Raw genomic sequence first — 72089 nt, 5'->3', positions numbered from 1 at the left:
TTGGGTCCCCTAAAGACTTTCTTCTATTCTCTACCGTCTTATTAGTAGCAACATCTTGCTTTCCCTTGCTCATGGTGGCTCTAGCATTCCTTCCCATTGTGTAGATGTATGTGTTGTCATTAACATGCATCAATGAAGATTACTTTTGACCAGTCGCCTCAGCATCTCCTCTCCTGGCAGTCAGATGGCAACGGAGCACCGACGACTGAACTGACCGCCGCCGCAAGCGACGGCGTGCCGGGGCATCGGTCGCTATCGCCAAACAGGCAGTGTGCCATGGCGGCACCAGCAGGACCCGGACCGGACCGGACCGGCAATTCAGCACCAGGTACGTTTTACGTAGCCATCGCCGTAGTAGCCGCCAGGGGACCGACCTCCCCAGTTGCAACCATTACAAAACGCACGCACCTGCCTGCGTGCCTTGGAATTAATCTAGCAGGGCGGGGGCGCAATTAACACCCCTTCCCAAGCAAACATACGCTAGCTGATTGTTTCTGCAAAAGGAGGAACGGAAGAGGGACCATCCGATTGTTTTTGTTCTCTGCGCAAAGTTGAAACTGGGGACGCACTACGCAGCACATGCGCCCATGGCGGCCGGCGCGACGACGACGACGAGGGACGAGGCCAGCATGCCACGATAGACTGATGAATGGGGAACACCGGGGGAGTAAAAACAATTGCGTCGTCGTCATGGGCATTCAGGAGGCGCAGCAAGTCTGGCCAATACTGGCGTGCTGATGGTTCGCCCTCTACCGGGGTTCTTTCAAAGATAAGCATATCTATCTATCAGGGGAAAATATCCTGTGCAATCATATATATTGGTGCAAGCGTGCAATCAAGCGGTTTGATGCATCTAATCTAGATCTAATGATGACTGTTATTTTATATTTAACCCCTTCCACCTAAAACATAGTACCTATTTTACTTTTAACCCTTCCATATGAAACCGTTGGATCTAGATTGGATGCTCTGGATAGTTTGATTGCACGCTTGCACCAAAATGATTGATTGCAAAGGATATGTCCTCATCTATCAGCGAGGACTGATTTGACGATCAGAAAAAAACGAAAACGAAGGGGACTGCAATTATTGACAGTGTAAGAGTTGACGCAACTGCACGTAGTAGTACTGTTCAACAAACAAATCAAATAAAAAAATACATAATCATGTACATGATAGCTCAAATATAGAAAAATAAACAGATAAAATTGACATAATGTAGTTCGAAGTTACTAATCACAAGGATATTATACAACCACTAATACAGTTTTTTTTTAAAAAAAATCAGCAGCATATTTCTTTTAGATATAATACGCAAGTCCACAAATATATAACAGATAATAGATAGTTGGCATTTAAATGTTCAATACTTTCACATCACCAAATGAAACAACTAATGGATATATTGTGCCCCCATACGGTAAAGCAATCAATTCGAGAAGAAATATACAATACGTTGTTCACCACGCGAATTATAGGGGTACCTTTTTACGTCAATTTGGCTAGCGGGAGTATTCTCGGCCGATTAATTTCATAGCCCATGTTAAGGTTTCTCCAATTTTTAAATACCTTTTGTCTCATGTTTCCATGCCCTCTAGTGTAACAAAAAAAAACAATTTGCAAATCTCTCGTGTCATTTGTTTGTTTGAAGTGCGAACACACGTACGTAATGGGCCATCCGTCATTGGGCCAGCAGGCCGATAGCGCAATGCGCCAAGGCAGAAGACGAAGTGCAGACGCTGGCCCGGGTACCCGACCGTCGGATACCCATATCCGATATGAGATATACGGATAGTTACTGGGTACTATGATTTTATATCCTACCTGTATCCAAATGGTTATTATGCGAGTAGTAACCGTATCCATTCTGGTAACAAAAATAACTGTATCCATATCTGAAAATTCGTGTTATTTCACTACCTGTATCTAGTATCCGATCCAGGTACCTGTCCCGTTTTCAACCCTAATCTTGCAGCTTCGTTTATAAGAGACGAACCGGTGGTGAAGTGAAAGTTGTTTCCCGTCCAATTTGATTTTTGTTTAGGAAGCCGTGATGTGCAGGGACATCCTTCTGACGATGGTATATGGAAGAAAGACCATCCAAAAAGCCCTCTTCTCACACCGATAAGGGTCACGAAACGTTGTGAGGATTGCAAGTCGGTGAAGGTTTCGATGTTCAAATTCTACCTAGAATCTATCACTAGTACAAAGAAGCTCTATAGAGGCAGTTCACAACCTATTTTTGCTAGTGTTTTCCAGAACCGTAAGCGCTAGTGGCCAATGGAAATAAATCTTTCCACTGACAGGTTTTTAAGTTCTTGGAGGAGAAGAAAGGGTATTTATACCAGAAATGTCACCCATGGCGGTTTGATTAATGAACCGCATGTGAAAATAGATTTTTATTGACGGTTAACTTAAAAAACCGCCAGTGAAACCGTGCATTTTCACAGGTGGTTCTCTTAATAAAACCGTCAGTGAAAAACACATTTTTACCGACAGTTTGTCTGTGAATATGCATGGTTTTCGCTGGTGGTTTTTTTTAAGTTAACCTTCAGCGAAAATGTGTTTTCACTAGCGGTTCTGTAAGTCGAGGCTACTTGTTGGGGTCTGTTTCTCTGCCGAAGATCCTCAGGATGAAGAAACCGTTTGTAATTTATTTTGACAAAGATACATCAAAGGAACTGAGTGCCGAAGCTGTGACAGACACGCAAGAAATACATCGAAGCTTCGGCAAGAACTAAAGCTTCATCTTAAGATGATCACGAAGGTCATACATGAAATCAAGACAGCAATAAAAAGACATGTTTATCCTTGATATTTGTATTAGAGCAATGTATAGATATCAGGGTCATAATTGTAATTTTGTTTGGACCGCGTCCCATGCCTATAAATAGATGAACAGTACCCACATATTGTTCATGCTTTTATTGGAAGGCTGTACTAGCATTCTCTCCTTCGAGCAAGCCGAATATACAAATATAATATACAACTTGTATCACTTTATTAACATATAATACAGATTTTGATATTATTCTGACATGCAATATGAAATGAATGCTTGTTATAATATTACATTGTAATATTATTCGTATGAAAAATGAAGACCTATTCTTCATGACCTTTGTCCAAGATCCATTATCTTTGCAAGAAGATGATGCTTCGAAGGACGAAGGTACTTAACATTTAACATTTTATGTTGCCTTGTTTTAGTACACTGGCACGCATTAACGACATCCGCATGTATAAATTAGTGTGCACCATAGATATAGAGCCGTTTTGTACTAGTGTATGTTAAAATAGAGGATAGGAAGCTACAATATAAAGAAAAAAGTGAATTAAAGAATGAGGGGTATAAAGGAATCTAGAGAACAAATCTAGTTTTTAGTTTTTTTACACTAACTTTAACACAGCCAAAATAGTCTGAACCAATTAGGAGATGACACATGATAACACGTGATTTGCATTACTGGTTCTCTAAGTCGTTATCGATCGAACCAACTAGTCCATAGGTCAACGGATCAGTATTGAAGTCTGGTCGAGTCGGTACCGATCGTCAGTTCGGCCATGTCACGGGTCAGTAACAACCAGAGAGCAAAAGTAAGTCGTCTCATGTTCGTTTTCTTTGTTTTAACAGATATTGTGGTTCCTCTATAAGATCCTACTATAGAGTAAGTGGGATTTCGTTTTCATTATCACCTTTATATTCATTTCTATTCCTCTTGGCCACCGCTTCCCTTTTCATTTCGTTCTTATCCCTTAGCTTGGCATGAACTGTAGCTCCATAGACCTTGTGAGTTTCATTTAGGCCCTGTTTGGCACAGCTGGTGCTTGTTAAAAAAGCAGCTTATCTCAGAAGCTGGTAAAAAGTAGCTTCTGCTTGTTGGCTGTTTTTAGTGTATTCTGAGAAGCAGCTGAACTGATAAGCTGCTGCAGAAGCTACCTGTTTGGCAGAACTTCTGCTTAAATTTGTGAAGAAGCTGAAAATAAGCTGTGCCAAACAGGGCTTTAGTCCATTTTAATTCACTTGTATGGCCTAAAGCTTTTTTAATAGAACTAGCCAGTGGCGAAGCCAGGATCTTTCTAAGGGTAGAGCCAGATATAACACTAAAAAAATAATTGTACCTGATAAAAAAGCTTAAACAATACAAATACATAAATAATGGCACATATAAACTTCATTTAAATAAAATAATTGCAATGTAACGTAAAATTGACTTATATAAGTGGTTACCTAATTAAGAAAAGATAGATCCTCGTCTTAAGGATTAATTAATCGATTGTTTAGGTCTAACAACAATCAACACAGACCAACTAGGAAGGGGAGAGCGCGGCTCACCAGTCACAAGCAAAGTGGCGGAGTCACGACCATACTTGAGGGGGGTGCGGAGGGTGCGGCCGTACCGGGCCCCAAAAAACAGAGGGCTCCCCTAGCCACTAGATGCTAGCACTTTTTCGTGTTAAACCTATCTATTCTAGACACAAATACGTAAAGTGTGATGTGCTATCGACCAGTCTCGTTTAGATTATTAAACTAATGTCGCAATTACTTCGTTTCAAAATAGTATTTGTTTTAGCTCTTGATTTTTATGTTTATATTCAACTAGATGACGAAGAATCCACTAAAGAAGCAAAACAAATTCTATTTTGATATAGAGAGAGTACTATTTACTATTTATACTATGGTTGTATCGACAGAGAGAAGCTTTTTAAAATTGAAATATTTTTGTGAACTATTTATGGTCAACAATAACTCAAGAGAGGTTAAATGGCTTGGCGATTCTATGTATAAAAAAGTTGTTGGATGAGATTGATCTCAATGATATAAGCGATGAATTTGTATCACAAAATGTTAGAAGATATTTTTAATGATATCATGATAGATTAAGAAACTCCCCTAAAGTTTAATATTTAGAAAATAGTAAAATTTTGGTTATGTATTTAAATTGTATTCTTAAGTAAATATGATGGTGAGTTATCCTATATAAAATACTCCTATTTGGTTATATAACCATGTAAATGCTAGGCTCATTATATTTCATGTATACAAACACTTATCAGAGCAGAATAAAATAAATAAATAAATATATAGTATATATATATCACTTTCACTCAAAGTAAGTAAGAAACTAATATTCATTTTTGGATTAATAACCACTCATGATATTTTTCCTAAAACAAACAATAAGTAAATTTATCTTTATTATATGTTTTGGAGCATTACTTAAAGAGAAGTAATAATAAGTAAATAAATAAGCAAATAATATATCTTTGCATTTTCATGATGGAATGTTTATTGTGCATTTTCAAATTTGAAATTTGAATATAGATTTGGAATTTTGATTTGAATTAAGAACAAAACAAAAAAGGGAAGGACTTACCTGTCGGTGTTTTGGGTCCGACCGCACACCCGGGGTTGCCCCTCAAGGTGTTTTAGGAGTAGGACGTTGTCGCCGACTGTAGCTAAATGGTTCGTGCCAGATGCACGAGGAACGATGGATAGTGTTTACAGGTTCGGGCCGCTTTGAGATGCGTAACACCCTACGTCCTCGCGAGTATGCGTTATGTAATGGGTTACAAAGGAATTCTCTAAGGCTAGAGCGTAGAGAGCTAGGGTGGATGGCTGAGTAGTGGGATCGATCGTCTTGAAGGGGTGCCCCCTAGGCCTTATATATTTGACCGTGAGGCAATACAAGCTGATATGATAACAACGTGCACCTAAAAGATAGTGAACTGTTTGAGCTTATCTTCCTATGATTTGGCCGACTTATCCTCGCCCGGTTCCGTTGTGCGGGGCTCCAGCGCGGGAAAGTCGGATCTTCTGTTGTGGTCACTTGCTCGACATCGCGGAGCCATCCGGGCTTGCACAGACCCGGCCTCACATCGATCTGCTTTACTGATTGTTCCTCCCCAGGCCCATGAAGGAGTGACCTTACGATCTATCGGGCCCTTGGGCTTTTCGTGAGGTCTTTTATCCTTCTAATGGACCCGGGGGATATCTGTCCCCCACAAGCCCCCGATCTTTGGGTTGATTTTGAGATAATCGGCCCAAAGATCCTAGGTCCAACTTGCGGGCTTCGTTTGCGATAAGAAATGCTTCTCGGGCAGAAGGAGTGACCTTACGATCTATCGGGCCCTTGGGCTTTTCGTGAGGTCTTTTATCCTTCTAATGGACCGGGGGGATATCTGTCCCCCACAAGCCCCCGATCTTTGGGTTGATTTTGAGATAATCGGCCCAAAGATCCTAGGTCCAACTTGCGGGCTTCGTTTGCGATAAGAAATGCTTCTCGGGCAGTTTGGTAAAAACGATTTCTTACTGTCTTCTTCTGCTTTGCTTCACTCGAAATCTGGAGTTTTGCCTCATACTCATGCCTTGGAGATCAGCATTTCATATTACAGGACCTTGAATTTCATTGGGTGCACTGGAGGTGGACCCAATGGGTGTAGCCCCCGAGCTTCGAGTGGATTCTGGATAATAATCCACTCGAAGGTCTTCATCAGAAATCATTTTTATTTCCCACTTGCACTTTGGTTGGAGGTCAGCCTTGTCTTTAATCTTTGCCTTATGCCTTAGAAGTCGGCATTATCTTGGCTTGAAATGGTGATCCATGGGGTGCACCGAAGGTGCACCCAATGGGTGTAGCCCCCGAGCTTTGAGTGGATTTTTGAAAACAATCCTCTCGAAGGTCTTTATTTCGTGTCCTTTTGCCAAGAGTCATATTTTCTTTTTTCGAATACCTTAGAAGTCAGCATTATGTCATCGATATTGTGCTATAGAGGTCAGCATGTGTTTTGTCTTTTGCAGCCGAGCTTGTGATCCGCCCATATCTTGCTAGGTGATGCAATTTATTTGCTCTGCAACTGATTGGACATTTGATGGACCTTCCCTGGCTAGTCTTCATGTCGCTTCTGTCGGTTGAATTTTGTACTTCACCGTCTATATTTGGCTTTCCTTTGATCCTTACTGATATCTCATTTTTGTCTTGAGGTATTCATTGCATGCCTTGCACAGATGTGATAGTTTTGAAAAATATACTGGTAATTCCTGGGCGTCCCCCCCAATGGGTGTGAGCAAGGGATGGCTTGGTACGCTGAGTGTTTTAGCCGGCTGCTTCTGAGTAGTAATGTGATGTGACGGCGGGTGTAATCATATCGCCCGCGCGTTCGACTGGAGTCCCAATGGGTGTTGCGTTGCGTGAAACGGCGTCAGCTGTCTGACGCATCTTCAGACGGGTTGAAGTGTATATTGAATAATTTGCGACTATTCAGTGACCGTGGTAGGAGGTGAGCGATTGCCTTCCTCTTCTATAAATAGTGCCTCTGCCTCTCTGGTTTTTTCACATCTCTTGCTGTTCTCCGCTGCTTGCTTTCTTCCTCTCCTTCCATTTCCACCATGGGCAAGAGCAACAAACGCAAGCGTGAGCCGACTCCTCCTTCGGAGGATTTCGGCGACTCGGAATACTCGGAGGAGGAGTTCTCCTCCGAGTCCGAGGGGACTCCGGCTCCCGTCTCTCCCCCAGCGTCGTCTGACGACTCAGACGACTCACAGAGGCTTGCCGCGGAGGTCTGGACTTATATCCGGGCCGTCGAGCGCTCCGGGCTCGCGGGCTCGGATGAGTCGGAGTACTCCTCGGACGAGGAGGACTCGTCCGAGGAGGACGGTGGCGGCGAAGACGACGACGACAACGACGATGATGTCGGCGGCGATGACAGTGACGGCGGCGATGACAGTGACGGTGGCGGCAGGGGCGGCAGCAAGGGTGGCGACGGCGGCAGCAGCAAAGGCGGCAACGGCGGCAGCGGTAGAGGTGACAGCGGCGGCAGCAGCAGCAAGGGCAGCAACAGGGCCAGTGGCTAGATGCCACTGGTTCTTAGATATTAGTATAGATTAGAAGTAGTATAGTGAAATAATGTAGTAGTAGTTAGTAGTAGAATGGAGTATAGTAGTGGTAGAAATGTAGTGTAGTAGTAGAATGTAGTATAGTAGTAGCAATAGGGAAGTATCAACTCATAATGAGTTGATTTGTAATTTCTGAAACTTCCCTTAATGAAGGATGATGTTCTTCTGTCTGTTATGTCTATGGCATAACTTAGAGTTCTTGAATCATTTCTCCGCCCGCCTTTTTTACGAAGTTGATTCCTTTGGAATAGTAATTAAATAACTCGGGCATCGTATCGACACTTTTAGGGGTGATGGCCGAGCTATTATTGTCTATATTTACGCATTTGAAATGGCGTCCGAGTGATGATGAAGCCATGTCTGCGTCGGAATGACTAATGATCGCGTCGACGCTTTTAGAGGTAACGACCGAGTGACTTATGACGACGTCAGCGTTTTAGAGATAACCGCCGAGCGACTGAAGACGACGTCGGCGTTTTAGAGGTAACTGCCGAGCGACTGGTGGTAACATCAGTGTTTTAGAAATAACGGCCGAGTTAGAACGGGCTGCGTTGGCCACTTTGAGGACAATAGCCAAGTGATGATGTGGCATACTGGTGTTTTAGAAGCAACTGCCGGGTGACTGGGCGCTTTTTGGAAACGGTATCTGACTCAGGAATATCCCATAAGTGCCGCGCTTTCAGCCGCCTCTACTTTCCGCGCCCTAGTTCTTGCTTTCCTGCCTTCAAATCCTTTCTGTCCTTTTGAAATTCGGCTCCCGTTCGGTTCGCCGGTGGAATTGATATGGCGCCTAAGCGAAAAGCCTCGAGTTCATCGGCTGCGGTGATCCCCCCTATCGACCCCAACAGCCAGTTGCCCTTCGTAGGTAACCACATGTCTGTTATTTCTGAATCCGACCTTCTCCACCTCGTGTCCATCGGGGTTCTTCCTCCGAAGGAGCTCTGTTCTTGGGGGTGTTACCTGTGTTGCTGACGAAAATGACGGGGAGGAAGAGAATGAGGTCTCTCTGACTCGGAAGAACAGTCGGCAGTATGTCGCCAGTGGGGAAAGCAGTGGAGTTCCTTCTCCTGCTTTGTTTGCCCTCATTGGTCTACAAGAATTGTTCCTGGCGAACTTTGATCAGGCTCTTGAAGATATGGTTCCAGAGGATCTGTTATCAGAGCCAGCGGATGATGGTGTGACGGGGGTTTGTGTTGATGTGCTTGATGCTGGGTTGGGGTCATCCCGGGCAGCGTCCCGCACCTCATCGACCTTAGAGCGCGGTCTTGAGGGCCAGGAGACTGACTTGGATCGTCTTGGTCTTATGGAAGTAACTGAGGGTCCTTCAGCCTTAGAGGTGGCTGCCGTAGAGAACTTGACCCTCAGGGATGGTGTTGACGCTTACCCAGCCCCCGAGGGTATTGCCGAGGATGATTTGGCTCGGGTGGGCAGCGCGAGTCACGACCCAGCCCCCGAGGGTGTTGCCGGGGATAATCCGGCTCAAGTGGGTAGCGCAAGCCATGACCTAGCCCCCGAGGGTGTCCGAGCGGGATCTCCCTCTTGTACTTCCATGGATGTTCACGTCGGATCTCCTTCACGTTCTGGTTGCATGGTGGTGGCCCAAGTTTCTGGTCAGGGAGTCACTTTAGAGGCTAACGTTCCCACTGACAAAGTTTTGAGCTCTGTTGATGGTACTGAGTTGATCCCTACTGGTTCATTGCAAGCTGCTTTGGGTGGCGACCTTGTGCCAGGCCATCAATTGATTTCTCATGATCTGGGAGTCTCCTCGTTCTTCTCCAACCTCCAGGTACTGTGCCATATTCGAGTTTGATCTTTACACCTGACGAATTACTGTCTTTGCACTCATTTGCTATCGTTATCAGGCACTAGTGGACGAGATGGCTAGTCAGCTGAAATCACAGGGTGCTTCTGTTCCGGAGAGAGCTTCGTCGCTGGCCTGCTGGAATCCGGTGCTGCTTCAACAGCGTGTCTCTTATTGCCTGCTTGATTCTGAAAAGGTGATTTATGAATCTGCGTCTTGTGTTGCTGTGCTCTTATTGCCTGCTTGATGTTTAAAAAGGCTGATTCTTGTTTGCAGGAAGAAAAACACGCCCTTGTTGCCTCCCGTGACAATCTTGACAGGCTATATCGTGACTCTAGCAACTCGTTGACCATCCTGGAAAGGAGTCATCGCTTCACCATGGAGGAGTTAGACAATCTTCGCTGCAGGCTGCAGGAATCCACGGATGACGTGATCCGTCTCAGGCAGTTGATATCGGCTAAGGATGCTGCTATCAGAGAACTGCGCGCTTCTAAGAAGTCCATCGCCCAGGAGCTGGAGGCCGCTCAGTCGGCTGCCAAAGTTGCTGAAGAAACTTCCATTACTCTAAAGGCCCAGCGCGACAGAGCCATGGATAAAGCCATCCGCGCGGGGCGAATCTTGATGAGGAGACCCGGCGTGGTTGTCCCCGATGATATAAGGGCTGACGTGAACGCTGCTCCTGATTCCTCAAGTCGCCCTTCTTCGTCGGTTGCTCCTGAGAAAGACATTGCAAAATAGAGAAATATTTGCGTGCTTTGAGCACGCGGTTATCACGGTCGGATATTTTGTTAGAAGACTTCAATCCGGTATTTGAATGATATTGTTGCTCTCCTGTTGTTTTAGAATTCGGCAATACGTAAATTTGCTAGAGTAAAATGCTGTGTGATGATTTTGAAACTTGTCTACGGGATATAGAGGTCACCCCTATTTATGAGTAATCGTAAGCATGTGAGGTCGCCTTAAGTCGTTGCTGACTTAAATCGATTGCTTCTGTTGGCAGGGCATAGTGGTCACCCTGAGTTAAGTAAGCGTGAACATGTTGCACCGTTTTAAGTCGTTGCTGACTTAAGCCGATTGCTCTGTTAGCAGGGCATAGTGGTCACCCCGAGTTAAGTAAGCGTGAGCATGTTGCACCGTTTTAAGTCGTTGCCGACTTAAGCCGATTGCTCCGTTGGCAGGGCATAGTGGTCACCCCGAGTTAAGTAAGCGTGAGCATGTTGCACCGTTTTAAGTCATTGCCGACTTAAGCCGATTGCTCCGTTAGCAGGGCATAGTGGTCACCCCGAGTTAAGTAAGCGTGAGCATGTTGCACCATTTTAAGTCGTTGCCGACTTAAGTCGATTGCTCCGTTAGTAGGGCATAGTGGTCACCCCGAGCTAGATAAGAATGCCAGTCAATCATGAACAAACTGAGTATTCTTGAAGCCTTTCTTTATTGATGACATATTTCCCGCATTACAGAGTACATTATCGTCCCGATAGCTTTTGAAATACGACTAGGGGTAAAACTTCCTGAGGTGCTCTATATTCCAGGAGTTCCCAATTTTTGTGCCGTCCATTTGAGTGAGGCGATATGATCCCGGTCGAGTGACTTCTGCTACTATGAATGGTCCTTCCCATGAGGGTGACAACTTGTGTCGTCTCTCCCCCGTTAGAATTCAGCGGAGGATGAGATCTCCCACTAAAAAGGCTCGTTGTCGCACGGCTTTGTCGTGATAGCGTCTTAGAGTTTGCTGGTATCGTGCTGATTGAATTACTGTGTTCAGCCGTTCTTCTTCGAGTACGTCAATGTCCTCCAGCCTCGTAGCTTCGGCTTCCGCTATGCTTTCGAAGATCAACCTTGGTGCCCCAAACTTGAGATCAGCGGGTAGCACTGCCTCTGACCCATAGACCATGAAGAAAGGGGTGTTCCCATGCAGAGCTCGACTAGGTTGGGTTCTTAGGCTCCAAACGACGTAGGGCAGTTCCCTTATCCATTTTCCTGCGAACTTTTCATTTTTATCGAAGACCTTTTTTCTGAGTGCCTCCAATATCATCCCGTTAGCTCGTTCAACCTGCCCGTTGGCTCTTGGGTGCGCTACTGAAGCATACTTGATCTGAATGCCTTTTTGCTCACAGAAATTGAAGAATTCTGAACTTGTGAAGTTGGATCCTAGGTCAGTTATGATGTTGTTCGGTATCCCAAACCTGAATATTATGTCTTGTACGAATTCCACGGCCTTGGTTGAGGTTAAAGAAGCAATGGGTTTGAACTCTATCCATTTAGTAAATTTATCGTTTGCTACCAGTACATGAGTGTATCCTCCTTGAGCTTTCTTGAAGGGTCCAATCATATCCAGTCCCCAGCATGCGAAGGGCCAAGTTACTGGTATGGTCTGCAGTTGCTGTGTTGGTAGATGTTGTTGCTTTGACAAGTACTAGCAAGCTTCGCATCTCTGAACTAACTCGGCTACGTCACTTTTCGCTGTTGGCCAATAGAATCCTGACCTGAAGACCTTCCCGACTAGCGTTTTGGATGCTGCATGTATTCCACATTGCCCGGCGTGAACCTCCTCTAGAAGTCGCTTTCTAGTGGATGGGAGAATGCACTTCATGAGGACGCCTGATGCACCCCTTCTGTATAATGTTTCCCCAATGAGTGTATAGTGAGCTGACTGTCTAGCGATGTGCTCGGCTGCATTTTTGTCATCTGGTTCCTCTTCATTTTTTATATACCTGGTGATCGGCCTTCTCCAGTCATCAGAGTCTGATTCTGGTTGATTTACGATATTACACTCTTCTGCTTGGTCCATTGAGATGCTCGGTTGTGGTATTTCTTGCACAAAGACTCTAGGTGGGACCTGAGTTCGACTGGACCCTAGCTTGGACAGTACATCGGCCGCGGTGTTCCGATCTCTTTCTACGTGATGAAATTCCAGACCTTCAAATTTATCTTCTAGTTTTCGGATGGCAGCGCAGTACTTTCCCATTGAATCGCTTGAACAATCCCATTCTTTGTTTATCTGGCTTATGACCACCAACGAATCTCCGTACACCATTAGTCTCTTGATGCCTAATGATATAGCGATGTTCAGTCCATGGATCAGAGCTTCGTACTCGGCTGCGTTGTTAGAGGCTGGGAATAGCAGCTGGAGGGCATATTTGAGGTGCTCGCCTCCAGGTGCGGTGAAGAGAATTCCCGCGCCTGCTCCCTGTAGCTTCAGCGAGCCATCAAAATACATCCGCCATACTTCTGCAGTTTCAGGGTTGTCTGGTACTTGTTGTTCAGTCCATTCTGATACGAAGTCGACCAGCGCTTGAGTTTTGATGGCGGTGCGAGGTCGAAATTCGATGTCATGAGATCCCAGTTCACAGGCCCACTTGGCTATTCGGCCAATGGCTTCCTTGTTGTGAAGGATATCCCCTATCGGAAAACCAGTGACTACTATGACTTTGTGGTCGTCAAAGTAGTGACGTAGCTTGCGGGCAGTTAGAAGTACTGCATATAATAGTTTCTGAACTTGAGGATACTTTTTCTTTGAGGGACCCAGAACTTCACTGATGAAATAAACAGGATGTTGCACTGGGTAGGCATGTCCTTCTTCGGCTCGCTCGAATACCAACGCGGTGCTTACCACGTGAGTCGTGCAAGAGATATACAGCAACAGAGCTTCAGCGGGTTAAGTCGACGTGGCTCGCCGTGGCGGCTTCAATACTGGCGGCGTTGTCAAGAATTTTTTCAGTGCATCTGGGGCTTCCTGTGCTTCTGAAGTCCACTGAAACTTGTCCACTTTCTTGAGTAGCTTGTAAAATGGTAAACCTTTTTCTCCCAGCCTGGATATAAATCTGCTCAGAGCTGCCATGCATCCGGTAAGTCGCTGAACCTTCTTTTGTGATCGTGGTGCCTCCATTTTCATGATAGCTTCAATCTTATCCGGATTAGCTTCAATTCCTCGGTGGCTGACAATAAATCCGAGTAACTTTCCTGCTGGTACCCCAAAGACACATTTTTCGGGATTAAGCTTCCATCGATATCGCCGTAGACTGTTGAAAACCAATTGTAAGTCTTCGATGAAGTTTTCCGAGTTCTCCGTTTTGATTACCACATCATCTACGTAGGCTTCCACATGCTTGCCCCAGTGATCGGCTAAGCATGTTTGAATGGCTCTCTGATAAGTCGCTCCAGCGTTTTTGAGGCCAAACGACATGGAGGTATAGCAGAAAGCACCGAATGGAGTGATGGACGCTGTTTTTTCCTTGTCTTCCTTTGCCAAACTAATCTGATGGTATCCGGAATAAAAGTCCAAGAAAGACAGCACAAAACATCCAGCGGTGGAGTCTACCACCTGATCTATCCTAGGAAGCCCGATGGGATCCTTTGGACAATGTTTGTTGAGATCCATATAGTCGACACACATGCGCCAATCCACTCTATTCTTTTTTAGTACAAGAACAGGGTTGGCTAACCACTCGGGATGTAACACTTCTCTAATGAACCCAGCCGCGACCAAGCGGGCCAGCTCAGCGCGAATGGCTTCTCTCTTGTCGGGCGTGAAATGACGTAGTTTTTACCGGATCGGCCTTGCCTGGGGATAGACCTTCAGTTTGTGCTCGGCCAGTTCTCTCGGGACTCCCGGCATATCCGCAGGTTGCCACGCGAATACGTCTCGGTTATCTTGCAGAAACTGGACGAGCGCGCCTTCCTATTTATCGTCCAGGCTGGAGCTGATGATGGCAGTCTTGCGCTCATCAGCGAACCCAAGGTTGATCCTCTTAGTTTCTTCAATCGGCCGCATAGAGGTCGCAGCTTGAGCTTCATTCGCTGGTGTGGCAAGGTCTTCCTCAGGCTTGGAGTTCGCCTGCGTTGAAGAGGTTGCCGACGGTTTGGTGGTGAGGGCTGCCTGGATGGCTACTCGGAAACACTTTGCGGCGCCTTGAAAGTCAGCGCGCACAGTTATGATTCCTTGCGGTCCCGACATCTTCAATATCATGTATGTGTAATGCGGAATGGCCATGAATTTTGCTAATCCCGGCCTCCCGATGATGGCGTTATACCCGCAGTCGAAATTCGCCACTTTGAACCTCAGGAACTCGGTTCTGTAGTTCTCCGGAGTTCCGAAGGTGACAGGCATGTAGATGTGGCCCAGCGGGTATTCCCCTTCAGTCGGCACGATGCCGAAGAAAGGAGTGTCTGACTCGTGGAGCTCTTTGAGGCGAACTCCCAAGCCTTGGAGTGTCCGAGGGAAGGTGACGTTGATGCTGCTCCCCCTGTCCACTAACACCTTCTTCACCCTGCTCTCTCGGATCACCAGATCGACGAGGAGCGGGTATTTGCCTGGGTGGTCGAAGTTGAGCCATTGATCTGCCCGAGTGAAGGTGATCGGGTGCTCCGACCATCGGTACGGAGCGGGAGGACCGGTGGTCGCCATTAATATCTGGCGATCGTTGAGCTTTTGTTGTCTTCTGTTCTCCTGCGATCCGTGCTCGCCAAAGATGACGTTGACCTCCCTGTCAACGCGCGGGAAGGCTCCTCCTCCTCCCTCTTCCTGCCGTTGGGGTTGTCATGGTTCTTCTGGTCCTCCCCGCGGCAGAGGAGGAGGTAGAGGTTGGAAAGGTCGGCCGTGCCCGATGGAGTGCTTGAAATCCCTGCAATTCCGAAGAGTGTGGCGCATGTCCTTGTGGTACGGGCACTGGGCGTCGAGGATGTCGTCCAGCGTGCGCTCGCCTCCACTGGGTCCTCCCCGGCACGAGAGGCAGGTGGTCCGGCGGCGTGCACTTCTTCGCGCGGTCTCTTCTCCCAGCGTTTGTCGGGTTGCTGGTTCGCGTCGTGTCGTGGTGCTGCCGGTGTGGGCTTCGCTCCCCCGATGAAGTCTTGAGCTCGCTCGTCGGTAGTGATGTAGAGGTCGGCTTCCCGGAACAGTTGCTCGGAGGTAGTCGGCGCCTTCTGCAATATGGCTCGGACGAAGGCCGAGTCATTGGATCCTCTGTAGAAGTCCTCGATCACGGCCGCCTCCATGACCTCGGGGATACAATTTCTCATGGTCTGGAACCTTTTGAGGTACGACCGGAGAGTTTCGTCCCTCGGGCGCTTGACGGATTTGAGGTCCCATGGTTGCGCTGGTTTGTCGGAGAGGGACTGAAAGTTGGCGGTGAAGCGTCGACTGAAGTCGCTCTAGTCGTCGATGCAGTGTCGGGGTAGATGTCGTAGCCATTGTAGTGCGTCTTGCCCGAGGACAATGGGCAAGTATGCAGTCATCACGTCCTCGGATGCTCCGGCGGCTCGTGCGGCGGTGGTGTAGACGGCCAGCCAACCTCCTGGATCCTGCTTAGGTTCATATTTGTCGACATTGGATACCTTGAAGTTAGGGGGCCACTGAATGGCCCTAAGGCGTGGAGTAAGGGCAGACACTCCACACGTGTCCTCCTGTCGTCGGGGATGATGTCTGTCCCGGGGAGGGGAGTAGTTGTTGTGGTTCCTCGACTGTCCCCGGGTAGTACCGCCAGTCGAGGCCGTCGTTGACTCGGTTCTGGTGGCCTGACTCCGAGCTGGGATGCCGTGATCCCTATCGTACTCCTCCCGGCGACGGATCTCGTTCTCATGTCGTCGTTCACATGAAGCATTGATGGAGCTTCGCGCGTCTCGGCGACTGTTGAGGGTGTGTCGCAGATCGTTCGGCGGATGAGCGAGAGGTAGAAGATGGTTGGCTGCTTGGGTGAACAATCGTTGATAGCCTTCGGCGTCAGGAGTCCAAGGGAGTCCATCAGCTATCCAAGTTAGTACTCCTCCGACTTCGCTCGGCGTGTTCATGGCTCGGGCGAAGTCGGGATTCAGGTTACGCCCGAAAAGTGGATTTTCCCGGCGTTGCCTCGCATCCTGCTCGGCTTGTTCCTGAACTCGTCGGCGATCGCGCCGTCTGGAGTTCCTTTGTTCTCTAAAGACGCGTTCCTCCGGAGTTTCTCCTATCTCTGAGACCTCGTCCCGCGAGACAGGCTGCTCTGGATCCCGCTCTCCGGCTTGGTGATGTCGCCGGATGTTTCGGCGCCGATTTTTTCGTCGGCGGGACTCCCGCTGAGGTGGTTCCTCTCCGAGCACGGTCGGCTCATCGTCGGAGACGGGGGGCGACTCCACTCTCCCGATGAAAAGAACGTCGGGGTAGAATGGCGTGACTGTCGTGGCGATCTTCTTTCCGTTCTCCTTTAAGGGCGGAGGCACGGAAAGAATGACTTGCTTCCTCCCGGTCTCTTTCTTTCTTGCGATTCGTGTCCATTCTTTCATCGGGGAAGTAGACAGTGGAGTTCTCCAGGTCAGCGGGCCCTCGGCCCCTGGCTTGCTGAAGGCGATCTTTTTAGGAGCGTTGGAGGTTGCATTTTTTCTTTCCCTACTCCGATATTCTCGGAGTTCGTTGGAGGAGACTTCTTTTTTGGCGGATCCGCAATGCGATGTAGAGTTCCTTCTTCGTCTGTCACGAATGAGATTGTTCCAAAGCAGAACACGGACCCGGGGCGGAGGGTGATCTTGCTGTGGAAGGTGACGGCCATTGAGCTAGCTTAGATCGTCGACACACCCCCTACCTGGCGCGCCAGCTGTCGGTGTTTTGGGTCCGACCGCACACCCGGGGTTGCCCCTCAAGGTGTTTTAGGAGTAGGACGGTGTCGCCGACTTTAGCTAAATGGTTCGTGCCAGATGCACGAGGAACGATGGACAGTGTTTATAGGTTCGGGCCGCTTTGAGATGCGTAACACCCTACGTCCTGGCGAGTATGCGTTATGTAATGGGTTACAAAGGAATTCTCTAAGGCTAGAGCGTAGAAAGCTGGGGTGGATGGCTGAGTAGTGGGATCGATTGTATTGAAGGGCCCCCTAGGCCTTATATATTTGACCGTGAGGCAATACAAGCTGATATGATAACAACGTGCACCTAAAAGATAGTGAACTGTTTGAGCTTATCTTCCTATGATTTGGCCGACTTATCCTCGCCCGGTTCCGTTGTGCGGGGCTCCAGCGCGGGAAAGTCGGATCTTCTATTGTGGTCACTTGCTCGACGTCGCGGAGCCATCCGGGCTTGCATAGACCCGGCCTCACGTCGATCTGCTTTACTGATTGTTCCTCCCCAGGCCCATGAAGGAGTGACCTTACGATCTATCGGGTCCTTGGGCTTTTCGTGAGGTCTTTTATCCTTCTAATGGACCCAAGGGATATCTGTCCCCCACATTACCCGCGGTTGGGCTGAATCCTTACTCAGCCCAGCTCCGATTACACGCTATCCGGCCCAACTTCCGTGCATAGCCGCGCTCACTAAGCCACCAGGCCCACGCGACAGTGGCTCTAGTCATTGTCTCGCACGCCTCGGTGGCTCTGGGTCACTGGTGGCTGGGGCCCGCTTGTCGGGTTCATCCCCTTCGCCGAAGCTTGCGCCAACGAACACCATGGTTTTCGCTGCCGTTGTTCCTCTGGTCGGACTCCGTCGTGGTCTATAAAAGCTGTTCTCCATAACCCCTTCATCCGTCCTATCTAGCCTCGACCAGCACCATGGCGTCATGGGTATAACCATGCACACTCATAACGCCATGGACGATAGAAGAGAGAGTGAATCGCGGCCGTCGCGGGGTTCCATCTCGCCGTGTCCGCGATACCTAGCCAGGGGGGATTGTTGCACATCTGGGGTAGGACCGGAACGTTGGCGAGTGCAGTAGTGGCCGGTGCTCGGCCAAATTCCTCGTTGGACAACTAGTGTTGCCGCGGATTCGCCTTGAATCGTGGCCAGATGTGTCTGTTGTGCTTCCATCGGTAAGGTATCCTGCCTCATGCTCGCCATGAAATCTGCATCGTGCTAAAGCTTTCAAAGGTTGGGGTGGTGCTCGGGGCGTCGAGGTTCGGTGTCGCGGCCATGGTGCCGCCGCGGTTGGGGCAGGACACTGTCGCTCAGCTCGGACTGAGGTAGGAGATTGACGGTGGCCATTCATCAAAAAATGGGCACTCAAGATTAGATTCATTGGTACCCATTTGGCGCTTCGATCCAATCCCTCGATCTGTGATAGAGCGGATGATGTTCATCCGTGCCTATTTGGATCTAGGCCATCGAGCTTGCATCGAACGGTTCAAGTCCCGTACCGGTTCATTATGTTACCGATTGGGTTCTGTCCTTTGGATCTCGATCGGATGGCTCAGGGTGATCCCACCTCCACAGACTCGTGCTATTCACAAATGAGCCCTCAGACTTCATTTAAATGAACCCGTAGTCCATTCGCCTGAGAAGATGAATACACATAGGCCTTGGAAATTTGCAAACTTGACCCTAGACTTCTCTGGAATTGTGGCCGCAGCCTAGGGATTGATTAAATCAAGTAATTAATATAGAAAATAGTTTTTAGTACAAAAACAAATCCTAAAACTTGTTTAATTCATAATTAATTCATTTTAACTCCAAATTAATTCATTCCAGTTGCATTAGTCTTGTATTAATATTTTTTATCATCCAGTAACTTTATTTTGTTGTGAAATTGGGATTAAAAATTATGCACTTAGTTTCTTTTTATCCAACACTTAAAACTTCAGAAATTCATAACACCTCCGTTATAATTACGAATTGACTCGTTCCAGTTGTGTTAGCTTCGTATAAATATTTGCTACGCAGTAACAACATTAATTATACCATGTCGCATATTTTATTTTTTATTTATCCTATGCCTACTAGATTAGCTCTTCTAAATCAAATCTAACCAGTCCGTAATTATAATTTGATTAAAAGAGGATCTCTAGTCAAGATATAATTAAAACTAAAGTTGAGTTCATTTTCTCATATGATGTATACTAATCAATTTATAATAGAGTTTAATATTTAAATCAAGTAGATCTTCCATAAACTATAGCTTTATAACTGTAGCTCCGAATTTAGTGGTTCTCGAACCCACAATCTCGTAGCAACGTGTATATTATTATTACACAGTTTATTCTTATGTTTGGTGTGATGTTAATTTTGCCTATATCGTGTTTGTTTGTATTGCTACGACTAGCGCGGGGTTACGAGTCACCTGAAGAGCAAGTTGGTACCTGGTATCTCAAATCCCAGGCAAGTTGTGCCCTTGATCACTTCTTTTTACCCAATCATGTTCTCATTAATCATAATGATCTGCATAGGTAAATTTTGGTGAGACCCAATAGGATACCCTAGTTTGGCTATCTTTATCTTTTGTTTACCACTGAATTTTTTGGGTAGCACCTGCTATTGCTTTATGTGGTTTTGGGTATGTAGATATACGTTATTTATGATTACACTTTTATTATCAGTTTATTATTTACTATTTATGATAAGATCATTATGTTAATTGGAACATGGAGAACCACCCGGGAAAACAGTGCTACCACAAGGGTGGAATGGGACGCCCTTAGCTGACTAATTAGGATAGCTAGTGGAGGACTACCTTACCTGAAAGGAACAAGGGCAGTAGGGGAGTGGTCAGTGTAGGGAGGCCCTTGGGTTGATTTTGCTGCGATGGCGATCAAGCGAGGGGTCCCTGCATTGGACCTTCCTAGAAACTGTAGTGGGTTTTCTGAAGCTAGTGGAACTTTGTAAAGGCCTCGTAGTATTACCCTGCCTCGCCTCATCGGTAGAGGTGTATGGGAAGTCGCGATCCCTTGGCCGATGGAAAACATGACTTATGGGTAAAGATGCGCAACCTTTGCAGAGTGTAAAACTGGTATACTAGCCGTGCTCACGGTCATGAGCAGCTCGGACACTCACATGATTAATTTATGGAACTAAATTCAATTTGTCATATGCATTGCATCGCAGGTGTTGTTATCAGTTTTGATCTACTACTTAGTTAGGTTGGTATTTACTTATACTTAGTAATTGCTAATAAAATTTTGACCAACTTTAAAAGCAATGCATAGCTCTATTCATCCTCTTTGGTAAGCCTTACACTTTACATGAGCCACCTTTGGCGAGTTCATGCACATTATTCCCCACAACTTGTTGAGCGATGAACGTATGTGAGCTCACTCTTGCTGTCTCACACTCCCTCACAGGTCAAGGACAGGTACCGCAGGATGAGGCGCATGGAGGATGTTGTGATGATTTCGTGAGAGGTCTAGGCCGTCGTCTCCCAGTCAACTTTGGGTTGCTAGATCGTTGTCTCCTTATGATGTAATTATTTATTTATTTTGTATAGAACTCCTATTATATAGTAAAGATGTGACATTCGTTTCTGTACCATTATTCATCATATGTGTGATACTTGGTCCCAGCACACCTGGTGATTATGTTCGTGCCTGGGTCCCTAAAACCCGGGTGTGACAGAAGTGGTATCAGAGAGATGTTGACTGTAGGACGAAACCTAGATAGAACTGGACAACCCTTACATACTTACCTTGCTACTCTGATCTTTCTAAACTTTTCTTAATCTTTTCTCATCCACTGCTGCTTTACTCTGATTACTCTTGCCTTTTCTCTCTAAAGACAGAAGTGGATTTCACACTTTGAAATCCTGTACCTAAAGAGACCTTTAGGAATAGGAGACCTAAATCTTAGGATAAAAAACAAAACTATTTTTGTAGGTATCTATACACTTGAATGTTTGTTCTTATGATACTTGTCTGATTTGGATCTTTGATTGAGTGTGATGGGTTGTGGAGTAATGTCCATAATTACATCTGCATATACATATAGGCATAAATATAAATAAATAAAATTCATAAGATAATTAAAAAACCTAGATTACCTAGATTATCCTCCATTAAAGTGTATCTATTTTAAATAGATCCCTCTTAACTTAAAGGATTATATCTTATCCTAACAAGTTCATCTTATGTTAAGAAAAAATTCTTATCCTCATAAATTGTTTATAAGATAAACTAGACCAACTAAGAATACCCCCACTAGAATATATCAAGCCTAATAGATCCATCTTATCTTAAAAGGCTATATCTTATCTTAATAGATTCATCTTATCTTGAAAGATTCGTCTTATTCTAACAACTTTACTTATCTTATCCTAAAGTAACAACTAGGATCTAATCCAAAATAATGAGATCTTAGCTAGTCTAATCTAGTCACACAAATATAACTTAGATCTGATCTAATGTGATAGATTAATCTAACTTAACGAAGGATAAAGTGGAGCTAATCTAACATAAGTTGCTTAATAAGAAGGATAATACTAATGAAATAAATGAGACTCTACTCCTATAAAATATGTTTTAACTTAATTTACTCTGCACTAAGTTAAGAATGACCGACCAACTCGTCTGTGAAACCAAGACCTGGCCTATGTTATAGGTTACCCAACCCATTTATCCCAAAAGCAAAGTAAAACTCTGTTTAATCTACCTACCCCATGTACCCACAATTCTTATCTCAACTTAGATAATGGCATCTAACACCACGACCGATGGTCTCTAAATCAGTCCCAAAAAAAAGTTAACCTCGACAATGAACAATATGAGTAGAAACAAAACTTCAAATGAATCAAGATCCACCATCCAAGATGAAGTCTTTCCTTGCCCTATCTTTCTCGCCTCAACCTATCCTTGACCTAACCAAATCTTGTCTACTAGATGGCCAGACATAAAAGATGCTAATGCTTTTCTAATCACCTGCTACTTAGCATTAAAAAAAGACTCTTAAGTTATGAACCTAGAATATCAATTGCAAACCAATCTTATGTATTCCTTTTCTTACTAATCTCGAGGACAAGATTATTATTAAGGGGGTAGAATTTGTAACACTCCAAAAATGTATCATGAAAGATTAAGAAACTCCCCTAAGTTTAACATTTAGAAAATAGTGAAATTTTGGTTATGTAATTAAATTATATTCTTAAGTAAATACGATGGTGAGTTATCCTATATAAATTACTCCTATTTGGTTATATAACCATGTAAATCCTAGGTTCATTATATTTCATGCATACAAACACTTACCAGAGCAGAATAAAATAAATAAATATAAAGTATATATATCACTTTCACTCAAAGTAAGTAAGAAACTAATATTCATTTTTGGATTAATAACCACTCATGATATTTTTCCTAAAACAAACAATAAGTAAATTTATCTTTATTATATGTTTTGGAGCATCACTTAAAGAGAAGTAATAATAAGTAAATAAATAAGCAAATAATATATCTTTGCATTTTCATGATGGAATGTTTATTGTGCATTTTCGAATTTGAAATTTGAATATAGATTTGGAATTCTGATTTGAATTAAGAACAAAACAGAAAAAAGGGAAGGACTTACCCACGGTTGGGCTAAATCCTTACTCGAACCAGCTTCGATTACACACTGTCCGGCCCAACTTCCGTGCATAGCCGTGCTCACTAAGCCACTCGCGCGCCTGCGTGGCTGTGGGGTCACTGGTGGCTGGGGCCCGCATGTCGGGTTCATCCCCTTCGCCGAAGCTTGCGCCAACGAACACCGTGGTTTTTGCTGCTGCTGTTCCTCTGGTCGGACTCCGTCGTGGTCTATAAAAGTCGTTCTTCATAACCCCATCGTCCGTCCTATCTAGCCTCGACCAGCACCATGGTGTCATGGGTATAACCGTGCACACTCATAACGCCATGGACGATAGAAGAGATAGTGAATCGCAGCCATCGCGGGGTTCCATCTCGCTGTGTCCATGATACCTGGCTAGGGGGGATTGTTGCACATCTGGCCACGCCCAGAACGTTGGCGAGTGCGGTAGTGGCCGATGCTCGGCCAAATTCCTCGTCGGACGACTACTGTTGCCGCGGATTCGCCTTGAAGCGTGGCCAGATGTGTCTGCTGCGCTTCCAATGGTAAGGTATCTTCCCTCATGCTCTCCATGAAATTCGCATCGTGCTAAAGCTTTCAAAGGTTGTGGTAGTGCCTAGGGCATCGAGGTCCGGTGTCGCGGCCATGGCGCCACCGCGGTTGGGGCAGGACACCGTCGCTCAGCTCGGACTAAGGTAGGAGATTGACGGTGGTCGTTCATCAAAAAATGGGCGCTCGAGATTAGATTCATTGGTATCCATTTGGCGCTTCGATCCGATCCCTCGATCTGTGATCGAGCGGATGATGTTCATCTGCGCGTATTTGGATCTAGGCTGTCGATCTTGCATCGGACGGATCAAGTCTCGTACCGGTTCATTACGTTACCGGTTGGGTTTTCTCCTTTGGATCTCGATCGAATGGCTTAGGGTGATCCCACCTGCATAGACTCGTGCTATTCACAAATGAGCCCTCGGACTTTATTTAAATGAACCCACAGTCCATTCGCCTGAGAAGATGAATACACATAGGCCCTGGAAATTTGCAAACTTGACCTTGGACTTCTCTGGAATTGTGGCCGCAGCCCAGGGATTGATTAAATCAAGTAATTAATATAGAAAAATAGTTTTTCTAGTACAAAAATAAATCTTGAAACTTGTTTAATTCATAATTAATTCATTTTAACTCCAAATTAATTCATTCCAGTTGCATTAGACTTGTATTAATATTTTTATCATCCAGTAACTTTATTCTGTTGTGAAATTGGGATTAAAAATTATGCACTTAGTTTTTTTTATCCAACACTTAAAACTTCAGAAATTCATAACTCCTCCTTTTTAATTCCGAATTGACTCGTTCTAGTTGTGTTAGCTTCGTATAAATATTTGCTACACAGTAACAATATTAATTATACCATATCACATACTTTATTATTTATTTATCCTATGACTACTAGATTAGCTCTTCTAAATCAAATCTAACTAGTCCGTAATTATAATTTGATTAAAAGAGGATCTCTAGTCAAGATATAATTAAAACTAAAGTTGAGTTCATTTTCTCATATGATGTATACTAATCAATTTATAATAGAGTTTAATATTTAAATCACGTAGATCTTCCATAAACCATAGCTTTATAACCGTAGCTCCGAATTTAGTGGTTCTCGAACCCACGATCTCGTAGCAACGTGTAGATTATTATTACGCAGTTTATTCTTATGTTTGGTGTGATGTTAGTTTTGCCTATATAGTGTTTGTTTGTATTGCTATGACTAGCGCGAGGTTATGAGTCACCTGAATTGCAAGTTGGTACCTGGAATCTCAAGTCCCAGACAAGTTGTGCCCTTGATCACATCTTTTTACCCAATCTTGTTCTCATTAATCATAATGATTTGCATAGGTTAATTTTGATGGGACCCAATAGGATACCCAAGTTTGGCTATCTTTATACCTTATTTACCACTGAATTTTTTGGGTAGTACCTGCTATTGCTTTATGTGGTTTTGGTTTGGGTATGTAGATATACATTATTCATGATTACACTTTTATTATCAATTTATTATTTACTGTTTATGATAAGATCATTATGTTAATTGGAACATGGAGAACCACCCGAGAAAATAGTGCTACCACAAGGGTGGAATGGGACGCCCTTGGCTGACTAATTATGAAAGCTAGTGGAGGACTACCTTACCCGAAAGGGGCAAGGGCAGTAGGGGAGTGGTCAGTGTGGGGAGGCTCTTGGGTTGATTTTGCTGCGATGGCGGTCAAGCTAGAGTGTGCAAAGGGCAAGTCATTAAAATACTTGATGCACAACTATTGGGGGAGCACACATAACTTGTGTCTTTTGAGACTAATTGTGTCTTGAGTGATCTTGTATAGTCTCAAGGTGGAAAAGGGAAGATGAGCAGGAGATGAAGCAATCAGGACTTGGGTATCTCCATAAGTCAAGTATCTGGTATCTTAAGTTGTGAGTACTTGCATATTTATAGATTGCTCATGCTCTATGATTTTTGGTGATACTAGATGCTCATTTTTAAATATCATGGAACTATGATAGTAATGATCTTTCAATTAATATCCTTGGAAGTATGCTTAGATTGATATCTCTTGGTAATCACTAGAATAGAAGCTTCATCTTGTGCCACAATACTATAACTTGCTCTAAGCTTGGTGTCTTAGCAACAAGAAAAGGTTAGGATAAAGGATCAGGCACAAGTGTGAAGGAGCTCCACAGAGATTAATCTTTCAAGATGGAAAGTACACCACAACATGGTAAAGGTACAAAAAGGAAGTATTGATCTTTTGCGTGTATGTATCTTAATTTTCCTCCAATGCTTGTGGTGCATATGTTTAATGAGTAAGGGGGAGTATTGTCAGTATGTCCAACCTGCTCAATACCCTGCTGTCCCTTGACATCATTCTATGTTCTTGCTTAAATATGGTTTTGGTGTTTGATGTCAAAGGGGGAGAATTTTGTGCATTAAAGCTTAGGTTCCTTTGATCTTAAGGAAGGATGTGTTAGTTTGAGTTCCTTTGATCTTAAGGAAGGATGTGTTAGTTTGTTGTTATAGATATTTCTTATCATATGCTTCTTGTTGTATTAAATGTGGTAATGCAAAACTAGTGGTTCCGCTGGTATGAATTAATTGGCATCTATTGTGTTTATCCTGTAATAGATATTCATGTGGGTATTGGTGCATGTGGTTAATAGTGTGTTAAAATTGCTTTAAATTGGTATCTTAATTTAAATCAGTATCTTAATGGTGAATAGTGGTAGGTTGATATTCCTGTGATATATCCACTCAATTGATTGGTGTCTAACTCTGATTCTGTGCATTTGTGTGTTATACGCATCATGGTTTGATCCTTGACACAATGCATCCCACAGGTGTTAAGGTGTAGCAATGCTTCGAATTAGCCTAAGTATGTGCATTTTGGCATTTAAGGCCAAAGCTAAGATTTTAGTACAAGCACATATTTAGGGGGAGCATTCTACAAACTTAGAGCTCAAAATTTGTGCTTCAAATTTCACTCTTATGTAAGCTTTAAATGTGTTGCCATCAATCACCAAAAAGGGGGAGATTGAAAGCTCTCTTGTGGGTTTTGGTGTTTGGATGACAACTCAATTAAAGGACTAACAAGTGTGCTAAGTGTTGAACAGGTGCTTAATGTAAAGCTAACAGGGTTCAAAACAAGTGAACAAGTGTGATGGTCCAAGGACTAGATTATGGATAGATAATGGACATCAAAAGTAAGATGGACATTGCATAAAGTGAGACTCGGGTGCGTAGCTCGGAGACAACTGATCAAGCCGAGGATGGAGGCAAGAAGAGCTTCGAGGTACCAAGTGCACGGGAGAAGGTCAAAGAGGCCGAGGAACCCAAAGCCATGGGTGAAGAAGAAGATTTTCAAAGTCAAGGGTGATCGAGTTGAGAAGAGCTATGGCACATCAAGGATCACTACATAAGGACGTGACTTACAACCAATGAGGAAACATCTGTAGTTATGTGGTGTAAGTCATAAGGCTCAAGATCAAGCTCTAAGAAGTGAACAAGGTCACTAGAAGAAGAACCACTATCAAAACCAGAACTGGAAGCAGCCCAAAAGAGCTAAGTGCACCTTGATCCGTAGTTTGGGTTGTTCCTACGTTTGGAGATATTCTATGTGACCTTTGCAGGATGTTGGAGCTCAGAAATGTCAATCTAGATCAAGTCAAGCTGACTTGATGATTTATGAGTCCAGCATCATTCTCAATCATGCCAAATGTTAAAGAAGTGAAAATCAAAGAGAAGGTATGTTTCTAGACTTAGTACATTGGTCTTTATGTACTAACATATTTGTCCAAGTGTTAGAAACAGAAAGAAGAAGAAAAGAAGAGAAAATACAAAAGAAAAAGACTTGGCTGGAGCTGTCAAGACTCTGCGCAGTCTGGGTACACCGGACTGTCCGGTGCGCCAGGCTGGCGTCTGTCAACTGGTCGCTCTCGGGAATTCATCGGCGGCGTACGACTAAAATTCACCGGACTGTCCGGTGGTGCACCGGACTGTCCGGTGAGCCAACGGTCGGCCTCGCAATCCGTGCGTGACGTGTGGCCGAGCCAACGGTCTGATGGGGGCACCGGACTGTCCGGTGTGCACCGGACAGTGTCCGATGCGCCAACGGCTCCAAGTCTGCAACGGTCGACTGCGCCAATTTTGGAAGGAGATCCGCACCGGACAGTGAACAGTGGATGTCCGGTGGTGCACTGGACTGTCCGGTGCGCCACCGGATAGAAGGCAAGGATTGCCTTCCTGGATTGCTTCCAACAGCTCCTAGGCCTCTTGGGCCTATAAAAGGGACCTCTAGGCGCCTCAAACAAGTGAATAAGGGCTGCCAATGATAGTATACATCACTCTGATCAATTCTCACTCTCCCTCTTGTGTGTATCTCTCTAGTTTGTGTAGAAGGCAAAGCTATAAGCCTTTAGAGAGTGGAGAAGTGCTGCTAAGAGCTAGAGCAAGGTCTTGAGCATATCGTTACTCTACCGGAGTGCTGCCAAGAAGATTGTAAGCAGCCGCGGTTTCGTTGTAACCATCTCAACATAGTGGAAGGCTCTACCTGTCAGATTGACAGATTTGAGCAAACGGAGGAAGGAGTTGAAACAGACTCCAAGCCCAGGTGTGGCTAACTCCAACGAGGACTAGGCAAGCGTTTCAGGCTTGGCCGAACCTTGGGATAAATCCTTGCGTCTGTGTGCTCTGTTCTGTATTGTGTTCTAACTCTCTGTCTTACTCGCTTTTATATCTGCACTTCAACACTTACTAGGTGAGTGCCCGTGCGTTGCGACGGAGGTTTAATATTTTATGAAACATATAAACGAAATGACAAATATCACTATGATATGTAAATCTGTGTGATAAACATTATCAATACGAGACATTATTTTAAAGAGTCAATTTAGAATTTTGTAATGACAGACAAATGTGTCGACAACCATACACTAATCTAATCCTTTTAGTGATATACAGAACGGAGGAAAATTCGATCGAGCATCTATACAAGAAAACATTTGTCTCTCTCTCTCGTGCTCGTGCGTGCATGACCGTGGTGCCCCCGCGACCGCGGCGCAGGGAAAAAACGTGAATTGTACTCTGCTCGTAGCAGCGCATGAAAACACAACGCAGAGAGTTTTGGCATCCTTGGCAGCTCCAAGTCCTAGAAATCGACATGGTAGAGGCTGCATCGCGAGTATAGCCCTCCAGCAGCTCAAACACGTCCAGGAACGACCAGACAAAGTACCCCTTCACGTTGGCTCCGTTCCTGCAGGAAGCACACACAGATGGATCATGTGTTCTGCCTGCCTTCAGTTAATTTTATATCTCGTAGTACCTGAGTGCAGCGAGTGCGGTGCCCATGTAGGCACTCAAGTACTCGGCTCTCTCGTGTTTTGCTTAAAATATGTTTTTTTAGAATTAATTTGTTTATAGTACTGTGCCCCTGCGTTGCGACAGCGCACGAATTATTTGATAAAATGCTAGTGCACAACGATTACCTGATTACATGAAAACAAACCACCCAAATATTATAATTGATCACTAATTATTCTTAAGTCATTTGAAAATGTTAGAACTTGAGTACATTGCTAGTTTCATCCATCTGAAGGACATAAGAAACATTTGTCGAGTGCAGCAAAAGCGTTTTATGAAACCGAGTTAGGTGGATAGTTATTAATCTAACAGGGTTCACAATCTGAATTCAATATAATGGTTTTACTGACAGTCAAGTGACAAATATAATTACAAGGCTGATAATCTACAACATCACTTCGTACGGTACAAATGGTAATAAAGTCTTTATATTCGACTTACAGTTGTAAAAAAAATAAAAATACTAATTGCATATGTATACATGCATCCTGTATAGAAAAAGAGAAGAATGCCAATATGGCATACACTCTGCAGGATATAAAGTTTAGCGCACAAAGTTTAGCGCATAAAGTTTAGATGCCAAAACCACTCTTGTACATAGCAAATACTACAATGGCCAATTGACAAGCTCTATAGTTACACAATGGCCATTTGAAAATTCATGTATATGTTCCATTGCAAGAATCATAACAGAGGCATGCAAAATAACCTAAATTATGTGCTTCTACGTCTTATCCTTGGTATTTCAGGCTTTCGAACCATCAGGATTGCTTCCCAGGTTGCCTCCAACTCCTAGCATGGACATCAGCCCTCCACCGTGAACCCTTCCCTCAGGCACCACGAGCCCACAGCTCTGGTTCCGGCTCACTCCGTCGTCCCGGCCGTTGCCTGCTAGACCACACGAAGGAGCGTCCTTCAGTGAGCCAGGGACAAGCACCTGAAGTGGTATCAGGAGCCTACCGGCGCTCTGCATGTCTCCCGACGAGTCGACGCAGTCTGACCATGCGCCATGGCCAGATGACGAGATGGCATGATCCATGTTGCTATCAGCTGCTGACGAGATGGCTTCTGGCACCTCTGGCCACCGCCATGAGAAATGCAGAGTCCTGATGCATCCCTTGCACCTTTTGAGCAACCATTGAACCTGCATTTCTTTGGATGGCGCTGATGACTCCTCTGCTCATCACTTGTATCGGCTGCTACATCAGAAGTTGCAGCAAAAAAACAACCAACTGTAATGGATAGATCAGCGCTAGGCTGAATCTCGTGAAGATTCAGAGATCTATCATGACCGCTTTCAGTATCACATTCAGTTCCAACATGTTGTTGGGCATAGGTGTCTGTAGATGTTCCATTAAGACAAAGATCTTCTGATCTTGGCACAAACAGAAGTGGCAGCAAATAGACACCTTTTTTCCTTTTTGCTGAAGTTGATCCCTCATCAATAAGTGGTAAGATGATAACAGTCTTCCTTGCAGGTGAATAATTATTGCTGCCACTCGCTCTTGTAGATTGCAAATTTCTTGAGCTACATCTTGAAAGACCCAACATTAAACCAGGATCGGTTGTGGCACAATGTTGACTGAGCAAAGTTGCTGATTGATAAGCTTTGTTTCCACCAAATGAGTGACTATCAGCAGAATATAGATTTGGTGTTGGCCCAAGTCCAAGGGTCAGCCTGCAGCTATCATCTGGAGCGCTCAAACTTTGATCACCATGCTGAAATGATTTTCTTGAGCAACTACAATCAATGAACGAAGAAGACACAAGTATCAAAGAAGTCATGGCATCAGTCACTGCAAATAAAGATCACCAGTATATCTATGAGATACTGTTGGCATCTGGTCTATTGCACAAAGAACGTAGTATCACGACATTACCTGCTCAACTCCAACCATCAAATTATCCAATCAATCCGGAGCTCTTCCTCATTCTTGAGCAAACAAAACCAGACTTAGTTTTCGCATTCCAAAATGTCAGTGGAACTAAGAAAAGTCGTATGCCTTACACAGGGAAGCTTCAATTTAGAAGGTTCATGAAAAAAGGGAGCGCACGAGTAGGATGGGCAGGATATGAGAGGATGTGTTTGCATTTGAAGGGTAAGGACTCTAGCTGCTGAATACCAGAAAAAACAATCTAGTTACAGTTTATAAAATCAGTTCAAGCTTAGCCTCAGAATGATTATTTCACATGCTTTGAAACTTGTATTCTCTGTCGTACTCAACTCGGACGAATCAACATGTAAACTCTTTCTTAAATCTACTACATCCGACAAGTTCTTGAACATCCTTCAAAACAATATCTCATGGAGAACAAGCATACCTTGAGGTTGTGGAAGCCATCACCGGCCCGGATGGAGATCTTGCTGGGCGTGTAGCATCACAAGCCAGAGGGAATAGCATCCCTACTGAAGTAGGCACCTGCAGCTGCATCTTCTTCTGGAACTGGATGTTCATCAGGTGCGGCTCCGCCCCATCAGACCTGAGACCAAAATCGCAGAACCCAAATCACCAACTCTGTCCTTCTAGCTTCAACTAATTCAACAAAGAAACTAAGAAACTTGCTGGGCGTGTAGCATCACAAGCCAGAGGGAATAGCATCCCTACTGAAGTAGGCACCTGCAGCTGCATCTTCTTCTGGAACTGGATGTTCATCAGGTGTGGCTCCGCCCCATCAGACCTGAGACCAAAATCGCAGAACCCAAATCAACAACTCTGTCCTTCTAGCTTCAACTAATTCAACAAAGAAACTAAGAAACTTGCTGGGCGTGTAGCATCACAATGTATTAGAAACTGTATAATTACCTTCATCTATCTTTTCTTTCTCCCAGCAAACATGCAAGTAGCATAGCGCTTTCCTATACTTTCCGAGGTCCATATATCATGCAAGTTTGACAGTATTTCACACATAGGAGATTTAGATCCTATGCCGCAACCTGGTCGGCCTGGGTACCCCACGCAAAAGGTAAAGATACGACATTTGCCCGTCCTGCCAAACATACAACATCATTTTAGCATAATTTTTTTTATTGTTGGTAGTGGAACTAATTCTGGGATGAAAATGGGCTAACTGAGTGTAGTATAGGAAGATACTCCATCCATCAGTAATGATGTCGACCACGAGCAGCGAAGCCAAAACGAAGAAGGCCACAACGCGAAATGCCAGCAGCCAGCCAGGGTGGATACCCTCAAGGCATGTCTTCCAGCAATCTTCAAGATAAACAACACCAGGTCTGACACGTGGTAACACCTCTTCTCTGTCTCCACCGTCATCGCCATTGCTGTCCGGTGAACTGGCCCCCTCGTACTTCTTAATCAAGAAGAATGCCAAGGCCATGCAGGAGTAGACCCAGAGCGCGCACAACAAGAACCTCCAGTTGATTTAGAATTTTTAATTACAGACAAATGTGTCGATAACTGTTCACTAATCAGCTAATCCTTTTTAGCGATATCGATAAGTCTTTGTTGTACGTTTGCAGGGATGGCATATCGGCACGAATTGTCCTCATAACTTAAAAGGTCAATCATGAAGTTCCTTCGAAGAGTCTTTGCATCCTACAGACAAAGACATAAGAGAACAAAACATATTATATTGTAGAACGAGATAGCTAGAATGTAAGTTTGAACATAAAACGAACGTACTACACTCACCCCAACAAATTTCAGTGGTCTGTCATTCCCCCACATGGCCATAGCTTGTAGAACGAGATAGCTGGTATTAAACCTATAGAATAATATTTGGGCAACTATGTTTTATATACAATGAATATCATAGAAAAAATCTAAACTGCTGAGAAGGTGGTACGAAGAAAATACCCTCTTAAGTCAATTGGAACACCAGTCTGAATTGTATGTTCCCACTTAAAGATATCCTCCGCCCATCCAGAACGTTTCTTGTTGTAAGCAATGTTATATTTTTTTGAGGTCATGATAATCGCTTCCGCGAACCTCTTGTATGGCATGTGTTTACACCAATCTTGAGTCGGTGTAAAGTCGATAAAAGTCACATGCTTTTTAACATGATCTATTACGAAGAGGGCGTAACATCCATTGAATTTCCATGGCATGAGAACCTGCAAAATATCAGTCATTAGGATCCTACAACAGAAGTGTCCTTTATAAATACATTCGAAATGAACACATACTTACATATCTACAACCCGTGATGTAATTGATGGCCAACAATCGAGTGTTTTGGCTAACTCTTCTGTTGTAGGATCCTGATGGTACTTTGGAAGTTTACCAAAACCAACCATTCTCTGGACATTATATATACATGTCCACATGATGATTAGATGTAGATACTATATATTAATACATTAATGATTGGAAACAAACTTACCCAAAAACGCATGTCCATATAATGCTTTCTATTATTTATGATTTCTTCTTTCGGCCTACGTGACTCTTTATTGGCAAGCAGCCGAACAGCCATGTCAAAACATCTTAGAATCATATCTTGATTTGTCGTTAATATGTTTTGTAGGTCTTTGACAGATATTTCTATCTTAAAAGGATTGAAACTTCGCACCCATGTTCTCCTGTAATGTAGCATGACGAAAGTCTATATCAAGAATCTAAGTAGTTGGTATACATAAATTAAATAAATCAATGAGCACTTACTCTAGTGTCGTATCGTCGTCTATTGCCATGATATAATCACATAAAACATCTATTGAATCGGCTTTAGTCACTGGCATGTCCTTTGTGGAAAGACCAACCATTAAAAAGTCATTGGTGCAACCCTCGAAAGTCAGAGGTGTGACTTTTACAGGAGCTCTTTTATCCCAATCATCAACAAACCACCTTTGTAAGTCTGCTTGAGTAATAGGGCCTTCCTCATCTTCATACACTACTTCGCTATCATCAAGCACGTGGAGTAGTTTCCTCTTATTAGAATCTGTTGGGTTTTCTAATATCTCAACATCAGATGGGCTTCCAGAGTCAACTTCGTTTTCATTTTGTATAACAGACACCCCCTTCTCTTATTCAGGTCTGAAGATAGTAATATAGCAGCCATTTTTTCCTAAAGTGTGACATGTCATCCTACAAATAAGAATCAATTATTTAACATTATTGTTGGGGACTTGTTCTCAAGTGCTAAGAGTTAAGAACAAGACAACATAAAAAGTGTTAAGTGTTAAAATCCTTCGTCCTTCGAAGCATTATGCCCCTTCGGGAAATAATGAGTCTCGGACGAAGGTCATGAGAGACATACCTTCGTAAACATAATAAGTAATGACGAAGGACTTACATAAAGCATGAAATATGATATAAGCATCACCATAGAATCATTTCATTTCTATTTTATTGACATGGAAAAACAGAAATGATTCCAAATTACAAATGTACCTTCGGTCCTGAAAGAAGGTGAAAAGTACGAGCGTAATGCCAAAAGCAAATGCCAAATCAGCGTGAACAGTACGGGAGTACTGTTCATCTATTTATAGACGCGGGACGCAGCCCACGTAAAATTACATCCATGTCCATTACATTTGTTAACGGCTTATGGAAATCTATTGAGGACCCCGAAGTCTTTTCATCTTAAGGTCGGTTCCCCCTTGTGCCATCGCGCCGAAGCTTCCCTGCGTACAGCTTCGGCTGCCCCCGACTTTCGTCTGGCTCAGCCTTCGTCCTGGTCGTGCTCCATATCCATAATTCTGAATCCGAAAATACCTGTTCATATAATTCACTTGGAAAACATTGTCAAATCATGTTTTTGAGGACCTTCGGAGGACGAAGGCCCCCAACAGTAGCCCCTCGCAATATTAATTTGTAAATAATAAATTCAGATTGCGATATGGACGAAGGCCTTGAGCCGAAGGTCCGAAAAAACACCTTCCCTTTGCTAGAATAGCAACATTCACTGACAAGCGGGGCCTTTTAACTTTCAACGCCCTAGGCGTATAAATAAGAACACATCGTGAATTCATTTGGTACACACGCTTGCCTTTTGCTTCGGCCCACTAAAAATTTTTGGCTCTTGCTCATTGAGATTTGCTGGTCTTTTTGATTTCGAAGCCTCGGCCTCGGGAACAAATTTTTAGTGTTTCCGAAGATGTCTGAAGACAAGAAGATCCCTGCTGAGACGAAGCTGAGTCTCGAGGAGGAGAAGAATCTGGGGTTCCTGATAGCGATGGCAGAGACTAATACAGAGAAAATCACGAAGGAGATTCTCGAAGGTTTGTCCGAAGATACTGATGACAGCGACAGCTATGATGTGGAAAGTGATGGGGAAGAGGCCGAAGATCGACCGTGGCGACCAAGTCACTCAGTTTTTGGGAAAACAACCATCAAGCAGAGTCACATTGATAATATGAGGGGGCGATACTTCCGAGACATATCTATTGTGAGAGCTGATGCCGGGGAAAAGACTTCTCCCACCCCTGAAGAAGATGAAGTTGTGATTTTCCGAAGCCTCCTCAAGGCTGGGCTTCGATTCCCCCTGAGCAATTTTGTTGTTGAGGTACTGAAAACATTCCAAATCTACCTTCATCAACTCACTCCCGAAGCTATTATAAGAATGGGGATTTTTGTCTGGGCTGTGAGAAGCCAAGGTTTGGAACCAAACGCTAAAAGCTTCTGCAACATACACGAGTTATTGTACGAGACGAAGCCCTGGGGAAAGGAGCAATATCACAACAACTTTGGGTGCTACAGCTTCGGCGCCCGCTCCGGGTCAAGCTACCCTGTGCCAACCTTTCGGAAGAGGTGGCCCGGAGCCTGGATGTCTGAATGGTTTTATGTGAAAAATGATCTAACAGCGCAAAATAATGTCAAAAGTATCATTATGTACCCAATTTGGCAACGCTTCGGGCTTCGAAGGCCGAAGGTTGAAATGGATGAGGCAGCCGAAGAATGCCAAAGAGCCTTCGGCGCAGTCTGCTCCTTCATTGGGTCAAGGGACTTGGTCCAGGAGCACATTGCCTTCAGGGTATGGCCACTTGCAGAAAAGTGGGAAATGCCGAAAGAAACCATCAAAGAGTCCGACGAAGGCGGACTAGTCAGATTAAAATACACATTCAAATATGCAGATAAATTTATTGAACCTGATGATGACTGGCTGAAAAGCATTGAAACATTAAGTGATGAATTACTTGGGGCATTCTCGAAGGCTGAAAATACTGCACTATCAGCAGCCTTCGGAGGCCGAAAAAAGAAGAGACTGAACCGAGTGTTTGATGCAATCGGGTTCTTCTACCCTGATTATTGTTATCCCATCCGAAGGCAAAAAAGGAAAAACATATCCTCTGAAAAAGAAGAAGCTGGAACCGCTCCTAGCGAGCCAGAACCAAAAGGAAAAAGGTTGAAGGTCTTCACACACCGACCACGCCATATTGAACCAGCTTCGGTGCCTGAGTATACTGGAGGAACTCCTTCGGCCGCTGAAGCTGAACGGCCACTCTTATTGCCAGAAATTGCAGAGATGGCCGAAGCACCATCGACAGAAAAAATGGAAGAAGCGAAAAATGTGACTAAGGAAAAAACCTCAGAAATTTTAAGTCCTGCAATAAATATTGAAGCAGCAAAAATCCAAAAGGCTCCAATGGTGACCCCAAAAAGGAAAAGAATGGTAAATGTACTAGATGTCTTGGAGACAATTAAGTCTTCAAGCACAACTCCAAAAAAGAGTGTTGAAATTGCTGAAGCTTCCTCTGAAGCTCCGACACAACAAACTGAAGCTGAAGCTGGGCCTTCAGAGCCCTTCAAGGAAGAAACTTTGGAAGCCGAAGCGATAAAAATACCAGAACCAATTTTAGTTGAAGAGACTGACACTGCCATCCCCGAAGCGCCTGCCAGTATGTGTGATTACATCATACGACATGCTTCGGGAAAAAAGCTATCTGATGGAGAAATTCATGAAGCTAATCATTATGCAAAGGAGCTGAAATATCCGAAGGGGGCAGTAATATTCAATGGAACAAATGAAGATGACTTCTTATACTGCCTGCCTGATAACAAAGAGCTATCCGTCTGCCGAGAGATGGCTAGAAGCCTAGGCTTTCCGAAGCTTGAAGCTGGGTTAAGTGCCATGACGAAAGAGGATCTCGCAGACAGCCTTGCGTACAACAGCCTGAAGGTACGGGAATTAAACACTTGAGAAAAAACCCCCTTTTTTTTTACGCAACTCATTCCTTTTTTCTTATATGAATTCTTTTTCGTATAGGGCCTGATCCTAAGCAACGCACTAAGAGCCCAAAAGAGCGCCGAAGATGAAAGCTATGAAATTGCGTTTAATAATTTACGCTCCGAAGTTATCAAACTGAGAAACGAAGCTTTGGAAAAGGATAAAATTCTACTTACACTGGTAGATAAAGTGAAAAAAGACGAAGCTGCTTCAAAGGCCCAGGCCGAAGCTCAGAAGCGCGAGATTAAAGATCTTCAGAAACAGCTGGCTAGAGCTAAAGAGGAGTGCGCGCTTGAAGAAACGAAACGAGAACTTAGTGATTTTATGGTCAACAAATTGGAATCAAAAGTTAAGGAGCTTCGCACATCTCAGGGGAAATGCTATGTCAAATCTGTAGAATGTGTGAATAAAATTAAATCCAGCTTCGCCAGCGTAGGCGCCTTTTCCAGCGAAGAGAATTTCTCTCGAGGCAATCCCGAAGGTCCGCTGGAATGGATTAGCCACGAAGCAGAGGCCTTCGAAGAGATTCTGAATAGTCGTGGCGACATATGTGCTTTTTCGGGTGCCAGAGGAATTGCTTCCGTCTTAGAGAAGAAAGGTTGCGAACATGTAAAATTTTTAGCTCAATCCGAAGCTACCTTGTCTTCCGAAGACATCAAAGACCCCTCGGCCGAAGCGAGCGTAGTTGGAGGCAAATTTTTTACTGATATCTGGAACGACGGCGGCCGAGGAATGGCGCGAGAGATCATTGAAAGAAGCGAAAAAGGCATACACGATGCTAGAAGAGTAGCAGACGCTGCCGAAAAGAGTAGGGAGCCCGAAAGACAGTTAGGTACCAACTAGTCGTTCTTGTTGCGCTGTAATTTTCATTTTAAACTTTGCTCGCGATTTGTAAAAGTACTGAAGAAGTGTTCTCTTCGCTCAGAAACTGTTGAACGATCTGCCGTCCCCCACACAAAAGGGGATGAAGAAATTAATCAAATGGCCGAAACTATCATGGACAAGGTTGTTGACCAACTCCTGAATGCAGCCGCCGAAGCAGTATTGAGGGAGGATTAGGTGCTATTTGGAAAAAACATTTAAAGTGTAACCTATGCAACACTTTGTACATTTGAATGTAATATACAAGTCTCTTTTCATTACTGAATTCTTTACGATGCATGAAACTTTAAATACATACCACTTTTGAGCCTTCGGCGAAAAAACACCTTCCCTTCTTTTCATGCGTCGTGAAGAATATAGCCTTCGTCAAAATTATTCTGATGAATGTCATCGATGCCTCGTGAAAACATTTTCCGAAGCTATTTTCCGAAGCTATGCAACTTTGATATTGATCTGATAAAGTTCGCCCATGTTTCGTGAAAATATTCCCCAAAACTGTATTCCGAAGCTATACAATTTCAATGTCACTTTTGCAAAGCATCCCTTCGAAGGTTGAGAGTGTCCCCTTCTCTTGCCAAATGCGATATGATGTATGATGCTTATGCTATGCAAAATGATGTGATGATGTTATGTTATGCATGTGACATTTGTTCCGAAGATACACATAAAATATATTCGTAAGCTCTGCATTCCCTTAGGAACGTCTTTGGAGCTTCTTCGTCTTTTACTTAGACGGCATCAGCGTTGACTTTTCGCTGTAAGCCTCCCTTAGGAGCTTCTTCGTCTTTTACTTAGACGGTATCAGCGTTGACTTTTCGCTGTAAGCCTCCCTTAGGAGCTTCTTCGTCTTTTACTTAGACGGTATCAGCGTTGACTTTTCGCTGTAAGCTCTGCATTCCTTTAGGAACGACTTCTGAGCAGAAAACTTACGCTGCGCTCCCTTTGGAACGACTTTTTGTGACTTTATAAACTTACTCTGCGTTCCTTAGAACGACTTTTTGTTACTCCGAAGGATTTTTAGTCCGAAGATCCTTCTTGGTAACAGAAGAAGTTTTAGGCTTCGGCAACTTAGGCCTGTGAATCGAATAAATTTTTCTCGTGGAAACAACGAAATTATTACATGGAAACTATCAATGTTTTTTGCTTCACAGAAAGTAAAACTGAATAGAAAAGACTGCTATCAAAGGTAGGATATGTCAATAAATGTGCTTCGACTCTGGCACAGTGCTGTTGACTGTGCGAGCTTCGGACTGTTCTCTGAAGTCCCTCTGCTGTGGAGCGTATTGACTCCCTTCTGGCTGTTGACCTTGCTGCAATGGAGGTGGAGGCGGAGGCTGCTGCCAGGAAGCTTGAGGTTGACTTGCCGAAGCTACAGAAGCCGCGGGGTGGTTGTCTATGTATTGTGGGACATAAGGTGGATGAAACGAAGCAGTATGCAAAACCTGCTTCGACTGAGCTTGTTGAGATGCAGCTTCGGCTAGTTCCTTTTGCTTCTGGATTGTAACATGGCACGTCCTAGTGGTGTGGCCCTTGCCCTCTCCACAGAATAAGCAAAACAGTCTCCTTGGCTGATCTCCGAATCTTCCGCCGAAGCCCCTGGCGCCTCTGCCTCTTGGAGCTGGTGGCCGAAAGGAAGTTTGTTGTTGCCCCGAAGCCTGTGAGGAGCACTGCGGCCTGTTTTGCTGACTCCCCTTATCATCATTCTGAGTGCTGTGAATGGAACGGACATGCCTCGGGTAGTATCTTCCTCCGAAGCCCCTGGTCATCTCAGAAAATCTGAAGGCCTCCTCCCTTCTTTGGCGAAAGTCATTGTCGGCACGAATGTACTCATCCATCTTTTGGAGCAATTTCTCCAAGGTCTGAGGAGGCTTCCGAGCAAAGTATTGAGCTGCAGGTCCAGGACGAAGCCCCTTGATCATGGCTTCTATAACAATTTCATTGGGCACCGTTGGTGCCTGCGCCCTCAATCGTAAGAACCTTCGGACATACGCCTGAAGGTATTCTTCGTGATCCTGAATACACTGGAAGAGAGCTTGAGCTGTAACCGGCTTCGTTTGAAATCCTTGAAAGCTGGTCAGTAACATATCCTTCAGCTTCTGCCATGAAGTGATTGTTCCTGGCCGAAGGGAGGAATACCAGGTCTGAGCAACATTCCTGACGGCCATGACGAAAGACTTCGCCATGACTGCAGCGTTGCCCCCGTACGAAGACACTGTTGCTTCGTAGCTCATCAAGAATTGCTTCGGGTCGGAGTGGCCGTCAAACATGGGGAGCTGGGGTGGCTTATAGGATGGAGGCCAAGGTGTAGCCTGCAGCTCAGCAGACAGAGGAGAAGCATCATCAAAAACAAAATTTCCCTGATGGAAATTATCATACCAGTCGTCTTCGTTGACGAAGCCCTCCTGATGAAGGTCTTTCTGATGAGGCCTTCTGTTCTGCTCATCGTGAGTGAGATGGCGAACTTCCTCAGAAGCTTCGTCAATTTGCCTTTGCAACTCAGCTAGGCGGGCCACCTTCTCCTTCTTCCTCTGCACCTGTTGATGTAGCATCTCCATCTCTCTGATTTCTTGATCTAGCTCTTCTTCCTCAAGCGTCGGGCTAACAGCTTTTCTCTTCTGGCTTCTGGCCTCCCGAAGAGAGACGGTCTCCTGGTTGTGGTCCAGCGGTTGTAGTGCTGCAGCCCCAGTCGCTGAAGCTTTCTTCGGCGCCATAGCGAAGGTCTATAGCTTCCGAAGGTGTTCACGAAGACTCGAAGTGGAAGTGAGTTCACCGGAGGTGGGCGCCAATGTTGGGGACTTGTTCTCAAGTGCTAAGAGTTAAGAACAAGACAACATAAAAAGTGTTAAGTGTTAAAATCCTTCGTCCTTCGAAGCATTATGCCCCTTCGGGAAATAATGAGTCTCGGACGAAGGTCATGAGAGACATACCTTCGTAAACATAATAAGTAATGACGAAGGACTTACATAAAGCATGAAATATGATATAAGCATCACCATAGAATCATTTCATTTCTATTTTATTGACATGGAAAAACAGAAATGATTCCAAATTACAAATGTACCTTCGGTCCTGAAAGAAGGTGAAAAGTACGAGCGTAATGCCAAAAGCAAATGCCAAATCAGCGTGAACAGTACGGGAGTACTGTTCATCTATTTATAGACGCGGGACGCAGCCCACGTAAAATTACATCCATGTCCATTACATTTGTTAACGGCTTATGGAAATCTATTGAGGACCCCGAAGTCTTTTCATCTTAAGGTCGGTTCCCCCTTGTGCCATCGCGCCGAAGCTTCCCTGCGTACAGCTTCGGCTGCCCCCGACTTTCGTCTGGCTCAGCCTTCGTCCTGGTCGTGCTCCATATCCATAATTCTGAATCCGAAAATACCTGTTCATATAATTCACTTGGAAAACATTGTCAAATCATGTTTTTGAGGACCTTCGGAGGACGAAGGCCCCCAACAATTATATATGTAACACTGACTGTAAATGTCCATATATGTCATAGTAGTAATAATATACCTGGGTAAAACTGTCAGACAGTTCATCCCCTGTCCAGTATTCGATATAGTTCAAAAGAAAGAGACCGCATGAAGAGCTACAATATACATTAATATCAACATAAATATTGGTATGAATGAAGAAATTGGTAAAGAAGATTTTAGGGCGTACCTATCTGTCTGCTTTGCATATCCCATGTCAATTTCTCTGAGCGGCCAAGAAGCAACTTGGAGGTCTGGCCACCTGTGGTCTTTTAACTCCATACGTTGAGATATCATATCAATTTGTCTTTGTAGTCCTTTAATCTTTATATATTGTAAAACAAAATTAGAGATTGGGATAAGTTAATATTGAATTCATAATTGTTTAGTTTGTGCATACTCACAGAGTCAGTGAGGTCTTTGCGGTCTTGTGAACTACCAAGTGAATCGAGCACTTGTATCTCCATATTTCTTGCATGGATAACAGCAAGATACCAGTGCGTCTCTCGGATGTTTATCGGAATAAACACCTACAAAACAGTTATAAATACTTGCATAAGAATAAATTACATATAAACACTAACTGTTCAAATTGCAAACTCATAAGTACCATGTCATGGTCTAGGTACAGTAACACCCTTCGTTCAGCGCTACATATTTGTGTCATGTCTTTAATTGGATATAGCTCCTCTGTTTTAATTTCAACATCACCATCTCGCTTCAGGAAATTGAACTGGAAAGCATTTTCTATGTGAACGCGACCTCCAGATCGGCACTTTAGATGCTTTTGAGCTTTTATCAAATTTATGTAACAGTCTATAACCTGCAAGTGTGTAAGTTGTGGTTAAAAATACCAGGATGAGTAAAAAAACTTATACATAACAACGTCGCCAAATATAAAGATTAAGCATGGATTACCTCGTCACCTAAATATGCGTTCGGCTGAAATAAACACTCCATCCACTTCCTTTCAACAAAGGCATCATCAATAAGCACGACTTCTACCCTTGGTTCACAAGGGATTTCCTTAATAAAATCGATGAGGGCAAGATCACCTTGTGTGCAAATATAGTCTAGGAGCAACCAGTCATGAGATAAAACTAAAATTAGTTATTACAAAAAATACAAATTGACCCATACAGAACTATGAAAATTATAATACCTTCTCGAACTATTGCGGTTGCCACCGATTTTTTTGGCTTGTTATGAGACAAGCCTACAAATAGAGATTCCATTCTCGCGAGACAAAAACCTACATTCATAACAAATTGTTAGATGCATAAAAATTAATATTGCTAATTTCACAAATGATTCAAAACTCAACAATACTTTAAGATAGTATGCATGCAGTAAGAAGTTTGATGACTATCAAAAAATGTGCGGCTCTAATAAAAACAATTGTAGCATGCTAACATGACTTGATAATACACCAGACCAATCAAACAGAAGACAAACATCATCCTATTAGTTTGTTAGCTGAACATGCAACTCTTACCATGGGTCTAATTTGTTAGGACCTCTTTGTAGACGATGTTCTTGGTATATGTCCCACAATCTACAGTGGGGAGTTTTTTTACACCCTTCCTTGACTTTTTCCTCCCATCGACAGCTGGGATGACAAGAATCTTTATGTTCGATCGGGCTGTCGCTCTAGATAGAGCAACATATAGTTGGCCATGAGAGAACACTGGTTCAGGCAAGTATACAATTAATATTGCTAATTTCACAAATGATTCAAAACTCAACAATACTTTAAGATAGTATGCATGCAGTAAGAAGTTTGATGACTATCAAAAAATGTGCGGCTCTAATAAAAACAATTGTAGCATGCTAACATGACTTGATAATACACCAGACCAATCAAACAGAAGACAAACATCATCCTATTAGTTTGTTAGCTGAACATGCAACTCTTACCATGGGTCTAATTTGTTAGGACCTCTTTGTAGACGATGTTCTTGGTATATGTCCCACAATCTACGGTGGGGAGTTTTTTTACACCCTTCCTTGACTTTTTCCTCCCATCGACAGCTGGGATGACAAGAATCTTTATGTTCGATCGAGCTGTCGCTCTAGATAGAGCAACATATAGTTGGCCATGAGAGAACACTGGTTCAGGCAAGTATACACCAACATTGGGAATAGTCTGACCCTGTGCTTTGTTAACCGTCATTGCAAAGCTAAGCCGTACAGGAAACTGCTTTCTTTTGAACTGGAAAGGGAACATCTCTTCATCGGAGGGACACAGCGGTATACGTGGTAGGAAAATCCATTTTCCAACGTGTTGACCCAGTACAATCTCTGCGTCAATGCTATTTCTTTGGAAGCCACGAACGACCAGTCTGGTGCCATTGCAAAGTCCATTTGCAGGGTCTATATTCCGGAGCAATATAACAGGACATCCAATCTTGAGCTTCAAAACATGAGGTGGTAGCCCATTAGGCGTCAATGTGTTTAGGAACTCGGGTGGGTAGTAGTTATGGGGATCATCCATGGCGCTATCGAAACTATGGTACACCATATGCTCCCCTTGAAAACGATCAATCATCTTAACATTTATCATATCAACCCAGTCGTTCCGTGTTGACAGTATCGCCCTTGAAGTGATGTAGGTGGAATCAGACATATTTTCGTTGAGATTTGGGAAAGCGAAGTCTATTAGGTTGTCAAGATCATTGTCACTCCCAGTGTAAGGCACACACACATCATCAGGAAGACGGATGTCGCCGTCAATATTTGTTTCCTCAGTTCCACCGCCTACGCGCAGCAAAAACTCCGCAAACCAAGGGTCGTTTTTTGCTCTCATGTTGCTAACAAGCTTTAAGTGGGACATGGACTCCCATAGGTAAGACATCCGTAGCGAAGACGCGACCACTTGAGCCCTTGACCCTTTACGAACAACAGGCAATACCTGTCTGAAATCTCCACCGAAGACAATGGTTTTACCACCAAATGGCAGTGCGGGTCGACCCATTATATCGCGCATGCTATTGTCCAGTGCCTCCACTGCTTGTCTCTTAGTCATAGAAGCCTCATCCCAGATAATGAGAGACGCTTTCCGTAGCAACTCTGCTGTTCCACTCTGCTTCGTGAAGCTACATACAGCGCCATCGTCAATAGTGAGTGGTATCTTGAAGCGTGAATGGGCGGTTCTTCCTCCAGGCATTATGGAAGCTGCAACGCCAGATGTAGCTGTTGCCACTGCAATCTTGCCCTGGTTGCGTAGCGTCGCGAGCAGCACTCTGTATAGATAAGTCTTCCCGGTGCCACCAGGTCCATCCACAAAGAATAATCCGCCCTGATCGGTGTCAACGGCAGACATAATCTTATCATAGGCGGCCCTCTGTTCCTCGTTAAGAGAGTCTTTAAGAGCCACATCTCCCACTGTCGGTTGGATAATTTCCTCCTCGTAAACCTCCCTAGCAGTACCAATAGCATCGTCATACGCGTCGATGATAGGAGGTAGAGGTAATGTCTTTATGTCCTTTCCCATTGACTGCAGCATGTTCCTAATGTCAATCAATACCATCTGCTCAACATGAGTTTTGTTCTGACTCCTGTGTTGATAGTCCTCGGACATAGAATATTTGTGTTTCTGCCAGAGTACAGCCACATCGCTTGGCTCACAGTACACCAGTATTGTGGCAAAAAGTCGTCGCAGCGCCGATGGCATCTGGAAAAGAGCACGCTCAGTGAGACACTCATCCAGTGTGTTGTCCGACTCAAGTAGTCCCCTTATCTCTGCTGCCTCACGAAAAGTCGGTAGGGTGACACCATCAACTGTCCTTAGATCCACATATGAGGCGGCGCCAGTCACGTGGTTTAGGAGAACACAAAGATAATAGCGCTCACCCTCGGCCGGATGAGCAGAGACTATCCTACCGACTTGTCCACCTGTATCTCGTTTCCTTCGTTGCCATACTTTGCCCTTACCACTCTGCCAAGTGTACCACTCAGGGAAGTCACGATATAGGATGCCACGAGCCTCCTTGTGTAGCCTATTCGCCTCAAATATGCTATGAGCATCGACCTATCAGCACCTGGACGGTTGACGACTCGCTCGACCATTTGCCGCTCGTGAAACGCCACCATGTGCATGTTTGGAAGATGGAGTTGCAGCTGCATAACAGGTGGAGATATCTGACTAAGCTCAAAGCCGTATATCCTCCACAAGGCTTCCGGAGGAGTCACCCACCTTGCATCTCTATACTGCTTGATCTCATCAACATCATCATCTGCTTTGCTCGCATCTCTCATAACAACAGACGCACGATCATGGCCTTTGTATATGTACTTGAACAGGTATTTAACAGCCTTGATGCTCCCACATGCCTCGACATTGATGTGACAATTGAAGAGACGAAGGAGGTATGGGTTATAAGGGACAACCCATCTATTGTCTAGTTCGCACCCTCGGACCTTTTCTTTACGATCATCGTCACGACATCTGTAAATAGGGTACGAATCCTTCCCTTGCAAGGTTGTGTCACTGAAAGGCCGAGGGTAATGATTCTTGCACGAGTTACGACCCTTAGTGCATGGGCAGTTAGGGTTTAGCGACCCACACGGGCCATGCATCATATGCTTGATAACCATCTTTCGTAGTTCAGGGTACTTGTTGCTTGGGATCTCGGCTGAGATCAAAAGGTCGTACTGCTCAGGACATGTGAGCTTGTACTTCCTCTGCATTATGAGTAGAAAATGGGCATGCGGCAAACCCCGCTTCTGAAACTCCACGACATAGACGTAGGCTCGGACCTTACCAAGAATATCCTGTTTAGTCAGCCTATGCTTTAACTCTTGTAGCTTCGCATGAAAGACACGCACTACAAGATCCGAACGATCTTGCGGTGTCTGCCCAGGGAGAAGCTCCCTCCTTATCTCATCCCAGTTAGGGTTACATGTCATGGTAAGAAATATGTCTGGTTTACCAAACTTCCGCACCAGAGCCATAGCATCCATATACCGACGTCTCATGTCACGAGGACCACCAATAAACGACGTCGACAGCACAGTTCGCTTGCCAACCTTCTCTGCTCTAATATCTCCATCTACCATGCTATCCACCAAGCCCTGGTACAGGTCTGCCCTTAACCGATCCTGATTCCTGCGTATGTAATCTAAACGAGAGCTCTCAATCTTTATGTACGTGTCGACCGCGAACTGCTGGAAAAGCCGCTTTCCATGAAGTATTGGATTGAATACCCCGGGGCGAATCTGGAATTTGTAGCAGTAGTAGTCACGTACAGACACACATAAATGGCTAGGAGATTCTGCATACGCAAGGTTTATAAAGTGAGTGATGCTGAAAAGATAGTTAATAATGCTGAAATAAATCAAATTATAAAAAAACAACTAACCCGCATCTTCATCATTTGCATTACTTGCCCTATGTGTCGCACGGTATGCATCAACTTCGTCCATGGATACTCCAACCTTTGGGATATTTGCATGCCATCCAAGTTCACCTCTAGGGAAGAACAATGGATATGATAGTGCATCGTAGCATCCATGGTATGAGCGGATGCAGTGGCTTGAACTGTCCTTCCCATGGAGCATAACACTCTTGCTAAACTGGCCTCGCCCTTCGCTCCCTTCGATCCAGACAGCGGCCACCTCGGAAGTGAGAGGTGTGTTATATGTCTTCTGGTTCAACGTCTGGTCTAGGTTCAACGCGATACGATAGTCATCAAGGTTATCAACATGGCCCATGGTCCTAAGGTGCTCGGAGTACGGGTTTCCACGTAGTATGTCGACTATCTGTCGAATAACCTCTTTGTCTTTCTGTTGATGCTCTTCGCGACACTTACGGTACCGATGCTCGAGAGTGGGATCATCATCATAAAAGTAAAGCTCAAGGTGTTTATGCTCTGCCCCACCCTCCCTACCAAATGACTTGATATTGTGGTACATCATGCCCTGTGCTCGGAACGTGTATATACCAGAATCCCTTACATTAGTTGTCATACTATCGAGGCAACAATATAGGGAAGTGAAAGAAAAGTGGCCATTAAAAAACCTAATGTTGTCACGAAAGTGCCTAGCATCAGAGTCTGCACTATCCCACAACCTCTTGAGTTGGGTAGGGGTCTCCAGTGGGGCTAGCTCAACCTTCCCACCACGACAACAAAAACCAGGTGACTCATACTCAAACTTCTTCGCGGTGCAATAACTGCAGTTGGGAACAGTCTTTAGCATATGTGTTTCTTCAGGGATGTTGCTATACACCTTGTCGTACGGGTCAGGAACATCAGTGGCAGTCGATTCATCTTGACTACCATCGATCTCTATATCCTCATCGGTATCCTCATCTGATATTTTTTTGGAAACAATGAGTAAGACATATGTATTTATATAAGCATTGGTACCATATCATAAAAAGATTTAAATTAGTACATTGCCCAGCGAATAGGTATCCCTCGTTCTCATCAGCATCGTCTTCAAATACAACACCGTCATCGTCATCAACTGGAGGGTGAAAATACAAGCCACATAAAATACCTAGGCATTCAGGATAAAAGGGTGGTGAAAATATGTAACCTGAATAAAGATTCTTAACAATTACCATTGGAAATGACCCTTGGCTTCGACTGGGTATGTGTCCAATCATCCCCTTCCTCGGCGTCACTAATAGTATCCTCAGTCGCAGTAGCCATGTTCCTTGAAATGGATGCTTCAAATTGCCAGTTTCGACGGGCTAAGATAGCTTGTCTTTCACCACGTGGCACATGTTGTTTACGTCTTAGTGGTCTAGTAGACATACGCAGTGAATCAGCATCCTCAGTCTTTGTTGAAGCTGGCAGGAACGGGTTACTGGCGATATCAGGAATAACCCAGTCGCAGGGGGTAACTGCGGATCCATCAGGTTCAATTGCATCTGTTGTAGGGTGCACAACCTTAGGGGTATATGTTGGGGACTCCATGGCGATGGACTCCTGACTCAATGTGTCAGCCAACAGTGCTCTACGTTTTCTTATGTACTCTATCTTTGACTCTTTCCGCTTTGGTGTATTATTATACAACCTAAGGCGTTCACGCCTAAGCTCCCTCTCGGCTGGAGTTAAGTTTTTGTACCGCTCTCTAAAGTAGGCGGCCCTTCCCAAATTATGGTTAGGCGTGTTACCAAAAGTTTCATGCACACCGCCTGGAATAAGGCATGTATACGTTAAACCGCCTGAAATCAGCTGTTTTGCAAAATTAGTTGAGTGAACATTCATGTACCTGGTGTCAGAAGGTCTCTCGTTGTGAAAGCATCGTCTGACTTGAATGTCTCATTCCTATGCAACCAATCGCTATCATCATCTAGATTCACATTTGGAACTGCCAAATCAACAGTGGCAAAATGATTTTTCATGGCTGCAAATCTGTATTTATATAACGATGGGTACAAAAAAATTGTGATAGGTATACCCGCAATACCTTGTGTTGGAAAGTTTGTGAAATCAATTGTGCTACAGCCATTTGAAAGACTAACTGTGAAACACAATGAAAACCAAAATAAGATTAATAGACATTCACTAATCCACAAGAGGATCTATTAAAATAATTAGGAATTTAACTTTTTTCATCACCTCTAGATGCCTCTGGTTGTATAGGAGGTCCTTTATTTCGTTGGCGTACTTCACGACGTTTTATACTTTTCTCGTTTTTTTGTTCAACGGTCATCGCGGCATATCTTTCCCTTTCCCTTTGCCTCTTACGTTCCTTAGCATCGACATTTGGACCAAGCCTTTTCGATCCATTTTCATCAGCTACAATATAACCTTGTGTATTAGTGTTCCCCTAAATACTATGTTTCAAACGTTAATCGACACGCGTGTAAAAACCTTTACCTATAGTAATGGTGTTTGAGATGTTTGTCAATGGTGTGCGACCATCAGTATGGTCCATCTGATCTGTTTCTGTTGGTTCTCCGTTCTCCATAAAGAAACCCTATCATGGACATAGGAACTGGCTTAGTTAAGTTTTCACACAGTACTTGAGTAAGGGCTGATTTGGTGATCAAGGATCCTGAGGGGATCCATGGAGAGGAATTCCGCTTGCTATTCAAATAGCAAGGAGATTCCTCTCCCATGGATTTGAATAGCAAGGGGATTCCTTCCCCATTCGATATCATATTTGTATTTGATTATAACATTTGAGGTTTCACATTTAGAAAACATATACTTAATTATTATGAGATATGAACACTTTAGGAGTCCTGAAGTCTACTTGATTCAAATGGAAAATCAACAAGGTATGTATCAGGTTTTGGATATATATAGTCTTGAAGTCTACTCGGCGGTCCACTTCTCCCGTCATCGACAACTCTGTGCGCAGTTGCAGACTTGCAGGTGCAGCAGCAAAGCAATAGGGTTTGTGAGACAGAGCAGCTCGATCTGCTGGCAGTGGCACTGAGCAGCACTGCAGTTGCAAGGAGGGCGAGCGAGGATGGATGTGTTTTGTGTTGCCAGAAGCAGGAGAGGCCAAGAATTTATAGGCGTCGTTGCATCCCTCGACCAGAAGCTCGCTTAGGGTAATGCAAACATTGGAAGACCATATTACTATCAGGTACAGAGAAAAAAGTTTGTTTTCCTTTTTGTTTTGGTATTTACCGGACTGTGTACTTACATACTTCATGTTCAACAGGCTTTTCCAAATGCCCCTATCCAACCAAACCATATCCAACCAAACCATATTTTCCCAAGTATTTGGGCATTGCTTTCTGCGTGAACAGTCATTGGCCTTTGTACATGGCACCTTCTAATTCTGTAATAGCTCATTTTCAAGCGGTGACGGTAGCCATGGTTTAAACTTGATGGTTGGATGTCACCCCAAAGTGCGTTGTCTCGCACATGAGGAACAATGAAAAACTTGGGAAAATCATGTCTGATGGGTCGTTTGGTGTGAATTGAAGTTGAGGAAATCCATATACATGGCCACAAAGGCCAACCAACAGAAAGCAGCAGCAACACACTTCACACAATGTAACACAATGGCAGTGGTCAGTGGGGTTCTGGGAGACGTATGTTGCTACCTGCAACTTGTTATAATAGTACGAGTGTTTGGTGGAGGGTTGTGGTATGAAATTGAAGAGTTACAAGAGTCGGCAGCAGCATCTCATCAATAAGCATCAGTTTCCCAAATCATTTGAGTTCTTCAAAAAGGCACGGGACTCCCAGCGTCAGCGGCAGAAGTCCAAGAGGAGGCAGACTGCTCACAAGGGTGAATAGACAAGGGATAATTCGATGGACGTCGACGGAAAAGGTGCAAGGCAAACAAAACGGAGGTACCGGCTGAAGCAACATGATCATAGCGAACCGAAAGAGAACAAGCAGCAGCATAAGGAGGCCCCAGATGTTAAATGTACATGGAAGCTCAGGTTTCCACTTTGTTTCTTGTAAGACTATTACTTTTACGTCCACATAAATCAATTGACACTCTAGTTGAATGGTGATAATTGTGTGTTCTGAAGCTTTCTTTTACTATCTGAACTCTGAGTAATGCAGTCTGAAGCATGGAATGGATACAGAAAGCCACCATCAGAACAAAATTCATCTATATATCGCCAGCAAGGATGGTTCAATGGCAGCTGATAATCCATCAAGTCAAAAAATACAATTATCATTATGGTTCAATGGCAGCTGATAATTCATGTCTATATTTGCACGGTCAAAATTTTCACAAAATATCTCTTATTAAACCCATGTAATAGGTATTACAAACAAAATTCATAGACATACAAGTTTGCCTCATGTTGCTTTTGGTTGATCAATAACAGTACAACACGTATTCTATCATTATAGAATCTCTCTACGCCTAAGCATAGTCCCAATTATTGCTCTTTGCGAATTTGTAGAATCTATCTACGCCTTTGTTCTTCAAGAAATGTAACCACAAACTGACGGTTGTTCCGCGCCACCAAAGCTCTTTGAATTGCTGCAATGAATGCCACAATTAATCACATCTACACGTAGTTCATGATATAATGAGAACAATGACGGTTTAAATGTAACTAATTTTTTAGAATATACTTACGTCCAAAATGATGGGTGTTGTGATGGAACGGATTGAAGTGTATTGTGGTATGATCCGAAGACTCGAGGCACTCTAGAATTACACATATAAATCTCTGTTACGAATCATTATAAAGCAAAACTTAGTGACAGATGGTTTTGAAAGGCGTAAAGACATGTTGTACCTTGTCTTCTGAACCGTCTAAACATAGTCCCAATTATTATGCCATAATCCTCCTTAGCCAACGCCCAGCGGAGTGCATTTTTGTTTAGTAGGTCACCCCAAACTTTAATGATATGTAAATACCCCCTACGACATTGATTGTGGGTAAGAATATGTTAGTAATATTTAAATTTGAATATATATACAATTAACGGATTATACCTAGCATCCATTATAACAATCTTTCTGAAAGGGCCCCACATTGTGCGATGAATTGTATCCAAGTGGACTACAATAGCCATTATGTCTACAAAAATAAGAATTTATAAATGGATTAATACTGAATTTTGTGTAAACGATATTATAATAATATTAAGAGATCGATATATTCTTACCGACTAAAGTCCTGTTTGGCAACTCGGCAATATCAGCAAGGTTCAAGAGTATTTGTTTTGGGAATGGCGCCATTTGAATTGGAACAGTGTATGGTTCCACGATAGTTTGTTGATCAAGACACAATTCCATGGGACCATTTAGATGACGAAAATTAAATTCACCCGGATGAAGACTGAACTTTACATTATGCATCTTGTAATCATGCTTTTCATGGAGCAAATTGTCGAAATGTTTGACTGTCTCATACATATATGTTATGGCCTCGATCTTGGCTCCCTAATAGTATTTTAGTAGGAGAAGAGGCGATGGTATGAAGAGCATGTAAATTTGAAAATGAAACTTAGAGAATTGTTGGCTTACATTGATGTCAGATAATATGAAATGTTGTCTATCACGAAAACGTGGTTCAATCGGGAATTTAACTTCTACCCGAGCCACAATACTGTATTTGCGCGGTAGCCCATAAAAATCTTCATCACGGTAGTCGTCGAACAACCTGAAGCTATATAGTAAACATCCTTTTAAATAACGGTCATAACTTTGATAGACAAATTAAGTGTAAATATATTTATATATAATAACTTACATAGGCATCCGTTTTCTTTGGGCTGTTGTGGCTCTTTCACGGTTCAATACGATCGGTTCCATCAAAACCTTGCAGCGTGTAACATAAATGTAACACATGTCATACTTTCGCGGTTCAATATTATTATTATTATCAAATAGTTTAAATGATTATGTATTTAGTGTGTATTGTGTAGTAAGCAATCCTTTTACTTTATATTTGACTCGAACGTATGTATGAGGCAGTTCGTATCTATGATTCGGTACAAGTATGTTATTTAAAAGGAGGGAGACCAAGGATATATATAATTGAGACCCCATACAGATAGCTGTACAAATATGTGTGCACAAAAAAATATGAATTATTGTTCTGATTTATATTACGGGGCAGTTCGTATCTATGATTCGGTACAAGTATGGTAATTTAAAGGAGGGAGAGCAAGGATTATAGCCTTGAGACCCCATACAGATAGCTGTACAAATATGTGTGCACAAAAAAACATGAATTATTGTTCTGATTTATAGTACGGGGCAGTTCGTATCTATGATTCGGTACAAGTATGGTAATTTAAAGGAGGGAGAGCAAGGATATATAGCCTTGAGACCCCATACAGATAGCTGCACAAATATGTGTGCACCAAAAAACATGAATTATTGTTCTGATTTATGATTTATAGTAGTAGAGATTAGCATCAACCGATATATACCGGAAGAATGCATATAAACTTTATACCCCAATACAAACCACCAATACACACAAGCATACACGGCATTAACAACATTGTTTGTTAGGAAAATTCAACTGAAACATGATCGCAAAAATGTAACGAAAGTGGTATTATTTTACTAACATATCACAGGCTATTAAAGAACAGTTGCAGCAACAAATTTGCTTGAAAGCTTACCTAGGCCTGAGAAGCTGTGGATGCGTTGCAGCGAACCCCCGACGGTGTCCTGTCGTCCGGTCCGGGTAAACCAAACGCCTTATCCCTTCCTTCCTCCACACCCTCGCTAGCTGAAACAACAAACTACTTCAATGAAACCACAAATCATAGATACGAACTGCCCCGTGATTGAAAAATTCTAAAGTCCATGAAGGGATTATTACAGAACAAACTACTACATCAGTCTGCCTGAATTAGGATCAACTTGAACCTGGGTTTAAGTTTTGTTAGTGTTAGGCAAACAAAATTGGCACACATACTTGTTTTTAAAGCTACATGAAAAATAATACTTCTTTCTGTCGAAGAACAAGGTGGTGGAAGAAATGTCCAACTAAATTACGCCTTTCAAAAAATAATACTTGTTTTTTTCTCCTCCGGCATGGAATTAACCACTTTAAGCATCATGTCCAGCTTGAACATTGATGATATGTGCAGGTCATCAAGAGTTTGGTATGTGCAGCCAAGAGTTAGTCAACCATCACCCAGTAGTTTTGAACATTGATGATATGTGCAGGTCATCAAGAGTTAGTCAACCATCACCCCTGACAAAACAGCAAGAGTATGGTATGTGCAGGTCATCAAGAGTTTGGTATGTGTTGTACTCTGTCACATCGAGATAGTTTTTATTGTGTTTTACTCAACTCATTAAACTTAAGAGCTCCCCTAACAAAACAGCAAGGACTACTGCCATTGCAGCAATAAAAGTTCTGAGATAAAAAAATCAGCAATTGAAAGGTGGAAGCAGATCATTATGAGCACAAACTAAACTGAACTGCAAAACTGGAAGCAGATCATAGTTTTTCTTGTGTTCTATCACAAGCAGATCATAAGTAAAACTGAAGTGCAACCATATTGAAACTACACCCAACCAAACACACGCACCAACACTCAACAAGCACTAAAACTACTGCACATATTTACTAACAAATTTGGCTTCTTGAGCAGTATTTGTTCAAGTCAGGATTCAATAGAGACTAAAGCACAAACAGATGAATAGGTAGTGTCGGGGACCATAATTAGGGGTACCCTCAAGACGCCTAATTCTCAGCAGGTAACACGAAAGGCCGCGGGATCTCCGTCTCCCTCGTCACGACCCGGCTCCGGCCACCGACCTTGCTCTCTCTCCCCCTTCGCGCTCGCCCACGCGCTCGACCCATCTGGGCTGGGGCACGCGGCACTCTCACTCGTCGGCTCGGGGACCCCCCGGTCTCGAAACGCCGACAGTTGGCGCGCCAGGTAGGGGCACGCTGCGTGTTGACGAGCAGTTTCCCGTCAAGCTCCAGATGGGCAGTCTCCAACGACCTCTCCAACCCGGGACGGTGCTCCGTTTCGGGAGCCTCGAGTTCCTGTCTCTCGACAGCGGCTACGACATGGTACTCCTTCCACCGCCGTGCGGCGGCGACAATGGCGGTCGACAGCCCGCCCGCCGGCGGCGGAACCGACGACGTCTTTCCCGCGTGGGGGAAGGACAACTTTCGAGCTCGCCCCATCCTCTCCCTCGCCATCGCAGGAGGAGGAGGCGGGGCAACCAGGGCCGAGCGGGAGGCTGCGCTCCGACGGCTGTCGAGCAAATCGACATCCCCAGTGCCCCAATGGAGGACACGCTAGGCGTCACCCTCGCGTTCGAGGCGAAGGCGAGCGCCATCCCCCCGCAACACGTCGACCCCGAGCAGGTGGACGACGCCAGCACGCTCACGAAGGGCCTGCAGGACGTCGCCCTCGTACCCAAGACGACGGCGCGACCAGCCCCCGACGTGACTTCGTCGCTCCTCGTCGACAAAAAGGTACCGACTGTTCCCCATCCTTCGTCATTTCGACTCGACCTCAACCCGCCTAGCGACCTCGCTCTGGCGGGCACTCACGTTGAGGCGAGTGCAACCCCTCTAGGGTTTCGTGTGCGGTCGCCCTGGGACCGATTGACGGGCGCCTCGACCTACGGACCCTCTGGGTCCGAGGAAGATGGCGACCCCAGCATCTGCTGGGATTTCTCTGGATCTGGCAACCCTAGTGCCATGCGGGGCTTCATGACCGCATACGACTACTGCCTCTCCGACTGTTCCGACGGCAGCCGCAGCCTTGACGACAAGGACTGTGGCCCGAGCCGCGAATGTTTCCACGTCGAGCTAGGGGATCCCTCCGAAGGCAGCTGTCTCGGCATGCCGGAGGATGGCGATCTCCCTGGGCCAGCGCCTCGCGCCGACATCCCGCGGGAGCTAGCTGTGGTCCCCGTTCCGGCGGGGGGTCACGACCCACAGCTCGAGCAAGTCCGCGGGGCGCAGGCCGGGCTCGATGAGGGAGCAGGAGCGCTCGAGGCAATCCGCCGGGACGCCGGGCAAGTATGGGCAAGCCAGCCCCCGGCCGGAGAAATACGTCACCTTCCCCAGGGTCTCCAGCACCGCATCGCCCACGAGGCCAGGGACAGGCCGCCACCCGCGTCCGGCGGGACCGGTCATGACCTGGCAGCCGCGGCGATGCTCCTCCGCGCGATGCCGGAGTCATCAACCACCGAGGGTCGGCGAATCCAGGGAGAGCTCAAGCATCTCCTGGAAGGCGCTGCGGCCCGGCGGGCCGAGAGCTCTGCCTCCCGAAGGCAGGGGTACCCCTCGGAACCTTGTGCCGCGACTTCCCGACTCACGCGGGAAGCCTCGGTCTATACCGGGCGCACGCGCAACACCGCGCCTGCGGCCCCGGGTCACCTCGGCGACGAGCACCCTCATCGCGACCGTCGGGCACGCCTCGACGAAAGGGTGCGCCGAGGCTATCACCCCAGGCGTGGGGGACGCTACGACAGCGGGGAGGATCGGAGTCCCTCGCCCGAACCACCCGGTCCGCAGGTCTTCAGCCGAGCCATTCGGCGGGCGCCGTTTCCGCCCCGATTCCGACCCCCGACTACTATCACAAAGTACTCGGGGGAAACGAGACCGGAATTGTGGCTCGCGGACTACCGCCTGGCCTGTCAACTGGGTGGAACGGACGACGACAACCTCATCATCCGCAACCTCCCCCTGTTCCTCTCCGACACTGCTCGTGCCTGGTTGGAGCACCTGCCTCCGGGGCAGATTTCCAACTGGGAGGATTTGGTCCAAGCTTTTGCCGGCAACTTCCAGGGCACGTACGTGCGCCCCGGGAATTCTTGGGACCTCCGAAGCTGTCGGCAACTGCCGGGAGAGTCTCTTCGGGACTACATCCGGCGGTTCTCAAAGCAGCGCACCGAGCTGCCCAACATCACCGACTCCGATGTCATCGGCGCGTTCCTTGCCGGCACCACCTGCCGTGACCTGGTGAGCAAGTTGGGTCGCAAGACCCCCACCAGGGCGAGCGAGCTGATGGACATCGCCACCAAGTTCGCCTCCGGCCAGGAGGCGGTCGAGGCCATCTTCCGAAAGGACAAGCAGCCCCAGGGCCGCCCGTCGGAAGATGCTCCCGAGGCGTCTACTCCGCGCGGCGCCAAGAAGAAAGGCAGGAGGAAGTCGCAAGCGAAACGCGACGCTCCCGACGCAGACCTTGTCGCTGCCACTGAGCATAAGAACCCTCGGAAGCCCCCCGGAGGTGCTAACCTCTTCGACAAGGCACTCAAGGAGACGTGCCCCTACCATCAGGGGCCCGTCAAGCACACCCTCGAAGAGTGCGTCATGCTTCGGCGCCACTTCCACCGGGCCGGGCCACCCGCGGAGGGCGGCAGGGCCCGCGACGACGACAAAAGGGAAGATCGCCAAGCAGGAGAGTTCCCCGAGGTCCGCGACTGCTTCATGATCTACGGAGGGCATGCGGCGAATGCCTCGGCTCGGCATCGTAAGCAGGAGCGTCGGGAGGTCTGCTCGGTGAAGGTGGCGGCACCAGTCTACCTAGACTGGTCCGACAAGCCCATCACCTTCGACCGGGACGACCACCCCGACCACGTGCCGAGCCCGGGGAAGTACCCGCTCGTCGTCGACCCCGTCATCGGCGACGTCAGGCTCACCAAGGTCCTGATGGATGGGGGCAGCTGCCTCAATATCATCTACGCCGAGACCCTCAGGCTCCTGCGCGTCGATCTGTCATCCGTCCGAGCAGGCGCTGCGCCCTTCCACGGGATCATTCCTGGGAAGCGCGTCCAGCCCCTCGGACAGCTCGACCTTCCTGTCTGCTTCGGAACACCCTCCAACTTCCGAAGGGAGACTTTGACGTTCGAGGTGGTCGGGTTCCGAGGAACCTACCACGCAGTGCTGGGAAGGCCATGCTACGCAAAGTTCATGGCCATCCCCAACTACACCTACCTAAAGCTCAAGATGCCGGGCCCCAACGGGGTCATCACCGTCGGCCCCACGTACAAACACGCGTTCGAATGCGATGTGGAGTGCGTGGAGTACGCTGAGGCCCTCGCCGAGTCCGAGGCCCTCATCGCCGACCTGGAAAGCCTCTCCCGAGAGGTGCCGGACGTGAAGCGACATGCCGGCAACTTCGAGCCGGCGGAGACGGTTAAGGCCGTCCCACTCAACCCCAGTGGTGACACCTCCAAGCAGATCCGGATCGGTTCCGGGCTCGACCCCAAATAGGAAGCAGTGCTCGTCGACTTTCTCCGCGCAAACGCCGACGTCTTTGCGTGGAGTCCCTCGGACATGCCCGGCATACCGAGGGATGTCGCCGAGCACTCGCTGGATATTCGGGCCGGGGCCCGGCCGGTCAGACAGCCTCTGCGCCGATTCGACGAGGAAAGGCGCAGGGTGATAGGCGAGGAGATCCACAAGCTGATGGCAGCAGGGTTCATCAAAGAGGTATTCCATCCCGAATGGCTTGCCAACCCTGTGCTTGTGAGGAAGAAAGGGGGGAAATGGCGGATGTGTGTAGACTACACTGGTCTCAACAAAGCATGTCCGAAGGTTCCCTACCCTCTACCTCGCATCGATCAAATCGTGGATTCCACTGCTGGGTGCGAAACCCTGTCTTTCCTCGATGCCTACTCAGGGTATCATCAAATCAAGATGAAAGAATCCGACCAGCTCGCGACTTCTTTCATCACGCCCTTCGGCATGTACTGTTATGTCACCATGCCGTTCGGTTTGAGGAACGCGGGTGCAACGTACCAGCGGTGCATGAACCATGTGTTCGGCGAACACATCGGTCGCACGGTCGAGGCCTACGTCGATGACATCGTAGTCAAGACGAGGAAAGCCTCCGACCTTCTCTCCGACCTTGAAGTGACATTCCGGTGTCTCAAGGCGAAGAGCGTCAAGCTCAATCCCGAGAAGTGCGTCTTCGGGGTGCCCCGAGGCATGCTCTTGGGATTCATCGTCTCCGAGCGGGGCATCGAAGCCAACCCGGAGAAGATCGCAGCCATCACCGGCATGGGGCCCATCAAGGACTTAAAAGGCGTACAGAGGGTCATGGGATGTCTCGCGACTTTGAGCCGTTTCATTTCGCGCCTCGGCGAAAGAGGCCTGCCCCTGTACCGTCTCTTAAGGAAGGCCGAGTGCTTCACTTGGACACCCGAGGCCGAGGAAGCTCTCGGGAACCTGAAGGCGCTCCTCACCCAGGCGCCCATCTTGGTACCCCCGGCTAATGGAGAAGCCCTCTTGGTCTACGTCGCCGCTACCACTCAGGTGGTTAGCGCCGCGATCTTGGTCGAAAGGCAAGAAGAGGGGCATGCATTGCCCATTCAGAGGCCGGTTTACTTCATCAGCGAGGTGCTGTCCGAAACCAAGATCCGCTACCCACAAGTTCAGAAGCTGCTGTACGCAGTGGTCCTGACGAGGCGAAAGCTGCGACATTACTTCGAGTCTCATCCGGTGACTGTGGTGTCATCATTCCCCCTGGGGGAGATCATCCAGTGCCGAGAAGCCTCGGGACGGATCGCAAAGTGGGCGGTGGAAATCATGGGCGAGACAATCTTGTTCGCCCTCGGAAGGCCATCAAGTCCCAGGTACTGGCGGACTTCGTAGCCGAATGGGTTGACACCCAGTTGCCGACGGCTCCGATCCAACCGGAGCTCTGGACCATGTTTTTCGACGGGTCGCTAATGAAGACGGGAGCCGGCGCGGGCCTGCTCTTCGTCTCGCCCCTCGGGAAACATCTACGCTACGTGCTGCGCCTCCATTTCCCGGCGTCCAACAATGTGGCTGAGTACGAAGCTCTGATCAACGGATTGCGAATCGCCATCGAGCTAGGGGTCCGACGCCTCGACGCTCGCGGTGACTCACAACTCGTCATCGACCAGGTCATGAAAAACTCCCACTGCCGCGACCCGAAGATGGAGGCCTACTGTGATGAAGTTCGACGCCTGGAAGACAAGTTCTACGGGCTCGAGCTTAACCACATCGCCCGGCGCTACAACGAGACTGCGGACGAGCTGGCAAAGATAGCCTCGGGGCGAACGATTGTTCCCCCGGACGTCTTCTCCCGGGATCTGCACCAACCGTCCGACAAGATCGGCGACACGTCCGAGCCCGAGACGCCCTCGGCCCCGTCCGAGGTGACCTCGGCCCAGCCCGAGCCATCCTCGGCTCAGCCCGAGGAGCCCTCGGCCCCCGAGGGCGAAGCCCTGCGCGTCGAGGAGGAGCGAAGCGAGGTCATGCCAGATCAAGATTGGCAGACCCCGTACCTGCAATATCTCCGCCAAGGAGAACTGCCCCTCGACCGAGTCGAGGCCCGGCGGGCAGCGCGACGCGCCAAGTCGTTTGTCTTGCTGGGCGACGAGAAGGAGCTCTACCACCGTAGCCCCTCGGGCATCCTCCAGCAATGCATCTCCATCGCCAAGGGTCAGGAACTCCTGCAGGAAATACACTCGGGGGCTTGCGGCCATCATGCAGCACCTCGAACCCTCGTCGGGAACGCTTTCCGCCAAGGCTTCTACTGGCCGACGGCGGTGGCTGACGCCACTAGAATTGTCCGCGCCTACGAAGGGTGCCAATTCTATGCAAAGCAGACCCACCTGCCTGCTCAGGCTCTGCAGACGATACCCATCACTTGGCCCTTCGCTGTGTGGGGTCTGGACCTCGTAGGCCCTCTGCAGAAGGCGCCCGGGGGCTACACGCACCTGCTGGTCGCTGTCGACAAATTCTCCAAGTGGATCGAGGTCCGACCCCTGAACAACATCAGGTCCGAGCAGGCGGTGGCGTTCTTCACCAACATCATCCATCGCTTCGGGGTCCCGAACTCCATCATCACCGACAACGGCACCCAGTTCACCGGCAAAAAATTCTTGGATTTTTGCGAGGGTCACAACATCCGGGTGGACTGGGCCGCCGTAGCTCATCCCATGTCGAATGGGCAAGTAGAGCGCGCCAATGGCATGATTCTACAAGGGCTCAAGCCTCGGATTTACAACGACCTCAACAAGTTCGGCAAGCGGTGGATGAAGGAACTCCCCTCGGTGGTCTGGAGCCTGAGGACGACGCCAAGCCGAGCCACAGGTTTCACGCCGTTCTTCCTGGTCTACGGGGCCGAGGCCGTCTTGCCCACGGACCTGGAATACGGCTCCCCGAGGACGAGGGCCTACGACGACGAAAGCAACCAAGCTAGCCGAGAAGACTCGCTGGACCAGCTGGACGAGGCTCGGGACAGGGCCTTACTACACTCGGCGCGGTATCAGCAGTCCCTGCGACGCTATCACGCCCGAGGGGTCCGACCCCGAGAACTCTAGGTGGGCGACCTGGTGCTTCGGCTGCGGCAAGACGCCCGAGGGAGGCACAAGCTCACGCCCCCCTGGGAAGGGCCGTTCGTCATCGCCAAAGTTCTGAAGCCCGGAACGTACAAGCTGGCCAACAGTCAAGGCGAGGTCTACGGCAACGCTTGGAACATCCAACAGCTACGTCGCTTCTACCCTTAAGAAGTTTCCAAGTTATTCATATACCTCGCACCCCCACAAAGTTTAGTCAACAAGGAAGGGTCGGCCTCGCCTCGGCAAAGCCCGACCCTCCCTCGGGGGCTAAAAGGGGGGAAACCCCCTCTGCGTCGAAATTTTCCTCGAACAGAAAATCTCTTTTACCAGAATACCTTTCGTGCTTTTTGACTACTTCGAAAAGTGGATCCTGGAAACGACGGGGTACACGTAAGCAGTCAAGGCTGACCGAGCCGAGGGACTCCTACGCCTCCGGCATACGGATACCTCACTCATCACCTTCTGCGATAAGTAACTCGCGTTCGGATAAGGTGACTCCGCGGATCGAATAAGTCTCTATGTTCGGAAGCCTTTCTGTCGAAGCGATTATTCGAGCCTTCTCGACCGAGTCGGTGACAGGGCCTCATGGACGGGTGGAAGTACGCGTAAGCGGCAAGGCCGACCGAGCCGAGGGACTCCCATGCCTCCGGGATACGGATACCTCACTCCTCACCTTCCGCGAGAAGCAACTTTCGCTCGCACAAACATCCCTGTTACCGACAAAAAGTCCAGATACTCGAAACAAGAGGAAGAGAGACGCAGCTTTAACACGCAACAAGGGTGTGTGTTCTGGCCTCGGCGGCCGCACAAGGCCCACGCTACAAGACAATTTGATCCTGCAGGCTCGGGTCACGCTGGAAGGAAGCGGCGACACCCTCGGCATCGACGGCACCTTCGGCGAGGCCCGACCTAGCCTCGGACGGCGACACGGTCCGAGGGCCTCCGCTCCGAAGGACGACGTCATCACCACGCCCGAGCGGTCGCTGTCAGGGACGTCTCCGGATCCGGCCCGAGCGGGCGGCTCGGCCGGCCTCCTCCGGGGCCTCGGCCGACCACCTTCCAAGGGCGCCAGCCCGGTCCGAAGCCTCGGCTGATCAACTCCGACGTCGATCCTGCCAACGGACAACTCGGCTAGGCTCCGGCCAAACAGGTTTTTATTTCCGAGCCGACTCCACCTCTGCTCATGCTGATATCGCTACCCCCGGCCTCGGCTCGTCGAAGAGCGGCCGAGGGGTCTCTTTAACTAAGCTAGAGGAGCCTCAGACAACAGGTCCGACCGAGCCGAGGGTCTCCTACGCCTCCGGGATACGGATACCTCACTCGTCACCTTGACACGGGGCGACTCATGCTTGGTGAAGCGGTTCAGACAAACTACAGGCGAGTCTTAGTGCTCGAAAATGAGGAAAAAACACGGCTCCGTGCCAAAGTTACATACATGTTCAGGCCCCGAAAGCCGAAACGAACAAAAAACCCGGCACTCGAAGTGCCATTACAAACGGAACTCTGGTTCCCCCTCCGCAGGTACGAACAACCCCACTCGATAGGGGTGGGCCTACGGGGCAACAGAAGACCGACGAACGGCATGTCGCCGCCCGCCCCGACAGCGGCGACGATGAAGACTTCTGCCCCGGGGGGCCGAACAGCAGCAATGATGGCCTCAGGGCGGACGCTGCTGCTAGGAGGCCCCCGCCCTTGCCCAAACTCGAGAGGCAAGGACGGGCAGAAGGCCGTAGAGTTGGAGGTCGGTCCATGGCCAGCCTTGGCCGTCGCGTCGGCGGAAGAACCTCTTCCAGCTGCCGTGGCAGGAGGCGACACCGGGAGCGGCTCCGGAACCGCTCGGCTCGGCGAGCCGGGCACGCTGCAGCTGTCGGTGCCGCGGATGACTCCCGCCCTTCCCCCCGATCACTGAGGGAAGGAGCGGGCCACCACCCGCGCGGGGGCCAACCCCAGCTCGGCACACGCCCCTCCTCAGCCCTGGCGATGAAAATCCTTGAGGCTGAGGAAGGGGCAGAGGCCGCAGCCCGGCTCGCTTTCCCCCACCATCAAACTGGAGGTCACCATCTTGGGTGACCGCCGGTGGAGGGGTGCAGCCGGGCTGCATGATGAAAATCCTTGAAGCCGAACGATGGCTGAAAGGTACCAACTCCCACGGAGTTGCGTTCCTCCAACGATGGGGCGAAAAGACGGCGGTTTCCCCCATCCGGGGGCTTGAAAGGTGGAGAGACACAATGCATAAGGGAGGAAGAAGACATGGTCACCTTACGAAGGGGGACGCCCTCCTTTTAAAGGCAACTCTCCCTGCTCGCACCCTCAACCGTCGCGGGCCGAGTCTTCTCCAGCACGCCTCCAAAGCCCTCCCTTGTGGCGCGGGGGCTGGGTCCCACATGTCATACAAGATCGGCTTCGGGCAGAAGAAGCCGAACTGCCGCGCGCGGCGCGCGCAACCACCCAGCGGTTACAAGTAACCCTCCACTTTTGCCCAGACCAACGGGCGAAAGGGGCGGGCAACCATGCGGGCGGCATGCAACCGCGCCAAGTGGACGCGCCTCTCCGACTCCTGAAAGGCCAGCGCGGAGGCTCAAGCCCACGCGTCGCGCAACTGGCGCGCCGGGTGCTGCATGCAAGCCATTGTACCACTTGCGCCACCACCGCACCTCCTCGATTGCGGAACCGATACCGCGATTCGAGGCGACCCAGCGCGCGACCCAGCAGCGCTAGCCTGACGCAGCGGTCAAACGCGGTCAAAAGTGGGCCGGCAGTAATGACGGTGGCAGGCGCGCGAGAGCAGCGGTCACACCATCGGCCAAGCTCATGTCCCATCTGGAGGCAGCGAGAGAACCCCCTCTCACGGTGTGAAGACGACGCGCCCGTGACCCGTACCTCGAACGGCTCGTGCACACAACGGCAGCATCGCCGACCACTCGCCCCGGCGCATTAACTTCGCGGCTGGACAGGCGACGTTTCTGGCAGGAGCAGCTGGCGACGCTTCGCCTTCGCCAACACGACCACACCAAAAAAGGTACGCCACGTCGCTCGGTTTCGTATCTTTTTTTTCCCTTTTTTCTCTTTCTCTATCTCTTGCAACAGGGACCGGGAAAGGGGATACCCCCAAAGGGATCCTTCCCCGTGAAGGAACTAGGCTCCGAGCCTCCTTACTGATCAGGGGTTCGAAGGCTGGCCCCCCGAAGGGTTCAACAGCCGCCTCAGATCGCGTGGGCCCGACACCCACTACTGGTCAGGGGTTCGAAGGTCGGCCTCCCGAAAGGTTCCACGACCGCCTCAGGCTACTCGGGCTCCGCGCCCATTACTGATCAGGGGTTCGAAGGCTGGCCCTTCGAAGGGTTCACAGTCGCCTCAGACGCCGAGCGAGGGATGACCAGGGGTACGTTCGATACATAACCAAGGCTCGGGCTGCGCTCCCGAGGTACCCTAGGACATTTCCGAGACCAGCGGGAACGATCCTGTAACGGAATCCCATCGGAGGGAGGCAACGAGCCCTCGGACCCCGTCGCCAGGGGACCGGGTCCGGCAGATCACCCGCAGGTACTTTTGGGCGTGCCTCCGGGCCCCTAGCCGACCCCAACGAACGGGGCACGGACGTCCACTCGGATTACCCGATTGCAGCTCACCGGAGACACCATGTTCGGTGCCCATCGAGGGTAACATGGCACTCTCCCCCCTCCTCCTTGCGGAAAGGCGACGTAGGGGCGTATGTAAAAAAGCCGAGTCTGTCCCTGATCGTCCTCTCGCCCTGTGCGGAGGCTCGGGGGCTGCTCTCGCAAACCCGGCTCCGGCCGAACCGTTGACAGCGTCAACATACCAGCCCGAGAACTTGGGCCCCGACAGTGCACCCGGGCTACGGCCTGTTCGCATGAGGGAACCGCCAGACCAGCCGAGGCATTACGCAAGGCATTAAGACCTCGAAGGAGTGAAACCACTCCTCCGAGGCCTCGGGGGCTACACCCACCGGAACAAAGTGCAACCGAGAAAGGCTGGTCCCCTTGAAAAAAAGTGCGACGCAAGCCTCCAAGCGAGTGTTAACACTCCCTTCGAGGCTCAGGGGCTACTGTCGGGGACCATAATTAGGGGTACCCTCAAGACGCCTAATTCTCAGCTGGTAACCCCCATCAGCATAAAGCTGCAGAGGCCTGATGGGTTTGATTAAGTCAGGGATCAGTCCATACGAGCGACTCAATCGCGCCTCGCCCGAGCCTAGCCTCGGGCAAGGGCAGCCGACCCTGAGGTGTTTCCGTCTCGCCCGAGGCCCCTTTTTTACGGCAGACGCATCTCCGGCTCGCCCGAGGCCTTGCCTTCGTTGAGAGGCAACCCTGACTAAATCACCGCGCCAACCGACCAAGTCACCGGGCATTTAACGCAAAAGGTAAGACCGACGGGCGACCAGGCTTTGCCAGAGGTGCCATAGGAGGCTCCGCCCGACCCAGGGCTCGGACTCGGGCTAAGGCCCCGGAAGACGGCGAACTCCGCTCCGCCCGACCCAGGGCTCGGTCTCGGGCTAAAGCCCCGGAAGACGGCGAACTCTGCTCCGCCCGACCCAGGGCTCGGACTCGGGCTAAGGCCCCGGAAGACGGCGAACTCCGCTCCGCCCGACCCAGGGCTCGGACTCGGGCTAAAGCCCCGGAAGACGGCGAACTCCGCTCCGCCCGACCCAGGGCTCGGACTCGGGCTAAGGCCCCGGAAGACGGCGAACTCCGCTTCGCCCGACCCAGGGCTCGGACTCGGGCTAAGGCCCCGGAAGACGACGAACTCCGCTCCGCCCGACCCAGGGCTCGGACTCCGCCCTGGCCTCTGCCGAACGACCTCCGCCTCGCCCGACCCAGGAGCTCAGGTTCGGTCTCGGCCATGCAGGACAGACTCGACCTCGACTTCGGAGGAGCCTCCACGTCGCCCGACCTAGGACATGAGTCTGCCACGTCAACAGGAAGCGCCATCATCACCCTGCCCTGAGCCGACTCAGGTCGCAGAGAACAAGACCGGCGTCCCATCTGGCCAGCTCCGCCAGATAGGCAATGATGGCGCCCCACTAGACCCATGACGACGGTGACTCTCGGCTCCCTTACGAAAGCAGGGAGACGTCAGCAAGAGCACAGCTGTTCCAACAGCTGTCCCTCCATCAGGCTCCGTTACTCCTCCGACAGCCACGACGCCACACCGGCTGAGTGCCAAGATCTCTCCGGCTGCCACCTTGGCATGTACTTAGGGCACTAGCTCTCCCCCGCTAGACACGTAGCACCTTGCTACACCCCCATTTTGTACACCTGGATCCTCTCCTTACGACTATAAAAGGAAGGACCAGGGCCTTCTTAGAGAAGGTTGGCCTCGCGGGAACGAGGGCAGGGGCAGGCGCTCTCTTGGGGCCGCTCGCTCCCCTCACCCGCGCGGACGCTTGTAACCCCCTACTGCAAGCGCACCCGACCTGGGCGCAGGGCGAACACGAAAGGCCGCGGGATCTCCGTCTCCCTCGTCACGACCCGGCTCCGGCCACCGACCTCGCTCTCTCTCCCCCCTTCGCGCTCGCCCACGCGCTCGACCCATCTGGGCTGGGGCACGCGGCACTCTCACTCGTCGGCTCGGGGACCCCCCGGTCTCGAAACGCCGACAGGTAGGTAAACCAGATGAATAGGTAGCTAAACCAGATGTAATAATAAGGGCACTCAACCAAACACAAGCCCCAACAGCATGTCACAAGTAAAACTAAACTGCAAGCATATTGAGACTACACTCAACCAAACACAATCCCCAACACTCAACTATTCAAGTGACACTATAAGTACTAAAACTACATCCATATACATCATGCAAATTTCTGGGTGCAACTGGAATAAAATAGTTGTATGAGCAAAATAGTTTATGCATCAATTGTGTACTGGGTGCATAGGTTCTGGCATAGGTTCTGGAATAATAAAGAACAATAATTTGCATAGCTGCAGCAAAACAAGCAGCATACCTTAAACAAGGCAGTTGGTAGAACACAAGCTTTGAGCAAAACAAGCAGCACCTTATCTATGATCACACGCACAAGAACTGGTAGAACTGTTATTAAGAGCTGGTAGAACACAAGAAAAGACACTGACCTTTTGCGCCGAGTGTCCTTAGCTTCCCGTCGCGCGGATGGCGTATGGACCTTTTGCGCCGAGTGTCCTTAGCTTCCCGTCGCGCGGATGGCGTATGGCCTATGGCGTATGGATCGATTAGGGGTTTTTAAATACATAGAAGTGTGGCAGATTCGTGGGATTTGGGGGCGCAGGGATGAATGCGTAGCTGGCGCGGATGAATACATAGAAGTGTGACGGGATGGAGGCGTAGCTGGCGCGGCTGATTTTGGGCATTTGGTGGCGCAGGATGAACGCCTCCGCGGAGCTTTGCCTGGCGCGGACTTCCATCGACGGGCGAGGCGCGGGATGAATGCGCCACCTTCCATCGACGGGATGAATGCGCCACCTTCCATCTACGGCCTGCGATCCCCCAAATCCCCGACCTTCCATCGACGGGCGAGGCGCGGGATCGGGGCGCGGCTCGACCTTCCATTCATGCGGACTGCGGCTCCCCGACCTTCCATCGACGGGCGACGGGGAGCGGATTTCGTGAGCGGCGGATTGACGGGCGGGGATTTGGGGATTGGGGCGCGGCCGCGGGAGTGGACTGCGGGCGATGGCAGCGGTGGATTGACGTGCGGGGATTTGGTGGGGGACTGCGGGCGCGGGAGCGGGAGCGGACTGCGGGCGCGGGAGCGGACTGCGGGCGATGGCAGAACCAACGTGTGTGGACGCCTACAGTCCACACATAAGAGTAGTAGAGATCTGTGGTACAAGTTATATTTGAAGTGCAGGACATTTTGAGATAGGATCTTCTATTCTGCTGCAACCTACTCGAAGGGTCTTCTCATTCCACTGCGTTCTAGTCTTCGAGTAGAGTAAGAATTTAAGTTTTAAAGTGATAATTTTTATTTGCCTATTCACCCCCTCCCTCTAGGCGACATCCAGATCCTGTTCCCGGGCAAAGGGAACTTTCAGTGCTCACGGTCATGAGCAGCTCAGACACTCACATGATTAATTTATGGAACTAAATTCAATTTGTCACATGCATTGCATCACAGGTGTTGTTATTAGTTTTGATCTACTACTTAATTGGGTTGGTGTTTACTTATACTTAGTAATTGCTAATAAAATTTTGACCAAATTTAAAAGCAATGCCCAGCTCTAACCATCATCTTTGGGAAGACTTACACTTCACATGAGCTCCCATCTTTAGCGAGTTCATGCACATTATTCCCCACAACTTGTTAAGCGATGAACGTATGTGAGCTCACTCTTGCTGTCTCACACCCCCACAGGTCAAGAACAGGTACCACATGATGAGGCGCATGGAGGATGTTGTGATGATTTCGTGAGAGGTCTAGGCCGTCGTCTCCCAGTCAACTTTGGATTGATGGATCGTTGTCTCCTTATGATGTAATTATTTATTTATTTATTTTGTACATAACTCCTATTATATAGTAAAGATGTGACATTTGTTTCTGTACCACTATTCATCATATGTGTGAGACTTGGTCCCAGCACACTTGGTGATTATGTTCGCGCCCGGGTCCCTAAAACTCAGGGTGTGACAGATAACAAGGAAGTGTTTTTGGCTATATTTTACATTTGTTATCTTATAAACTTCAAAACAGTGCATAATAATTTTTATACATTAAATATTCGATAATATATATATAATTATATATGTTTGTGTGTGAATGGGGCCATTATATCGGATTTCGCATTAGGCCCCTGAAAAGTCAGGAACGGCACTGGACGAAGTCGCCCTGGTTGCCGACAGGTGCAGTGCACAGCTGCTCGACGGCTTGCCTCGCCGCACGGCCGCGTGCCTGCTGCCCTGGTTGCGCTTGCGCTGTTTGCATGCTGTCGCTGCGTGCCTGCGCCACTCACCATCTCGCCTGCCTGGCTGCGTGCGCTGCTCGCTGCCACTGGCTTGCTGAGGGCGTGGCACGCACTCGCAGTTCGCTGGCTAGCTTGCCGCGGCGCCGCTGGCTGAGCAAAGCAGCTGCTTGTGTGCCACCGCTCCACGCTCGTGGTTGGTCGTTACGGCCTTGTAGGCTGCGGAATAGCACCGCTGCCGCCCTATTTGTTGATACCCTAGCGTTCTAGGCGACGCTCGCAACAAGTCCCAAACTTACAATCATGCGCACTGCATGGTGTGCTGCACTTTTCTGGGTCCATCCGTAGTAATAATCCAGTCCAAGAGTAGAGCCTGGTCCCTAGTGGCCACATGCCTGTATCCGCCCCTAGAACTAGCAAAATTTTAGATGGCACTTTAGATATACTGTTTAGATTCTCGGACCATCTACAACGGAGCATATATATATATATATATATATATATATATATATATATATATATATATATATATATATATATATATATATATATATATATATATATATATATATATATATATATATATTAGGAGCCCTGGGCTTCCAATAACTAAAGGAATCCCAGGCCAGACAGTGCAATCCGGTCGAGCCGGACCAGGTCTAGACGTCTATAAAAGAAAATCTGTAGTGCTAGGGATCAGTTTTTCACGCCCATCTCAATTCATTAGCGACGGCGGTTGCCCGATAGCGCGCGCGGCGGTGGACCCCCGGCCAGTGGCTGCGGTGGCTGTGGCTGCCCGACCTCGACATGTGGTGGCGGTGGTTCCCAGGCCGGCGGCGGTGGCCCCCGATCCAGAGGGCGAGCGACGGCAGTGCCCTTGTGCGGTGGCGGCGGTTCCCAGGCCGGTGGCTGCAACTCCATTACCTCGACGCGCGGTGGCGAAGATTCCTCGATCCGGAGTAGTGGCGACGGTTCCCCGATCTAGAGGGCGAGCGACAGCGGGACCCTTGTGCGGGCAAGCGGCGGCGTCCCCGAAGCCCCGAGAAGGTGGCACTTCCAAGCTGGCGAGCAAGCGACGCGCGTCGACGTGCGAGCAGCGACGGTGACACATGAGGCGCGATGTTCGAGCGAGCGGCGTCACGGAAGGCGCGAGATGCGCACAACGATGATCGCGCGTGACATCCTCCGATCTGGCGCAGTTTTCTTTTTGATTATTGTGTTTTTGTAACACCCACTTTGTAATTGCTAGAAATAATACCAATAGAGAAACAATTTCTCCTTATGTGGGTTTAACCTTTATGCATCATTCCATGTGAACACCATATGCAAAAGCAGATAGTTAATAAAAGAATATATGCCATTAAAATTATGCATCATGCTGGATATTAATTTTGTGGTGTGCATTCTGTGACAACATAAAATAATATAAAAGAAAAGAAATATGTTAAAAAAATCCAAATTGGAATTTAAATTCTCAAAGGAAAATTCAAGAATTTGAGAAAGAGAAGAAAGAACACTAAACAAAGATAAAGAAAATAATTATAAAGAAAATAGTTAGATCTCCTTATTTGGGTTCAAATTGTACATTTAAAGTGAATATAAATTCACAGTTAAAAATTGAATTCAAATTTGAATTCTAGAAATTAAAAGGAGAAGAAAACAGAAATGAAAAAAAAGAAAAAGAAAGGAACCCCAACTGGGCTCACTCTCCCAAATCTGGCCCACCTTACCTCTATTCCGCGTAGCCCAGCAGCTGATCCACTATTCGCGGGAGGGAGACCGACGTGCGGGCCCATGAGGCCAGCGCGCCATGGATCTGTGCCTGCGACTGAATCGTCGCTGCCGTGTGGGGTCGTGTGTCAGCCGCACCGAACGCGCTCTCTCTCAACTTGGCTCGCCGCCATGTGGGCCCTGGACGCACTGAAGATCTTCTTCCCAGCCATCGCAACGACCGGCCGATTCCTCCGCCACTTCCGCGCGAATCTCTCCAAGTCCGGTAGCCTCGTCCGGGTATAAAGCCAGCGCGCCGCAATCCAGGGGCCTAGCCAGCCGCCTAGGCAATTAGAATTCATTATCTTCCCCCCGCGTCGCGTGAGAGCAAGTGTGCGCAGCTGGGCGCTTGTGTTGCGCCGCTGGAATCGTGGAGATCCACGTTCGCTACTCAAATCATCGTGAGTTTTCTCTTGAGTCTACCCCTATTCCTCCTCGTTCATTTGCGCCCAGATTAGCTCATCGGTAGGTAGTTGGTCGCCGGCAATTTCTCGACGGAGCAGGGCCTCCGTCGCGTGCGGTGAACTACGTGGGCACGGGATTCTATACCCCGACCTCGGGCGGGTGCACTACCCAGCGATTCGCGGTGCTCTGCGCATAGTGTAGCAATTGTTAGATGGCAAAATAATGCCTTCCATCGCTGGTATGCATGGCTCCGGTGAGCTGTTGCCACAGTGGCGCTATCCTTTGTTGTGCGGGTACCTAGGGTAGAAGAAAGGGTAGGGGAAAGATGCCTGGCCGTTCGATGGTAGACATGTGCATGTGATTGGGTCGCGCAGTATTGTGCTTGGGGCCGTTAGATCTGGATCGTGGGGTCTAAGCCACGCGTAGACTGATGCTAACTTAGGGGGATTGCGGGTCGTCGATCACGGATCCTGTGGCCCGTATTGAATACATTTCACATACGATCAGATCTAATCTGTGCCCTCGGTTGTGGATCCAATGGTCCAACGCCACCCGTACCCCTTCGGCCAGTCCATTTTGCATAAGAGACCCTGGACCTTTTGGAAATAGAACCCACCGTCCACCTTGGGATTACTCTGAGTCTGGGGAATAAGTGTGGTTTAGCCCCTAGGTTTATCTGGATTTGTGGCCCAGTCCAGAACATTATAAAACCAGAGAAAATAATTTATAAATGGATTTTTAATAGGAAAATAATGGCTAGAACTTCAATAATGCATAGAAAATGCATATGAACTCCAAATTACTCCATTCCAGTTCCTAAAATTTTGTAATTTTATTCTCTATCACTTAGTGTCTCTGTTTTATCATAACAACAATAAGAAAATTAATCCCACACTTAATCCTATTCTAAACACATAAAACCTTTAAAATCCATAACTTAAATGCTATAACTCCAAAAATTATGATTCATGTTCCTAGGATTTTATTTTAATGAGTAGATCATTACTGTGTAATTTGT

At 47.4% G+C, this 72089-nt stretch overlaps 1 long non-coding RNA gene across 1 annotated transcript; it reads right to left on the bottom strand.

Moving 5' to 3' along the window:
* Positions 1 to 51320: 51320 nt before the first annotated feature.
* On the bottom strand, positions 51321 to 51777 carry LOC109942019 (uncharacterized). Its single transcript, XR_002264647.1, has 3 exons — positions 51684 to 51777; positions 51484 to 51608; positions 51321 to 51392 (listed from the first exon to the last, which is right to left on the bottom strand). It is a non-coding gene; the product is annotated as an uncharacterized lncRNA (long non-coding RNA).
* Positions 51778 to 72089: the final 20312 nt, after the last annotated feature.

Source organism: Zea mays, chromosome 8 (assembly GCF_902167145.1).
Source record: "Zea mays cultivar B73 chromosome 8, Zm-B73-REFERENCE-NAM-5.0, whole genome shotgun sequence".
Taxonomy (NCBI): Eukaryota; Viridiplantae; Streptophyta; class Magnoliopsida; order Poales; family Poaceae; genus Zea; species Zea mays.
Note: the sequence above shows the minus strand (reverse complement) of the source record. Positions and strands in the feature narration are given on the sequence as shown.